The sequence below is a fragment of the Gopherus flavomarginatus genome, chromosome 5, assembly GCF_025201925.1.
Source record: "Gopherus flavomarginatus isolate rGopFla2 chromosome 5, rGopFla2.mat.asm, whole genome shotgun sequence".
NCBI lineage: Eukaryota > Metazoa > Chordata > Testudines > Testudinidae > Gopherus > Gopherus flavomarginatus.
This window is the reverse complement of record NC_066621.1, coordinates 40,033,898-40,104,324: the sequence shown is the minus strand read 5'-3', so window position 1 is coordinate 40,104,324 and position 70,427 is coordinate 40,033,898. Positions and strand designations below refer to the sequence as shown.

General features: G+C 49.7%; 2 protein-coding genes across 3 annotated transcripts; one reads left to right on the top strand and one right to left on the bottom strand.

Moving 5' to 3' along the window:
• Window positions 1–12,817: 12,817 nt before the first annotated feature.
• RAB3IL1 (RAB3A interacting protein like 1) lies at window positions 12,818–47,740 on the top strand. Of its 2 annotated transcripts, XM_050952917.1 has the most exons (12): window positions 12,818–12,910; window positions 24,473–24,722; window positions 25,093–25,188; window positions 26,256–26,333; window positions 27,106–27,321; window positions 31,542–31,670; window positions 31,814–31,926; window positions 39,540–39,563; window positions 42,275–42,374; window positions 42,726–42,791; window positions 43,839–43,905; window positions 44,425–47,740. In XM_050952917.1, the coding sequence occupies exons 1-12, from the start codon at window positions 12,900–12,902 to the stop codon at window positions 44,505–44,507; spliced, it is 1,233 nt and encodes a 410-aa protein (XP_050808874.1). In that variant the 5' UTR covers window positions 12,818–12,899; the 3' UTR covers window positions 44,508–47,740. The 2 variants fall into 2 exon arrangements, with proteins under 2 accessions (XP_050808874.1, XP_050808875.1); XM_050952918.1 differs by lacking the exon at window positions 42,726–42,791.
• A 2,778-nt stretch (window positions 47,741–50,518) lies between these two features.
• LOC127052360 (suppressor of cytokine signaling 4-like) lies at window positions 50,519–55,510 on the bottom strand. The gene is made up of 2 exons (XM_050955961.1): window positions 55,501–55,510; window positions 50,519–51,485 (listed from the first exon to the last, which is right to left on the bottom strand). Exons 1-2 carry the CDS (start codon window positions 55,508–55,510, stop codon window positions 50,842–50,844), a joined length of 654 nt encoding a protein of 217 aa, XP_050811918.1. The 3' UTR covers window positions 50,519–50,841.
• Between the last annotated feature and the right edge of the window lie 14,917 nt (window positions 55,511–70,427).

The window sequence follows — 70,427 nt, the reverse complement described above, 5'->3', positions numbered from 1 at the left end:
TGGGCCAGTTTCTAAGGAGGAGTGTATATGACAGGGAGGCTTGGCCTGTTGGCAATAAAGCCTGAAGTTAGGCCAAATGGATTACAGAGTGAGCTCCACCTGAGGGGAAAGCCAGGGGAAACTGCAGCAAAGGTACAGGAGCAGGCCTAGCTGTTCAGTACAGGCCTGCTGGTTCTCCCATGGTCTCTAAGGAAGGGGACATACAAGGCCATAGAAAGGGCTATCAAGTCCAGCAAGGGCAGGCCGAGCCAAAGTCAGGCTGAGGAAAAGCCCCCAAGGGACGGAGGACCTTGTTTTGGTTAAAGACATTTTTGGACTTTTCGTTTGGGATGAGCATGACCCAGGAAGGAGTGGACTAAAAGACGATTACTTGGCTGAAGGGCTGAGTTCCCAGGCCAAAAACTGCCAGAGTTCCCTAGCGACTCTCAGTGGGGGTGCTAGCCCAGCAAGAAAGCTGTGAGCCCAGGCCTTGCCAGGAAGGGGCACCTATCGGTGAGTGAACTCTGTTACAGGCCTGCTTCCATTATGGAAACAGCCTGGTATTGGAGAGTGATGGGGATGGCTTATAGGAGAGGATGGCTGGAGTGGTCCTACAGAAGGAGCAGCAGGGTCCAGTAATGAGAGCAGGTGAAATGAGTGAGAGAATGAGGGTGGGGGAAAGCGAGCGACGTAGGGAAGGGGGATGGAGTGAGTAGGGGTGGGGCCTCGGAGAAGGGGTGGGGCAGAGCTGTGGGGCAGGGGGCGGAGCTGTGGAGCAGGGCAGGGGAAGGGGAAAGGGTGTTCGGTTTTCTGCAGTTAGAAAGTTGGGAATCCTACTGCTCTCCCAAGGTAGGGAGTGGGATGGGGAGGTCTCTGTTTTAGCAGAGAAGAGAGAGCTGTGCTTCTCCCCTGAGCCTTACTGCCCCTTGCTCCAGTCCCCATATGAACCTTTCCTTGAGTTTACATTCATGGGAGTTCACACAGTCTTCCACCCTCTCCTAATCCCCCAGGAGTTTTGCTTTCAGTTTCAGTTCCCAGAAGGGTGCGAGAGAGGAAGGATGGTCTTGTGGGTGAGGCACTGGATAGTGAATCAGGAAATCAGAGTTCTGTCTCAGACACAGACTCCATATTTGACCCAGGGCAAGTCACTTAATCTCTTTATGCCTCAGTTCCCAATCTGTAAAATGGGGATAATAATCCTTCATAGATTCTAAGGCCAAATGGAACCATCACATCATCTAATCTGACTTCTTGTGTAACACAGGCCATTAAATTTCACCCAGTTACCTCTGCAGTGAGCCCAATAACTAGTGTCGAGGTGCCAGGGTAAGCTGTACTTTTGACCTCTTTCCATGGGCAACATTTCAAGTGGCAGACCCAGCAGCTGCAGGTCTCTCAGAGTGGAATCCTGTTATTTGCCCCACTTTTAGACTGGGTTTCCCAGTTACAGCACCCCTGTTTACCAGCTGGGTTTCTTTAGCAGGCCCAGCTGGGTTTGGCCCTGCTTTTAACTTCCCTACAGGAGCTGGGAACAGTATGGAAATACTGTGACTCCCAGCAGCTTGTTCAAAACACAGTATTATTAATGTATCCATGGGAACATCATAATCAGAGAGAAAAAGATTTAAAACAACACAGCACCTGCACACAGGTTGTCTTACTTAGAGCTGAGCATTGGGCACTGCTTTGGAAGACAGGGTCATAATTCAAAATGATCTGGACAAATTGGAAAAATGGTCTGAGGTAAACCGGATGAAGTTTAATAAAGACAAATGCAAAGTGCTCCACTTAGGAAGGAACAATCAGTTTCATACATACAGAATGGGAAGAGACTATCTAGGAAGGAGTACGGCAGAAAGGGATCTAGGGGTTATAGTGGACCACAAGCTAAATATAAGTCAACAGTGTGATGCTGTTGCAAAAAAAGCAAACGTGATTCTGGGATGCATTAACAGGTGTGTTGTGAGGAAGACACGAGAAGTCATTCTTCCGCTTTACTCTGCGCTGGTCAGGCTTCAGCTGGAGTATTGTGTCCAGTTCTGGGCACCGCATTTCAAGAAAGATGTGGAGAAATTGGAGAGGGTCCAGAGAAGAGCAACAAGAATGATTAAAGGTCTTGAGAACATGACCTAGAAAGGAAGGCTGAAAGAATTGTGTCTGTTTAGTTTGGAAAAGAGAAGACTGAGAGGGGACATGACAGCAGTTTTCAGGTATCTAAAAGGGTGTCATCAGGAGGAGAGAGAAAACTTGTTCACCTTAGCCTTTAAGGATAGAACAAGAAGCAATGGGCTTAAACTGCAGCAAGGGAGGCTTAGGTTGGACATTAGGAAACGGTTCCTAACTGTCAGGGTGGTTAAACACTGGAATAAATTGCCTAGGGAGGTTGTGGAATCTCCATCTCTGGAGATATTTAAGAGTAGGTTAGATAAATGTCTATCAGGGATGGTCTAGACAGTATTTGGTCCTGCCATGAGGGCAGGGGACTGGACTCGATGACCTCTCGAGGTCCCTTCCAGTCCTAGAGTCTATGAATCTATGAATTTCTCTCAAGCCTTAGGTAGGTCCCATTTGTCCCAGGTACTGTCCTGCTTGTGGGCACTGGGTTACAGTCTGCTCCTCTGCCCCCCCCTCCCAGCTTCAGGCTGAAGCTAACTGTCCCCAAGTTCTTTGCTGTAAGGGCTCCCTGCTTGGATTCCCCCCTAGGGTTACTAGCCAGCCAGTTGATCGGAGTTTGGTGGGGAGACCTTCAAAGCAATTGATACTTGTATAGACTGGGGTTATCCAAAGCCACTGTCTGCCTTCCTGCAGATCTGCAGTGTTGAATATCCTTCAGATATGTAAATCCACCCAGGACTGAATGAACTCCTGGCACCCCTGTAGCAGACAGCATGATAGTAATCAAACAGATACAGATACACACCACCTTCATAAAAAACTACAGAATGATACCTTTTGTGTTCTTCACATCTTGTGTTGGGCTAAGGGATATCTTCCAGAAAGGCTCCAGTTTTGATCTAAAGACATGTACCAACTCAGAGTAAGAAATCCACCTTTGTGCCAGAAGTTTGCAGTCCAAAAAGCCTGACAAACAAAGGAATCATTATTATTCCCTTTTACAGATGGGGCACTGAGGCAAAGAGAGACTAAGGCCTGGTCTACACTAGAAATTCACATCGGTATAGCTGTGACAAATCTACCCACCTGAAAGATGTAGCTATACCGACCTAACCCCTGGTGTTGACAGCGCTAGGTCAATGGACAAATTCTTCTGTCAACCTATGCCTATACCAACCTACACTAGGAAATGAGGTTGGTATAACTGCGTCACTCAGGGGTGTGAAAAATCAACACCCCTGTGTGATGCAGTTAAACCAACCTAAGCCCTGGTGTAGACAGCAGTAGGTTGATTGGAGAATTTTTCCATTGATCTTGCTACCGCCTCTCGGGAGGTGAAGTATCTACACCAGTACCAATGGGAGAACTCCTCCATTCAGTGTAGGTTGCGTCTACTTTACACTGAAGTGCTACAGTGGCACAGCTGAGGGCCAGATTTGTAAAGGTATTTACAAAGGGGCACCTGACTCCCATTTAAATAAACAGGAATTAGATGCCTGCATACCATTACAAATCTGGACCAAAGCAACTAGCCCATCAGTCTGTGGCAGAGCTGGAAAACGAACCCAAATCTCATACCTCCCAGTTCAGTTCCTTACTGTATATCCAACCCTCCCCTCTTCCACTTTTGTCTGAACCTAATATGGAAGGAAAGGTTCAGACAAGGATTATGTTAAGTGTGTGTGGGAGGCCAGGGGGACAGTGCAGCTCTCTCTCCTTCACTCCTCCTCCTCTCCCAGGTTTGCGTAAGCAGTGCTTCCTCCCCGCTCCCCCTCCTCTTTCAAGCTGCTTTAACTCCTGGGCTCAGACTAATCCCTGCAAAAACATCCACATGGCTCTGTGAACAAGATCCCAGTTCCCTCTCTGGAGCCTCTGAGCTGGCAGGAAGCACCAGCGCGTTGGTAGGTCTCTCTTCAGAGCCAAGACAAGGCAGTTTCTGGCCAGCATCCACATTAACAATGTGGCACTGGTGTCACAACTGCACCGGTCCCCTTCTCTTCCTGCAGCTTCATTTGGGACTTTTGCTCTTGAACTGTGTCTCTCATCTCAGATTGGCTCTTTCATCCTGACGCCATGGAGGGGGTGCAGTTGTTTTGTAGTGAGAGTGGATTCCTTTTTGCTGACCTCCCCTAGCTGGTTCCTCTGAAATCTGAGATCCCGATCCAGGGATCCCAAGGGGATTCTCACAAAAAACAGTCCAGCCAGTTGTGCAAACATTCCACACAGCTGGCTGAGGCGGGGAGGGAGGGAGTAGGCGGCAGGAGCCTGGATTTCCAGGCCCTTGTTTTCATTCTCTTATTTTCAAGGCAATAACATCCTGTCTGGATTTGTTGGTTCTGGGCTGCCTCTAGTTCCCAGTCTGGGACCCTCAGCCCCTTTACTAGGAGCCTCTTTACTAGGATTTCTGGCCCCTGGGTCTCTCCTGGCCTGATCTGGAAATGTGAAGCTGAGTCAGCAATAACAGGGTCAGTTCTGACAACCACGCTCTTACTTCCCAGAACTGGGCTGCATTGGATCTCAGTGCCTTGGAAGTGGAGGGTCTGGCTGGTGCTGGTCAGCATGTCCTGGCTCATACAGCAACTATTGTTACCAAAGACAGAGTTGCACCTTGATTACAGCAAACTTTGGATTCCTGGACATATATACCTAGCTTATAGGCAGAGGGGTGTGTGCGTGTGTGTGCTGTGCGTGCAGGAGAGCAGAGCATTGGAATGGAGGAAGATGCAGAACCATAGATTGGGGACCAAGGGAGATACTGCCTGGCTCTACTCGGCACTGGTGAGGTCTCAGGTGGAATACTGTGTCCAATTCTGGGCACACACTTTAGGAAAGATGTGGATAAATTAGTGAGAGTCCAAGAGAGAGCAATAAAAACGATAAAAGGTTAAGAAAACCTGAGCTATGAGGAAAAGTTAAAAAAAGTGGGCATGTTTAGTTTTGAGAAAAGAAGAGGACCCAATTGTGTTAAGGGCTGTTATAAAGAGGATGATGATCAATTGTTCTCCATGTCCACTGAAGGCAGGACAAGAAGTAATGGGCGTAATCTGCAGATTTAAGTTAGATAGTAGGAAAACTTTCTAACTATACAGGTAGTTAAGCTCTCGAATTGGCTTCCAAAGGTGGTTGTGGAATCCCTGTCCTTGGAAGTTTTTAAAATCACTTTGGAAAAACATCCATCAGAGATGGTCTAGGCTTATTTGATCCTGTCTGAGTGCAGGAGGCTGGACTTGAGGACCTCTTGAGGTCCCTTTTAGCCCTACATTTCTGTGATTCTATGATAATGGTTTAGGGACTGAAATCTAGGACACAAGAAACTGAACTAAATAGGGGATGAAAGCCTTTGCTTTTGATATGGAATTTCTGCTAGTCTCATGGTGTATGTGTGTCAGGTTACCACACAGTCTGTGCTGTGGGGAAGTCACCTGATGACGGTATGGGGGTCACTGCAATGCTCAGGCCCCTATGTGCTGTCAGCAGATTGTGACTAAGGCTAGGTAGCCTGGGTGTGGCACACACGTCTGGTGATGCCCTCACTAAACGTAGAAACAGTGTTGCGACCTGCTCCTATGACGGGTTATAGGTGTAGGGCAGTTGGGGTGGAGCTAGACACTTACCACAGTCATAGAGGCTGTGGGGGAGGGGAGAAAGAATGAGATGGCTTCAGGGCATGAAGCAGAAAGGTGGATTTGAGTGTTTTGGTGGAGAAATAATTGGAAGCATCAAGGCAGGGCCGCAGTGAACTGGACAAACGAGATGCTGTGCAGTGTTAGCGGAAGGATAAAATCCAAAACTAGGGCCCGATTCCCCAGCTGCTGCAGATTGGCCATAGGCTTAGTGGGAGCTGCTCCTGGGTAGTGCCTGAAGAAGTAGGACCAGATTTTCAAAGGTATTTAAGAGTCTAAAGATCCAGAAAGGCAGGCACCTCATGGCATTCTCAGTAGTGCCTAGTGTCTACGCAGGGTCAGTGCCCAGTTCCCACTGATCTCAGTGGAACTTGGGCATCTAACCTGCTTAGGCGAAAATCCCATTAGGCACCCGACTGCCTATCTGCATCTTTAGACTCCTACATACTTTTGAAAATCTGGCCCTTGGGCTCAAAAAAAGCAGCAATAATGTTAGTGAGTTGGGCACCTGTTGGGCCCCTTCTGGGATACTGTGTGTAGCTGGGCACATGGGACAAGCACACATTGTGGGGGCTACAGTGGTATAGCTATGGAGTCGCAGCAATGCCAGCATAACCCTATAGCAGAGCCACATTCTACAGTGACAGAAGGGGTTTTCCACTGCTGCCTCCCCCAAGTGATGGTAGCTAGGTTGAAGGCAGGGGCGGCTCCAGGCACCAACACACTAAGCATGCGCCTGGGGTGGCAAGCCGTGGGGGGCGGCCTGCCGGTCACCGTGAGGGCGGCAATCAGGCTGCCTTTGGCGGCATGCCTGTGGGAGGTTTGCCAGTCCCACGGCTTCGGCGGCAGTTCGGCAGCAGGTACGCTGAAGGCACAGGACCGATGGACCTCCCGCAGGCAGGTCGCAGAAGCCGCATTACCAGTAGACCTCCAGCAAGCAAGCTGCCGAAAACCAGCTGACTGCCATGCTTGGGGCGGCAAAATACATAGAGCCGCCCCTGGTCGAGGGAAGCATTGTTCCATCGACCTAGCTGTGTTTACCCCGAGGGTTAGGTCAGCGTAGCTATGGCACTCAGAGGGCTGGTCCACACTAGGGGGCGGAAATCGATCTTAGATACACAACTTCAGCTACGTGAATAACGTAGCTGAAGTCGAATATCTAAGATCGGATTACTCACCCGTCCACACCGCGCGGGATCGATGTTCGCGGCTCTCCCTGTCGATTCCGGAACTCCGTTGGGGTTGATGGAGTTCCGGAATCGATATAAGCGCGCTCGGGGATCGATTTATCGCGTCTAGATTAGACGCGATATATCGATCCCCGAGCAATCGATTTTAACCTGCCGATACTGCGGATAGTCTGGACGTGGCCAGAGACGTGGATTTTTCATGCCCCTGAGCACTGTAGCTGGGCAAACTACATTTTAACTGTAGACCAGGCCTCAGATCCTCTAGTGACGGGTGCATTAGAAATACAGAGGTTGATAGAGGGAGATGATTAAATGCAGCAGATGGCAGCAAGGGTGTTAATGAGTTTAAGAAATCAAAGGAAAAAGACTAGAGATTTGGGTTTCATCCCACTGAGAAAGAGGAACAGGACGCAGGGGTGATCGATGGAGGCTTTCAGCATTCTGGGAAGAATCAATGTTGCTGGAAAGATGGCTCTGAGTGGTGAGAGGAGACAAAGGGACTTGCAGAACTCTCTCCCACTAAGAGGAATGAGCCTATGGAATAAGTTACTGAGAGAGGCAGGCAGTGCTGGGAGCCAAGAGTAACTGAGATCAGCAGAGACCTGGGGTTGATTGGAGAGGAGGAGGCGTGTGTATGTGTGTGTGGGTGGGTGGGGGGTAAGTAGGAAGGTGGGGGATGAAGATAAGATGGTTGGGTGGGAGTCTGAGATACTAGAATGGGGCCCTCTGAGGGGGGATGGTATTGAACACTTGTTTTTTAATGAACGTCTTTCCATGTTGGCAACTTTTCTTGTGTACCTAGAAGCTGCCCAGAAATGTTCTGTACAAGTTATTTTTCATTGAAAAATGAGGCGGAGGAGAGGAAAACGTACCTCACCTATGGCTTGAAACCCAGGAGTGTCTGCATGAGCCCTGTTGATCTTTGCTCTCTGCTGTACATTCCTTGCTGTTCCCCCACCCTCATACTCCAGCTTAGGGCTCCAGCGTTTGTCCTATTGCTCTCTCCTGAGCTGCCCATCCTAGGAAGCTGGGGGACACAGTGACAGCACCAGCGGCTGTGTGGAGGCAGAACACCCAGTGAGGTGTTCCCAAACCAGTTCTGTTCTAATGCTCCTTCCCCCCTCAAGTGTCTGTCTTCTTGTCTTTGCCAGTCTTCTAGAAGCATTTTCCCTTCCAAGTCCCAGGATCCTTCATTCTGACAGTCAGCCCCTGGGAGTTAATTATTACATGGAGTTGTAAGTTTAAGGGCTGCCTGGCTGAGCTGAAGACACTTTCCCCTCCTCCTAGCTGCTTCTTGGAGGTAGCAAAGGTTAGAACCACTGTGGCCCACGCTGTTGCTGCTAGGCGGGGGAGACAGGCAGAGCTCTGGGGCTTCCGGGCCATTGTTGACGATGCCCGTAGTGATGCCCTGATGTCTGTTCACAGACCTTGGCCTGAATGGATCCTGAACATGCAGCGGCACGGGGCAGCCCACTGAGCAACACCCTCTCCCCTCCCGTGTGGGTGACATGGACTCCTGTGAGGGACTTCGCCATGTGATTGCCCTCCTCACCCACCGCACGCCATCACCAGCTGCAGTTGGCGATGGATGCAGGGACCACTGTGTACAGTCCGTCTGCCTTCGGCTACCCGTCCAGAAGTGAGACAGGGGCTGGAGCTGCTGAAACCTGGAGAACTGCTGCCCTCCCATCCGAATACCCCGCACATGAGCCGTGGGGCCAAGAAGAGCCCACGGTGGTGGAGAGGTAGGCAGCAACGTAAGGGGAGAAGAGGCTGGTAATGAGCCAACTCTGAGGGGGTTCGGCAGATCTGAGGGAGGGGGTGGAGCTGACAGTGGCTAGGTGCCTTGCCTGAGGGCAGGCTGAAAGGGCATTCGAGGGGGGCTGATGGTGGGCATAGGCTATGGGGGGCGGGGGCAGAGTATGGGGGAGATAGCAAAGGATAGTCCATGCATTAATAGTCTGCCTCTTTTCACCTGTAGTATTTTCCCATAGGCCAGTTGATCCAGATCCCATTGTCCCTCCTCTATTACACTATACACAAGTTTGGGGAGGTCTTCAGCTCACATCCTAATGTGGGGCGTGCTGGGGGATACTTCATACTCTTCTTCTTTGCTGTTCTAGAGGCCTCCTAAAGGAATGGGCTGGGCTGGGCTACCCTTGGTGATATTCTACGGGGCTGGTCTGACCATCTTGCTATCCCGTCACACCTTTGGAGCCAGAGTTTCTCCCCTGATCCCTGTGTAACTCCCTGGAGACCCACTTCTAGTACTCAGCTAATTTACTAGAACTGCTGTTAGACTCATCTTTTATTTTAATTTGGTGAATTGCAGGCCACATTCTAGATTAGTCCTCAGCAAAGACCATAGCTTTTCCTTAGCTGCTGGACTGTGGGGCTGATTCTCCTATGGTCCTTTTCTGCTGCTTTGTGCGTGGAGTCTGGGAGAAACAGCCCCTAGGGAGTATCCTCTGTGTAAGGGGACTCTTCTATTGTTGCAGAACTGTGAGGGGTCCCAAGGGCATGCTGGAGTGAGATAGGACAGGAACTAAGAGTAGGTAAAACAGTGGGAGGGAAGAGGTGTCCAAAATGCGCTATGCTTGGGAAGGGAAGGGGAGGTCTGAACACATCGTTGTCTAGCTGTTCTCTGTTTCCTGTGGCCTATAGGGGACCATGGGAGACAGAATGTAAATTAGAGCAGCCTTGTGGCTGCTCTGATTGACACCAGGGGCTGCACCGGTCCCACAGGGAGCACAAAGGGACTTTCACCTCTACCTTCCTTGTTAATGTACTGAGCACAATGATGGACTACCTGATAACTGGGGCCATGTTCTCCAGCAGAGGCCCAAGTTCATCAACAGCAGTGCATTCCATTGGAGCTCTCATGAAGTAGTTGTGCATTTGGGACTCTCCATCTCCTAGGGAGACCTGTCCTCAGGGCTGCCCAGAGAAGCAGGGGGCAAGTGGGGCAATTTGCCCCAGGCCCCACAGGGGCCCTAAGAGCCTTGGCCTCGCGGCGGTCTGGGTCTTCGGCAGGGGGCCCTTCAGTGCTGCCAAAGATACGGAGTGACTGAAGGGCTCTCTGCCACCAAAATGCCCCACGAGCCCTGGCCCACTGGAGGTCTGGGTCTTCGGCAGCATTTCAGCAGCGGGGGGCGCTTCAGTGCTGCCGAATATGCGGAGCGAGTGAAGGGCTCCCACTGCTGAAATGCTGCCGAAGACCCAGACCGCCACAGGGTGAGTAAAAGCGCCACAACTCCCCTGCTTTGCCCCAGGCTCCCTGAATCCTCTGGGCAGCCCTGCCTGTCTTTGAAATATGAATACAAGCATCGCATTTTCTGCACCACTTTTCCACCTCTTACCGGCATCATGCTCAATAACAATTCATACTTAGCTCAGCAAAGGTTTTTGTAACCCCAGAATGTGCAGAGGTTTTAAAGTCATGGCATAATTTTATCAGTGTTTCTGACCCATCCAGTTGATACTGGTACCCAGCTGTCACTGACTGTTTTTCTCCATTCCCTGTACATTCTTGCATCTTTAAATTCCACACTTCCCACTGTGATCAGAAAGCTGTTTCAGCAGGAGGTGGAGGGGATACCAGCTGGAGTGATGTGTTTGTGTGGCGGGGCGAAGGGTCGAGGCTGCAGTTGCTGGTGCCAATTTAAATTCCCAGCCATATGCTATTTGAATCTCTAGGCCCCTTCAGCAGCAGTGGGGTCCACTCTTGCAAAACTGCTTCCATGGCAGAACAGGAATTATCGTAACTTCTGCAGATCTTGACTATAGGAGAAAAAGGCACTATTGTTTCATTAGTCCCAGTAATGGCAACCCTAAACACTCAGACATCACAAGCCAGGATCACCAAAATCAGGACCCTGGTTTAAAAACATTCTTTTAAAAAAAAATAAACTGGAGGGGGGTCCTACTTGTCCTGGAGCTACAGGTGCCAACTTTCCAATATGCTGAGGGTTGCTCACTGCTCAACCCCTGGCTCTGCCACAGGCCCTGCCCCCACTCCACCTCTTCCTGTGGTCTGCCGTGCCCTCGCTCCTCCCCCCCCCACCCTCCTGCACCCCATGAAACAGCTGATCGTGAGGGGAGGCACGGGGAGGCACTGATCGGTGGGGCTGCAGGTGGGTGGGAGGCGCTGGGAGCTGATGGAGGGCTGCTGACATATTACTGTGGCTCTTTGGCAATGTACATTGGTAAATTCTGGCTCCTTCTCACGATCAGGTTGGCCACCCCGGTGTAGACGCTTTGGGTTTAGACTCTGAGGCCCAGGTGGGGAGAGGTGGGTTTCAGAGCCTGAGTTCTAGCCCAAGCTGAAACAGCCACACAGCTGTTTTTAGCTCCATAATGTGAGCCCAAGTCTGTAGACCTGGGCTCTGAGAGTCTCAACTGCTGTTTTGTTTTGCCTTGTAGTCATACCCGCTGTACTTCAGTTCCCCATCTGTACGATGGTGATAATAACATAACACTGCACTAGCTCACAGCAGTGTTGTGAGGATAAATACATTAAAGACAGTGAGGGTGAGATGCTCATTTGCCCCGGTGATGGGGGTCATATAAATACCACAGGCAGACAGAGAGACCGCCCATTTGCTGGCTAATAGTCCTTTTGCTCAAGCATTCCTTCATGCTTTTAGTGCTGAAGGACCCTGAGTTCAGTCTGCTGTTGGCCTGTAAGGGAAATCAGCTACAGCACAGGGCTTTGACTGTCCATCCAGAGCAGACAAGCTCTTGGTTTTTAAAGTTTCCTCTTAAAGACACTAAACTCCATGGAATTCAACTCAGGGAGGAGGAGCTGGGCTATGTCTCTAGGTCTGGAAAGTGTAGATGGTGTAGACTAGATTCTTGGGCCACTAAACTGTCCAATTGGGCCCTTGCAATGGGTGTGGAGAAACCTGATATATTAAGAAATATAGTAACACTATAATGTAAATATCACCATGCAGTTATGGGCCTGACTTGGCAGATTCTTTCCTTGCATAATACACGGAGGTCAGTGAAGGTATCACACACGCATTAGCCACAGAATTGAGCCCTAAACTGGGGGTGGAGGGGAGGGAAAGACCCACACAATTCTGCTTTAATGCCTGCCATTTGCATTTGCCACTGTCTCCCGACAGGGACCTCTGAACAAGGCATTAGCACTAGTCAGTCTCATGGTTTATCCCAGAGCACATGGATGAAGCCAGGGGTGCTGGAGCAATTTGTATAGTGGAGGTGCTGAGAGCCACTGACCCAAACTTGTAAATGCTGTGTAGGACGGAAACCACTTCAAGCCAGGGGTTGAGCCAGCACCCCCAGCACCTCTGGATGAAGTCAAAAATGCCCAGGCTGCTGTTAGCCAGGCCTCCCCATTGATCTTCCTCATTAGCATCCTTCTCTCCAGCGAACTCACCCCGAGGAAACAATCTGCCCTGTCAGCGTTTGTGCTGGGTGCAAGGCAGGGAGAGCAGAAACCCTGCCTGCTGAATTTTCAAGCCAGCCAGCCCATACAATTGGGGAACAGGGATCTTTCTCCTCCACGGGCAGATCTCAGTCTGCAGGCACGACCATTGCAGTGATTTTTGAGTCTGGGGGGTCTCTGCGATGGAGGGGGCGGGGAGGCCGCGCTCCACGCACCGCCCGTGTCTGTGCAGGGGAGTTGCAGGATGCCCGGCGCGTGGATGCCCAGCGAGGCTGGGGAGAGCTCCGGGCTCGGTGCTGAATTAGCAGTCACATGAGACTCGGGGAGGGGGACGTGCATGCTGCAAGTGGAGCCGCCCAGAGGTCATGTGACCTCCATCCCCCCCATCTCCCCCAGGCGGCGGAGCAAGGCTGGAGCGGCGGCGCGCGGCGGGCGGGGGATCCCGGGATTGCCGCAGCGCTCGGCTGCAGCGCGGGGCCGGGGAGGCGCCGCTGGCCCCCAGCCCGGCGTGGGGATGGCTGCAGCAGCGCGCCCGGCGTGAGGGGCCGCGGGCAGCGCGGGGCGGGGGCCGGAGACAGCATGTGGAGCGGGTAGGTCTGGAACCGGCGTCTTCCCTCCCTGCCTTAAAAAACTTCCCTGCGCCATGGTCCCTCTTTCTCGAGAGGGGAGCGGGGGGACCGGCTTGTCCCCTGTAGCCGCAATGGAAAATCCGCACCGGGGGTGCCTCTCCCTGAGCCTGTGCTGGCCGCCTGCTCCCCCTCCTCCAGCCGGTCTCCCTGGGGCGTGCACCCCTGCGTGCTCCTGGTCCCTGCTCATCGGTGCTGGATCTAGGGGTGCTGGAGGTGCTGCTGCACCCCCTAGCTGGAAGTGGTTTCTGTCACATGCCGGGTTTACAGTTTGTTCAATGGTTTTCAGCACCCCCACTACACAAATTGTTCCAGCGCCTCAGCCCTGGGCGCTCTGCCGTGGGGACCCCAGGCTAGGGGTAGGGTGACCAGATGTCCCAATTTTATAGGGACAGTCCCAATATTCGGGGCTTTTTCTTCCATAGATGCTTATTACCCCCCACCCTCGTCCCGATTTTTCACATTCGCTATCTGGTCACCCTAGCTGGGGGTGTGGAGCACTCAGCAGTCACTTTTCCTTCCTAGCGGGTGGAAAGGAGTGAAACTTGCAGACGGTCTGAAAAGGAGGAGCGGAAAGCCTCTGAGGAAGGAGCCAATGGCCCCAGGCAGGTGCTGGGGGAGATATACCCTGATAGGGTTGTTGGGTACCTGGCTCTGGGTCATTAGCACTGGTCCTTTGGCTCTGGGTTCGGATATTGGTGCTGAGAATACTCAGGGTCTGTTCCGGAGCAGCTGGTTATGGCTCCATTAGTGCTTGAATGGGAACTCTGTGGGGTTGTGTGATCCTTTTGGGAAGGAAGGAGGCTTCTTACTCCCCCAGGGATCCGCTTCCTGTGTTATCTATCCTATCCCCTGTCTTTGTGCCTGTGCAAAGAGAGATGGATGGATGGCAGAGACCTTTGATTGTGTGGGAAGGGAGTCTATTTTCCCTGGAGTCTGTAAAGTTTTAGATCTGCTCAGACCCAAAGTAGGGAGCATGTTAGAACAGCAGAGGTGGGAGCAGGGAGTGACCTGACCTGAGTTTCTGCAGTGTTCGTAAAGTTTCTAGAACCTCAGATCCAGGAGGCTGCATTCTCCTGAGGTCACTGATACCTTCGACTGTGCCCACAGCCCCAAGGAGCAGCCAGCGTGTCAAAATGAGGTGTACAGGCAGCATGACGAGAGAGATGCCATCTGTAGTTTCTTCTTCTTCTTCCACGTGGAAACCGTGTTTATTTGCTAGAGATTATTTTCTCCCTCAGAAACTGCTCTTCAGCTGCACAGTGATGTGGCTGTGTGAAAGGCTGGGAAAGGGGTAAGGCAGAATCCATGAAGCAGAGGAAAGCTGCCAGCGTGAACAGAAGAACATGAGGGAGAAGAGAGATGAGAAACTGATGGGCTGCAGGAATAAAGAGAAACGTGGGGGAGAGAGTGCTAAAGGGCAGAGAGACGGGGTTAATGCTGAACGGCTCAGAGAGAGTTAATGGTGAAGAGAAAAGGAGATGAGTTGATGGGGAGAAAAGTCATCACTGGAATTTTGGGTCCGATTCTGGATCCTGCTGAAGTCACTGTCAGCATTTCCGCTGACTCCCATGGGAACAGGATTGGGCACCTAACAAGGAAATCGTTTCCTAATATGAAAACTGCCCCTGGTTTTGTTTTGTTTTGTTTTTGTATTAAAGTGTGATCTATAGGCATTGCATTGTTCATCTCATGGCCTCTGGGCAAGTGAATGTGGCGTGTGTGTGTGTGTGTGTGTGTGTGTGTGGTACACTTGCCCTGGAAAGAGTAAAATATGGGGGAATTTACAGCTTCCAAGCAACTAAAATTGCACCATCACTAATAGTGGCATCTGCAGGAACAGCTCTAGTTCAGGTTGCCTGGGCATTTCCAATCTAACTGCTGGTTTTGAGTTTCTAATAACTGTCACCATGTGGGCTGGATTTTTCAAGGTCTGATCTCTTCTAAAGTGTGTGTGGGGTTGGGTGAGGGGGGGGTGTATGATACAGAATCTGAATAAGGCATGAACCACAATAACGTGCCAATAGAGTATATTTATGTGTAGCATCTTGCATAGAAAAATACTGGATGCTACTTAGTTAACAGCATATACAAGAACACCCCAGCCTGTTTCCTGGCTGTTTGCTACCTGTAAAGCAAATATGAGACAGATGAACAGCATGCTACAGTATAGTAGGCAGGTAGCATCTATTGTGGCAGGACATAAACCTTTCAGAGGTATGTTAGTGAGTGCCTGTGCAAGTCAGGTGAGGCCGCTGTGTGTCTGAGGATGTACATGGAGACTGGTTGGCTGCGCAATGCTAAATCAGTATGGACAACACTCTGTTTTTCGAATCTGTGCAGTGAATCCTGCCTCCTGCTGTCTCTGCATATGTGGATTTCAGGCTGATCTGTGGCAGGAGATCAGAATAGAAGAGCCAGGATCCCCTTGTGAACTCAAATGCAGAGTTTAGCCAGAGAGACGCGCAGACAGTTCGTACAGGAAATAACTGTCAGATCAACTCCACAGGAAACGAGTGGGGCCTGCTGAAAAAAGTGTGGATCCTGCACATTTTTCTCTTTTTTTTTTCTACAGAATCCAACTAAAAAAAAGTTTCTAGCTAGTATTTCCTATTGTGAAGAGCCTTCGAAATACCCCCCATCATCCTGCAGAGCACAGGCTCCAGCCAGTCTGGCAATAGCAACAGCAAAAGGAGTGAACCTCCATCACCCTCTCAGTCTCAGTGAAATGTTGGTTTCAGAGCCCCATCAGGGCAATCTAGATAAAGGCTTGGCTGCCTAGTCGCCTGGGTACTTCACGATCCTGTCTATACTGTAGCCACGGCTGTGCTGGGGGACTGGTTACCTCAGCGTAGTCCCACGACATGGGGAGCGTACTGAACTTTCTGGCAGTGGAGCTAGGATCAAACTGAGTTAGAGGACTGCAGAGTTCCTCAGCAATGTAGTTATAGTGTAGGCAGGACTAAAAATGTCCATCATGATGCTGGTTTGTTCATTCCCTGCTTTGCCGGCTAGGCAGGGAAGGGTTCTCCCAATCCCTGCTCATCGTTGGCCCATGGGCAATGTGGCACCTGCTCTTAGAGGAGAGACTCATGTTTCCTTCATTTAACACCTGTCCAGCTTGCTTGTAGGGAAGCTGGGGTTCTGACTGGTCACAAGGTTTGCCCCCATTCCTGGATAATCAGCCCTGTGCTGTCCAGACTAACAGGCCTGGGGCCGGATGCTAGAGCCTAGAGCTCTGCACCCTGGCATTGCATCACTGGAATTGTTGCTTGGGAGTCGTGTGGAGGTATAAAGTGCAAGGGAGACAGCGTAGTTTAGCAGTCAGAGCTCAGGATTGGGAATCACAAGACCTGGGTTCTTACCCTCCTGTGATACCCTCTGACACAAAGCATGACATGGCCGCTAGATGTGGTAATGCAGCGGCCGCCTGGTAGTTAACAAACGGTCTCTGGTACTCTGGGTGCCTTGTGTCCTAGTCCTCGCTGAGTCACTGTGTGACTTGGAGGAAGCCCATTACCCTCTCTGTGCCTCAGTCTCCCTGTCTACACAATAGGGGCTATAATGCTTGCCCCTCAGCGTTGGTGTGAGGGTCATTTAGTTAAGGTTGGTAAGAAACTCTGAGACCCCCTGGTGAAACATAGCACCACAGGGCTTGCTGTTCCTGGGCTGGAACCTAGTTCCCTAACATGGTTTGAAAGTGTGGTATCCTGTCCATAGAACAATGCCAGACAGCCCTTCTTGTACCATTAGCTGCAGTGTATCTGGATGCACCTGTAGTCTAGTAGTAGGTTACTAAAAAAAATACCCAGGTTGACTGCACACCTCTAAACTATGGTGTCCCTCATATAGCTGTCACTGGGAACACATTAAGTGAGTCTCCGTTAGGTCCACTGTTTTTACTTGCTTCTTCCTTGCTTCCCCTGTAATTCTTCCCTCGCCTGATTTGTCTCTGAATTTGCTTTTCCTCCATCCTATGAAAAAGGAGAAACAACAAAAAGCAAAGGAGGAGGTGGCTTACATGAAAAGACAGATTAGGTCCCCTCTAGTCTGTTTCTCAGCCGGGGAAGGATTGTTCTGGCAATATATTCTTCGGGACTTTATCCAATCTCATTTTAAATTTTTGAATTCCATCCCATCACTTACCGGCCTGTTAACTGCCGAATAGACCTCCCTCTCTCCCTTTCCTGCTTTGCGCCACATTTATCCTTGGTGAAGCTCCATTGATTTCTACAGCGGTATGCTGGGGTGGGTTTGTCTCATACAGTTTAAATATTCCTTTGATTAACTTCATCCCTTTCCTCCTAGTCATACCCTGTTAGATCACCCTGACTAATTCTTCTCCTTCCGTGGTGTTTATACCCTTCAAAGACTCTTAATCCCATTTTCCTTGTCATTGTTTAGACAAATTATACATATTTATGTTTGCTAATCTTTTCTCATACATTAATGCAGCCAGCCCATTAATTATTTCTCTTGTTCTCATCTGAATACTCTCTGATTTGCCAACCGTGGATTTGAGCAGCCCAGAGCTGCATATAATATAGACTTGGTGTGATCTCGCCAGCACGATGTAGGGAGAACCAGCACCTTGCTGGTTGGTCATATAATATTTCTCTGTGTGCACTCCCATACTGTAGTTGCCTATTTTTGCTTGCATTGCATTGTGAGCTTCTCTCTAGGTTGGAGTTTGCTATGGGTTCGCAATGGAAAGAGTCTTGTTGACTTCAATGAGCTTTGGAGCAGGGCCCCAAGGTGTGTTGCTGCTTCCCTAGTGCCTCTGACCTGTTGAATATCTCTGTATGGATTACTTTTTCTCTGTGGTATTAGCTTTCATTTTTTCTGGCAGAAGCTCATTTAATTTCTTGCCCATTCTTTCCCCACACACCTTTTCACTTGCTGCTGTTTTCAGCACTTCCCAATTTAGTATAATCTGCACATTAAATTAGTGGCAGCTTCCCTCCCCTTCCAGATTGTTAATGAGGTTGTTCAATAAAATCATGCCTAACTTGCCAATCTCTGTAATGTTCCTCTGGGCACCAATCCCTTTCGCAAAGCTGCCATTTATCATTCGCTACACCTTGAGCCACTTTTCATTCAACCCATGTGACAGCACTCTGCTGTTCAAGCCAACTGGAATGAGATCTGCCTTGTAACATTTTGTGTGACACTCTCATCAAATGCTTTGCTAAAGCCCAGCTATACATTCTGCCTTCCTCCTGGTTTTGTAATTCAATTAAAATTGCCATTCAGTTTGCTTAGAATGATTTGTTCTTAATAACCCATTCCCATTATCCTCTAGATGCGTAAAGACTTCTTTCTCTGCGTATTTTTTGTGTTATTTTATGTGGCACATAGCCTGGATTTATCAGATAGCAATTGCTGGGATCGCACTTTCTTACTTTTTAGAAGATTGGTACCACATTTGCTTCCCCATCCAATCCTGTGGTATCTCTCCCAGTTCTCTCATGATTTATCAAATATAATTTCCAGTTGTTATCTAGTTCTGTTAGCACCCTGGGATTCATGTCATCCATACAAACTGTTTTTATACATTCTGCCCCTCTTCGCTGTCACCCCCTGCCCCCGCCTGCCAATTATTTATCTGCTTCTTATCAACAGTTGAGAGCAGGGATCTTGTCTTCAAACCTGCATGTGAAGAACCTAGCTCACTTGGGCCTGGATCCAGTGCCTACTGAAGTCACTGAGAGTCTTTCTCTGTGCTTTAGGAAGCTCTGGATCAGCCCTTGGTGCTATATAAACAATAATCACCATACAATCTTCATTACAGCCTAATTGGCCTAACCTCCTTCTCCTGGTTTTCTTCCTTAATGCAGACTTTTAAAGAGGAATTTGGCTTCTCAGCCTTTTGGTTTTAATCATTCATTTTAGCCCCCTTCTCATTTATTAATGCCCTTCCCTTTCTTCCCAGTAAAGAAGCTTCTGTGGGCCTAATCCTGCTCCTTTAGAAGTCAATGGTGCAGGCCCTGTGCAATACACCTTTAACCCCCAGCAGCACTCATTCTCTGTGCTTTCGGATTAGTTGCTCTCTTATCTTTTCCTCCCACTCTCTACGCCCTGTTTCCCTGCACCGCACCGTTCCTTTTTTAAGCAGGCTCTCTGAATTGCATTGGCCGCTGCTTGTTCTTCGCTGTCTTCTATCCTAGAGCAATTGTGATCTGCTGGGACTCATCTCATCTGATCTTTTCCCTTCTCTCTGCCTCTCTCCTTTTCTGTCTTCTCCTTATTCTCTCTTCTGATTTTGCTTTGCCTTTTTCCTTTCCTTTTGGCTCTTGCATTTGGATCCTGCTCCAAATCCACCAGCTATGCTACTCCACCTTCCCATTACCCTCACCTCTATTGTCCCCTTCCATGATGAACAGCCTGAGGAGTGGCACAGCAGAACACAGACCAAATGCGAGGCTGATATTCTCACCCACGTCCAGCTCGGAGGAGGACAAAGCCTCCACAAGGGGCTATTGACACCAGGGTTGGCTGTGTCAGTGCACCTGGAAGGCATATTGACCTCCGATGGCACATTGTATCTGTGGCCATATTATCTGACAGCAGTGGTGGGTTGCAGCTTTCCCTGCTGGAGATCCCTGACAAGCTCCCCTTCAGAGCTGTGCACCTTCCCCAGCTCCCCAAGGACTCTCACCACACACTAACGTCTCCCGACAGCTGGGTACTGACCCGGCTGGAGCATTTCCCTCACCCCCCAGGCAATGCTGGAGTCACCCCCATCCAACCCCTTGGGAATCCCCAACTCTGCACATCCCCTGGATGAAGTGGGAGCCAATGTCCTTAACTTTAGGCCCACTGTGTGTTTGCTTGTATCCCACACAGACCTCTTGGTGTCTCACTGTTTTTTTATCGTAAGTTACGTCCATCAGAAATCCTGGATCAGAGGCAGAGGCCACTTCACAAACACTGGGGCTCCCTGAAGTCACAGGACTGAGTCTTGCTGTGATCAGCTTTGTTCTTTGTCCCTCAGAGTGAGGTAAGAGGAGCTCTGTACAGTTCATTCCACATGAGGGTCTTGCAGGTGAGACCTTAAAAATTGAGGCCAAGGCTTTGAAAAGAGACCCCAACTCTCTCTTGTGCAGTCTTATTTCATATAAAAATTTATCAGGGACTGTAACTTTGCACTTATACATAGTCAGTGTTTTCAAAGTGCTGTACAGACATGAATGAGTTAATTATCTTTGCAACACCCCTGTCAGCTAGAGGTGTAAATTACCTGCACTGTAAAGATGGGGAAACTGAGGCATAAAGAGATGAAGTTACTTGCCCAAAGCCACTCAGTAAATCAGGGGTGGGGCTGGGATTAGATCCTAGGACTCCCAGCCCAGTGCTCCAACCACAGGACCATCCTTCCCCTTGTAAGGACGCATCGCTCATGTCATTTTAAAGCAACCTGCATTGTGTCTCAGTTGGGATCTTTGCCTCAGTGTCTCTCACCCTTGGGCCCTGGTGATGGAGGTCTTGCTAGCACACACAGCTTCTCTTTCCAATCTCTGTTCCCCCAAGGGCTCAGCTGGGCTGTGTCTGGGTTTGGAGAATTCCCTTGCTGCGAATAACGGATACTTTTATTCACAGGCGCCATTTCAGATTTGGGGGCTGGGGGGCAACTTTAAACAGGATTCCAGGGACTACTTAGGCACCTGAAGACTGTAGTTGTTTTGCAGATAATAACTTAGAAATATCTTACAGGAGCATTATGTCTAATTCCTATATAAAGAAAGAAAAATAAATATTAGACCCACTCAGCTCTCATACTAACATGTTCTGACATCTTGTGCCAAGTCACTTAAGGGACACTGGTTAGGTTTAAAAATTTAATGTATATTCTTACTTTGTTACTAACTCTTGAATGAAACAATTGTAGAAAAGTTTAGATTATTTTCTATCACTTTTTTGCAGTGCACCAAACTTGGAATAACTTTTGAAAACATCCTACTAGGGCAGGGGTAGGCAACCTATGGCACGGATGCCGAAGGCGGCACGCGAGCTGATTTTCAGTGGCACTCACACTGCCTAGGTCCTGGCCACTGGTCCGGGGGGCTCTGCATTTTAACTTAATGTTAAATGAAACTTCTTAAATATTTTAAAAAACCTTATTTACTTTACATACAACAATAGTTTAGTTATATATTATAGACTTGTAGAAAGACATTTTAGCATTTTTAGAAGGTATGACTGGCACGCAAAACCTTAAATCAGAGTGAATAAATGAAGACTTGGCACACTACTTCAGAAAGGTTGCCGACCCCTGTACTAGGGCAAGCCTCCCTGACTGGGGCTCTAGGCGTGTTTCCCTACTACAAGTAATAGACTAGAAACTGACTTTAAACAGGAATTAAACTGACACTTTCAAGTCACTTTCACAGTATTGCCAACCACAAACATTCAAAAATGAATCAGGCTCACCAAAAATCATGAGATTGGCTTTAAACTCACGAGATTATGTAAAAATAATAGATTTGGTGTTCTTTTTATTTGCCTTCTGCTTTTCAAGCTTTTAGGGTGCACTGGGGTCCACAGCCATGAGGGCTAGAAACTTTTTTTTTTTTTTAAAGAATGAAGGCTGAAATCATCACATATTCACTTGACTCCAGCATCTGGGGCTTTAAGGAAAACAATAATTATCATGAGACTTATGATAAAATCATGAGAGTTGGCAACACTGATTTCTGTTTATAGGCTAGTTACTTTCCAGAAGGCTCTTAAACACAACACTACAGTGACTGAGTTGCAATTTTCACAGGAGAATATTTAAAACCAAACACCAAGAAAATGCCACCTTTTAAAGCTGAGAAAAAAATTGAGACTTCTGAGGTCTGTCAGGGCCACTGCAGGCAGGAAAGGAAAATAAACAGACACAGGAGCTCTGGGCAGCTCTTCCTCTTGAAAGAAGGTTGGAGGGTCAAATCTTATAGTCCTTAATCAAGAAAAACTTCTATTGCCATCAGCACCTTCACTCATAGATATTAACATGTGCTCAGTAACTATACACTTCATACTTAAATATCTGAGCCATCTTATCCAGGGCTACACATTTTATACACATTGGCTCCGGGACTGCATTTCCTGCATATTCTGCTGAGCACACAGATGGTGCCCAGTGAATAATGTAAATCATGACAATAATCATCGACTTTATGGACTCTTTGGATGCAGTTTCTGATCTTTGTTCTGGAATTGGCCTGGGTACAGCTGAAACCCTAAGAATTTGAGGCATAAACACATCTGATACTCATATGACGTTTTCTCATTCCTTCCTTTTCTCAAACTCAGAACAAAAAATGACAAAACAAAATGATTTTTGGTTAAAATGTAAAATTTCACAGCAGCCATTGCTCTACAACCTAGCCTTGGCAGAACCTGCCACCCCTTGGAGGTTAAGTGATCTCCTCTCATCTAACTTTTCTTTTCTTTTCTTTCTTCTCTGCTGCTTTTCATGCTGTCAACCATGACATCCTTCCCAATTGTCTCGGCCGTTTGCTGAAGTCTCAGAGAATTGGCCTTCTTGATTTTGCTCCCATCTATCAGAGTCTACTTTTTTTGCAGCATATAACGGAGAGAGAGGCTGGTCCAGTGGATAAGGAGCTAGCCCTGAGAGACCTGGGCTCTACTTCCCCCATGGACTTCCTGTATGCCTTAGGGACAGAATTTCAAAGGTTTGTAGGCACCCAAAGAGGCAGCTAGGCATCTAATGGGGTTTACAAAGCACTTAATCTTCTAGTTTGAAAATCTGGCCTTTAGTCTGTGTGTGCCTCAGTGTCCCATCTATACAATGGTAATAACAGCACAGCTTTACCTCGCCAAGGGACTGTGAGGAGAAATAGGTTAGAGATTGTGAGGCGCTCAGATACTATGGTATGGGGGCACACAAGTAGCACAGGGAGAGTGGGAACTTCTCTATACCACTGCTGCTATCCTTTCTCTGAGTTTTGGCCACTTCTTTTCACCTCTACCCGCCAAGCCTCCCACTTTTCTGAATGTAACCTTGGCTCAGAAGGCTTGGCTGTATTTCTTCTGCATTCCCTGAAACACCCTCCACCCCCAGCAGAGGAATTCGTGTTTTACAGGCTCATCTAATGACTTCCAGATCCTTAATTTAATTACCAGCCCTTTCTTATCTTAATCACCCTGCCTCTGTTTGTAAACAAAATACTGACTCCTTGCTCCAGGGCCACAAGCTGGGAGCAGCAGGTCTCCTTTGCAGAACTCACATTCCACACTCAGGCTGTGCTGCCCTTAAGAGCTCTGCCAAGGGAGCTCATCTCCTGTACAAAACTTGGGGTGCGGGAGGGAGCCCCTCCCCCCATGGCACCTCTGCTTTTATTCCTCCCAAGGAGCTGTGATCTCCCCATGGGCTGTTCAGTTCTCGCTGGCTGGGTGCCTTCTGGGGGCAGTGTGACAGCACAGATACGGGGGGGGTGTGTGTGGCCTCTCTGCCATCCCTTCGATTGTATTAACTCTAATCTCCCTTTGACAATAACCTGGTCCTCATAATGGGCTCCTGGGCCCAGTGTGTCCCCTGGTGATTCTGTCTTGGTCCTTGTTCAAAGAGCTGAATGGAAGGAAGTGGCTTGTTTAGGGTTTTCCCTTCCTAGAAGGCCGTCCACCAAGGGAGAACAACCCAGAGCTGCCACCCACAGCGCACAAGCAGCTCTTCTGAGCTAATCCTGCCTGATGCCCCTTGCGTCGCCCCCCTCCACTCTTTAGAGAGACTCTGGCACTGAGATAGTCTGTGCTGCTTCCCCAAAAGCCAGGGCGCCTGGGATTGGGATGGTGAGAGATGAAGCCTGTGAGTTGCCTCCCCTTCCTAATCTTACCTCTAGAGAGGTGGATTCAGTTTCTGGAGTGGGGGGATTAGCCCCTGAACTGCAGGTCCCTTAAGCATGGAGCCCCAGCAGTCCCGTGGTTGTTTTGGGATGAGGCTGGCCCTGCGTGCCATTAACGCCCTCTCAGCTCTTCGACCTGTGTGCAATTAACATCTTGCTTGGCTGTCCTGTACCCGTAGGGCAGTGGGTTGGATGTGTGCGCTGCCCTGCTCTGTCCAGCGCTGTGGGGACTCCTTTGTGGATCACCAAGCCAGGGGGAGCGCCATGCAGCACATGCGCGCAGTGGGGTGAGACACCAGCATGATACGATCCAGCCAGCCTGCAAATGCTGTTGGAGACCCCTCCGGACTGCTTTGACGTTATCACCTGAGCTGTGCATTAGCCTGCCCTGTGTTCTAGTCTCAAGTGGGACATCAGCTCCATGTCGCCCCCTTGCCCTTCCACACCCCCTAGAGCTATACACACTTCCTGCAGCATTATCATCCCCTGGGTATCGTGATCCCTCTCAGTGCTGGCCATTAGCCGAAGGCTCATTTCCACTGGGAGGAGAGCTTTCTACCGTGAACCCCTTAAATGACGAGATCTGGGTGGGGCCATAAGCTGCTTGGATCCTGGCGCTGTCCACACCCTGGATCTCTGACCCTTCGCTCATGTTTCACACGCTTGTGTCCCCCAGCCAGGCCCCGTTCAAGGAAGACAGCCAGCAGCTCCAGAAGCAGCCGGCGGTGGGACAGTGGAAGCCGCTGGCATCATCCAGCAGTGGGAAGGAGCTGCCACAGCTGGATCCTCGCTGCAGGGAGGCAGGTGGGGGAGACAACGACCAATCCACAGCGCAGCGCAATGTCTCCCGCCTGCGCAGCTCCTCGGTGGAGATCCGTGAGAAGGGATCAGAGTTCCTGAAGGAGGAGCTCCACAGAGCACAGAAGGTAAAGGCTTGGGCATGAGGGGGTGTGTGTTGGGGGGGCACAGACCGGGAACTGAAGAGTGAAAAGGGTAGATGGGGTGGGAGTTTTATGGGCTGGAAGGTGGGAACGTGCGCTGTTAGGGTACTAACAATGAGTGCAGCGTGAGCGCCTGCAGTGATTGGGGGAGAGTGGGGAAGGTGGGGCTGGAATCCGCACAGATGTGGGGCTGGGGGAGGAGCAGCGTCAGTGCGTGCAGAGTGGGAGGGGGCAGCAGGACGCAGCGGGAGAGACTGAGGCACATGGAAGAGGGTGGTGCTGTCTGCAGAGCGTACTGGGGCCTGGTATGTGCTTCTGCCCAGTGTGCCAAAGTCCCCGGCTGTCCTCTCTGCAGGAGCTGAAGTTGAAGGATGAGGAGTGTGAGAGGCTGTCAAAGGTCAGAGAGCAGCTGGAGCAGGAGCTGGAGGAGCTGACAGCCAGTCTGTTTGAGGTACCACTTCCCTCTCACTTCCCCAGTTACTCCCTAAACGGAGGTCACTCACTGTCCCCCTTGGGACAGACTCTCTCCTCACTTTGCCCATGCTTCGGGGTTTCCTGCATCCATGGCCAGCCCCTCCCAGTCTGAACAGTAGAGCTGACCGATTGCATATGCAGGATGGCAGAGCATGGCGCAGGCTGGCAGCTGTGCTAATGGGGAGGGGCAGCATGCAGGGCACTGGTATGGGGAACAGGAGTTCTCCCTTCCCCCACTCCACCTCCAGTCACCCCAGCCGCTCTGACAGGAAACATAAAATGAAGCAGCGCATGTATTAATTACACGGGTTTTCAGCCAGTGGTATCTGAAATGGGACCTGATCTAGGAGAGTCTGGGTGTTTGTGTCCTGCTTCCCCTCAAAGCAGCTGGTCCACGTCATGGGTCCACATCACAAGTTTATTCGACTATTGCTGCTGCTGCTGAAGCTTGACAGCTTAGTCCTTTCGCTGGTGTACTAGCCGTGCTCCAGGCTTGCTGCAGCTGTTCTCATGTGGCCCATTCTCCAGGCTGCTTGCTGCTCCCCAGCCCTCTCCCAGATGCCAGCAACCGGTCCTTGCCTGGAGAGAGGCACCACAATGCCCTCAGTGCACTGCACTCCTGGGAGCTGCTTTCCTGCATTCTGCTGGAGAGGGTGAATATTGAAAGGACCCATGTTCTTGTGCCATGGCTCATGATGAGCTCACAGGCCAGTAAAATCCTGTCTTCCAGCAGCCCAGGACACTCAAACACCTAGCACTGGACAGGTCCTTATTGTGCCAGTCGGAGACAGGCCTGCGCCGGGTGCACTGCCCCAGGGGAGTTGGGAGGGGTATTGTGCTCTGAGCTCCCCACTGTCCTTGGGAAGGCTGCCATACTTGCTAGGGACCTTTGAGTACTCTGCCCCCCAGGAGAACTGCTGAGCTGCATGGGTGCAGGGTAGATTGTGTCGCTTGGCTTTGTGGGGTTGCTCATTGCAGGGGCTGTGTGTAGCTGGGACTCTGGCTGCGATGAGCAGGCGGTAACACGTTCTCTCTCCACTGTAGGAAGCGCACAAGATGGTAAGAGACGCGAACACTAAGCAGGTGGCTTCAGAGAAGCAGCTGAGGGAGGCGCGAGGAAAGGTGAGGACTGTCCGATCCCACTCCCCTGCTGTACAGACACGGGGCTGCCTATCGGTAGGGGGATAGCAACGTAGCTGAGGGTCACATCCCATCCAGTGTCTTCCCAGTGGCACCTCCTGAGCTACTGGCTTCTAGACATTCAGCAGGTCTCTCAGCTCACCACACAGCAGCTACTGAATGTGAGGAAACGTGCCACTGAAACCAGCAGCAGATCCAACTCTCCTATGAAAAACGGCCCAGAATTTTCACCTGGGCTCCCACAAGCACAGAACTGACCAGCAGCTTCACCTAGCTGCAGTTTGTCACGTAGCAAACGTGAGGACAAGCTGCTGCTTAGAGGCACCACTGATAAGGCAGTCTGGGGAGATGGGAGTTAGGGACAGGATTCCCATATCAGGATGTACCACGGGGGCATGGAGCTGCATCTGCTGCTGACTCCTCATCAGGGAAGGTGTATCTGGATATAAGACTTATATATGCCTTGCGTGCATAGCCTGGGCCATTGTGGGGGATGTGGACTGGCAAGGGGCAGGGAAGGCTCTGCAAGTTGTTTCTGATCTGTACAGACCCTGCTCCCTGGTTTGAGATTCTGGGACAGGGGCAGGAGGTGGAAGAGCTGGGCAGATGCTGTGGATGGATCAGGAGATGTCTCCTGGGCTGAGTGTGTAGCTGGGTGGTGATGCCCCTGGATCCTGAGCGTGCATTCCCTGCGCGGTGCACGGGACTCTGCTGGGTGGAGGTGGTGATGTTGCTGACTCTTCTTGTCTCTCAGATCGACATGCTGCAAGCAGAGGTGACTGCTTTGAAGACTCTGGTGATCACTTCCACACCTTCCTCTCCAAACCGAGAGCTGCACCCCCAGCTCCAAAGCCCCTCCAAAGCCGTCTTCAGGAAAGGGCACGGGCGGAACAAGAGCGCCAGCAGCGCAGTAGTCACAGCCACCAGCCAGAGCCTGCCCTTGGAGCCAGTTAGCAATGAGTGCAAAGAGGTGGGTGAATCCATTCACCCATAGGCGCTGGTACCCATCAGCAGCTCCCAGCCCCCCACTCCAGCTCACCTCCGCCTTCTCCCCTGAGCATGCCATGTGCTCTTAGTGCTTGCGCTGCAAAACAGCTGTTTTGCGCAGCAAGTGCTGGGAGGGAGGGGAACGTGGCGCGCTTGGGGAAGAGGCGGGGCTGGGGCGGAGATTTGGGGAAGGAGTCCAATAGGGGGTGGACTTGGGGCAGGAACTTTGGGGAAAGGGTTGGAGTAGGGGCGGGAAAAGGGGCATAAGCAGCCATTGGTGCTGGGGAAAGTTGGCACCTGTGCATTCACCCCATCAGCTCTTGGCCCTGCGTGGGCATGAGCCCACATGCTGGGGAGGGAGCTGGTAGAGGGATCTTCTCAGAGATTTCCCTTGAGGTCTGCAGACCCCACAGCCTTTCCCCTGCTCCACGGTTTGAGTGTTAGGTATATCTCCATATATTATTATTATTATTATCCCATCTCATACAACTGGAAGGGACCCCGAAAGGTCATCGAGTCCTGCCCCCTGCCTTCACTAGCAGGACCAAGTACTGATTTTGCCCAGGTGCCTAAGTGGCCCCTTCAAGGACTGAACTCACAACCCTGGGTTTAGCAGACCAATGCTGCCTGTGATGTTCACAGTAATGCCATTCGTGGATTAAGAGTCTTCAGAGTCTTGCCGTGCTGGGAGCTGGGGGTTTCTTTGCAAAATCCCAGACTATGGGGACTTCCCCTTACAGGACTCACTCCAGTCTGGGTTCAGGAGAGAACGTCTGGAAACAACCTGCATGCCTTTGCAGGACTTTTCTGGCTGTATGGATACGGCTTTTAGCAGCGCTGTAAGCACCTACTGAGAACTGCCTTTCCTGATCTGCCTCTGCAGTCTAACGGCTACTCTGGCTAATGCTGTTTGCTTTGATTTCCCATCTGTCTAGTGTGGACTAATGGTTAGAGCGCAGCACTGGGAGTCAGAATTTCTGCTTTCTGTTCCCTGGCTCTTCCACTACCTCACTATGTGACCTTGGGCAAGTCACCTTTCCTCCCTGGGTCTCAGTTTCTCTATCTGCAAAGCAGGTTTTGCCTGCCTCCTGAATAGGGCCGGGCAAATAAATACAAACAGCTTTTGTGGATATTCTTTCAGCTAAAATCCTGTTAATTTCCTTCACTGAGTTTTGTGGCCCCTTTTTTTACTGTCCCTAAACACTGATGTGAGTACAACGTGGGTCTGCCAGAATTTATCTTTCTGCAAACAGTGTTGTGACTAGTTGTGTGAATACACCTTTGCACGAGTGTTTGCACGGCCATCTGGAAAACTCCTTGTGGGTGTCAGAGCTGGAGGGGTGAGGAAGCAAGTTTTGGTATTTGAGCAGGAAGAACAAACGTGGTTGCAGTGGTGGGTGCACGTGCTTTGCCTCCACTGCCAGGAGCACTGGTGTCTGCAGCATGGAAGTATTTCAAGAGCAGGGAGGCACTTGGCCCATCTGGCTTGTACCTATAATGCAGCGAGGAAGTCAGACAGCTAATCAGACCAGGAAGCGATGACCAAAAAGGACTGGGCTGACCTCTCGGATGACTATTTGTCTGACAGTGACTTCAGTGAATGGCAATAGGGATGGGTGAATTCAATCAGTGCGCTTCAGCAGCTGCTAATATCACTGTATATGGGATTAGAATTACACACACGGAGTCTGGGTGTGAACACGAGGAGAGAATCAAAGGAAGGGTCTGTTAAATAGCCGTGAAGTCTTGCTTCATTGGTTTATATTTACCTCTCTTGATCAGGTAGGAAAGAACCCAGATATGTTGACATTTGAAGTCCAAGTATGTAGCCAAATAGAAGGATACTTCTTGTGGCAATAAGGAAAGAGGCTCCTCTCCCTGCATGAATCAAAACTCCTGTGAGCTGCTAAACCACGTGATCCAATCAAGGTCCAGAAGCATTAGCCCCTGACTCAGATGTCCAGTCAGGCAGCTGCAGTGTTGACTCACTGATACCAAACAGCTGAAAGGATAGCAAAGCCAGTGCCACACATTAGCTGAACAATTGTGACATGGGGACAAACTTGTAAAAGCCCTGCTCTGTTTGCGTGCAATTCATAAACTACAAAGGGCTGTGTTTGCTGATGCTGTCAATTGCTTGTTCTAATCATGAGGGTCAGTCACCGAAGGTCTGTAATCAATGGGAAATTCTTGGAGGAAGGTGCTTGTAGAATGCCAAAGATGGTAATTATTTCCCCTTTCTTGCTCACTAAGTGCACAACCCTAGCAAGGTCCCTACTGCGCCCTTGCTCTGGTGTAAACTGTGTCTACACAAGGGATTTCCATTGGTGCAGCTAACCAGCTGCCTAAAATCCAGGGCCTACATTTTCAAAAATGGGACTAGTGAATTTGAATGCCTCTGTTTTTAGGTGCCCGCCTTGAAACATACTTATGGGGCCTCAGGGTTGCGCAACACGTTGGGGAAAGTCAGGTTTCTTTACGGCAGCTCAAGCTGGGCACCCAAAAACTGAGCAACCCCAAATCACTGGCCGCTTCTGAAAACGTAGGCCAAGGGAATGCTGAAGAACCTACGAGCTTTTGAGAGGCACTCGGTGCGCTGACAGACAGAACTCGCATTTTCTGTATCTTCTGTCTCGCGTTTTTGCCTTTCTTTCTCTGCCTGCCCCTCTGAACTGTTTCCTTGTCTATCTCTCTTCTCTCCACTGGTCCTTCAAAGTTTGGCGTGCCCACTCTCCTCTCTCTGCTTCTCTGTATTGTCCCGGGGAAGGCCATCCACATCACCTACGAGCCAGGCTGGCAGGCCCTGGTGGCAGATCCTTCCTCGTCGTCCTCCTTGCAGCAGGTAACCTCTGGAGCTAGAATAGATGTGGCACAGAGGACAGGTTTGGGGGAGGGTGGGAATCATCAGCGTCTCACAGCTCCAGCCTTTCAGCTCTCCCTTTCTTTTGACACTAACCTCCATTTTTTAATTTTTTTGTTTCTCTAATTGATTTCCATATTGTGGCTTTGGAGTTGTCTCCCGGCACCAGGTGAGCAATCTCCATACCATAGAGCTAGTGCACTGTCAGGACAGGCTGGGGACTGGGCTGCTTTGTTCACTTATGTTCTTTTCATGCTCCTCTCCCACCCTTTAACAAACTGTAACAGGGTCTGCTGGTCCTGTCACTGCTGCAGCCTAGAGCCAAGGCCTGCTGGGATTTGGCATTGGCCTGATGGGAATTGTAGGGCATGCTGGGAGCGGGCAGGGAAGCAGGATATAAAATGAGAGCAACTAGGGAAGAGTCATGATCTGCTGTGGGTCCCTCACAGCTGTGAATTTGATCTGCAAAGGGGAATAGGTGCAGCAGCTCCCTTGCCCTGGAAAGCTGCTCCCTCTCTGCAGGGAACCCATAACAAATGTAACCATTCAGTGCTCTGAAGGAAGACTGCTTCTTATAAATAGGGTGACCAGATAGAAAGTGTGAAAAATTGGGACGGGGATGGGGGGTAATAGGAGCCTATTTAAGAAAAAGCCCCAAATACCGGGACTGTCCCTATAAAATCAGGACATCTGGTCACCTTACTTATACTCTGCTTTCCCTTCTATGCATGACCCACTGGCTATAATCCCCATCACTTCTGGGAACAACAACTCCCAGAATGCATTAGTTTGGGCTGCAGCAGCTTCAAGGCTGCTGGGTTTGGACCTGTCTTTAAAGGCCCAGCACACCTGCTACACAAATGGATAGAAATGGTGATGGCTATTCACTGAAAGCTTTTCCCTGACTCTCTCCTTTGCTGAATTGACCTCTTTCTCTGAGGGGATTCTGCCTTTATGTCCTGACCTTCGTTGCCATTGTGGGCTAGCCCTGCCTGTCCTCTCCTGGGATGAGAGAGGAATTTGGTCAGTTCACTTGCTCTCTGGCTGCCTCCTCCAGTGGGGACTCTGTCTTGCCTTTGGGGAACTCGGGCATTTCACAGGCCTCAGACTGAGCTACCCTCACTTGGCATGTTAATCTGTCACAGACATGGTGATGTGGGTGGCAGACAAGGCAGATGCAGAGGTTCCCCTGGTGGCGATGCTGCTTTTCTCTGCAGTTCCTGCTGAGGTTCCAAGGCAGCTTTGTAGTTGGGGAACTGGTGTGTTAACTCTTGTGGTGTCTTTCTCCCTCTCCCCAACCCCCCACCTTCTCTCTTCCTGTGTCTCCCCTGAATTCACTGCAGGTCGACTCCATCCTGTTCGCTGAGTTCCAGGCCTGGAAGGAATCCCCAACTTTGGAAAAATCCTGCTCCTTTCTGGAGAGGATTTACCGGGAAGATGTGGGGCCCTGCCTGGACTTCACCAAACAGGAGGTGAGTGCTGGAGCAGAAGCAAGGATTTGGGGGTCGCTCTGCTCAGACATTCAGGCTGTACTGATGCTGAGGGGGGCGCAGTCACCACCTCACAGGACATGAGCTTTGCTGATCTGAATTTTGATCTGTGTTTCTTGCTGTAGCTATCAGAGCTGGTGCGGGAGGCCGTGGAGCAGAACACGCTCACTATAGAGCCCGTGGCTATCCAGGCACTGCCCGTGGTGAAGGTGTCGGCGATGGAATGTGGCGGACCAAAGTAAGGAACCTCCCAGGTGCTCCCTCAGCCATCACTGACGCTCACATCCAGCCTCCTCCCACGCTACGGCAGCTTCCATCCCACACATCTGCTCAGTCTTCTGCTGTGTCTCCAGAGCGCTGTCTCAGATCTCTCTGGGGGTCCCATCAGCGTAGCTGGGGGGGAGCAGGGCAGCAGCCACTCTTCCACTGAGCACAAGTGACACCTTTTCAATTTCTTGGCGCCTTTTTAATTTTTAGTCACCCGGCGGCACTCCAGGTCTTCGGCAGCACTTCGGCAGCGAGCCCTTCACTCACTCCAGGTGTGTTCAGTGGCACTGAAGGACCTGTCGCCAAAGTGCCACCGAAGACCCAGAGTGCCACTGTTAGGTAATAAAGCAAGTCCTCACTCACCTCTCCAGCACCCGAGTTCGTGCGGAGTTGGTATGGGGCACACAATTCTGTCAGAGACCAGACACCAATGCGTTGATCAACGGGCTCACACTATCCTTAGCTCTAAAAAGCTTTAGATTAAGTGTGGCCCCTTTATTAGGGGTGAGCATCAATATTTATACACAGAAGTAAACAAAGTGATTAACAAAAGATAATGGTCATGCATAATCAATCAAGATTTTACAGGAAAAGCAAGTTTAACAAGTAAATGCATAGAGATAAAGGCTAATGGCTACTTAATAAAGGGGGTGTCATGAGTAGTTTGCAGGTCAGTGCTTTGTTCGATAAAGGGTTCAGAAAGGATTATGCAGAGACGGCCAGTCTGGGTGTGTTTTGGCTCCCCAAAGTTCACCAAAAGTTTAGACCCAACATTCCTCCATTTGTAGCTTTGAGATAACTATTAATCAAAAAGCTACACCCTATTTCAAGATCTCAAGGGCCGCTTGGCAATTTCAGCCTGGGCCAATTCGAAGAGAGTAAGGCTTTTAGCTGAAGTGGGAAAAGAATAAACTGACTTACATGAGTTTATGAGGGAGGGGACACACTGAATACAGCAACACAGTATTATAAGGACTACTATGGCCCCAACAACACCCACCAAGAGTTTTTTTTTTTTAACCCACCCAAATCCGGGCAGCCAATTTCATAAGGCTCCCCACCAATCATAAGGTGGCTGGCCAGAGGAGTAGTTTTTAGCCATTTCCCTTAGGTGTTTGGTACGTTGAAAAGTGTTAGAGTAGGTGTCATTTACAAAAACACAGCATTCTTCATAAGCAGAAAATAAACTAAAAAAGCACAAAAAAAAACATACAGTTGTCAGAATAAAGGGTCCTCTCATTTTTTTCGAGTCAATTTAAGTCTAATGTCTGAGAGAGGTAAGCTGGTCCACTGGTCGAAGGCAGTGTCCTCAGTGGTGACAAGAGCTGCTGGTCCGTCACTGTGGTCCACTACGGCTGGCTTGACGTGGGAGTGGTGGATCCAAGATTTGCGTCCTTCCAGGAACACTGCAGTCTGGGTTGTTAAAAGAACCTGGTGGGGTCCAGTAAACCTTGGCTGGAGGGTGTCGTCACGAACGAACTTTTTGGCCCAGACGAAGTCCCCTGGTTGGAACGGGTGGATCTGTTCCTCCAGCGGCACGGTCTGGGAAAACTTAAGTTTACATTGGCTAAATACTGTCAGGAAACAGGATTAAAGTGGCCTCAGGTACTTCCCTTGGTCCTGTTTCACCTTCGTACTCGCCCAACCCGCGCATTGGGATTATCCCCCTTTGAACTGCTCTATGAACACCCCCCCTTTCAAAGGCGGGGCGCTACCACGTGCTGATGTTTCACTATTGGGAGGGGATCATTTAACCGCGTGTCAGTTTCTCTCCCTACAGGCTCGCCTCCGTACCCTTTGGAAAACTGCGAGGCTTTCCAAAGGGTACGGAGGCGAGCCTGTAGGGAGAGAAACTGACACGCGGTTAAATGATCCCCTCCCAATAGTGAAACATCAGCACGTGGTAGCGCCCCGCCTTTGAAAGGGGGGGTGTTCATAGAGCAGTTCAAAGGGGGATAATCCCAATGCGCGGGTTGGGCGAGTACGAAGGTGAAACAGGACCAAGGGAAGTACCTGAGGCCACTTTAATCCTGTTTCCTGACAGTATTTAGCCAATGTAAACTTAAGTTCCCTATTTATACGCTTAACTTTCCCGCTAGACTGGGGGTGGTAGGGTGTATGAAAGGAGTGTGAAATGCCCAGTCCTTGTTTTAAACGGCCAAGGACATGACCAGTAAAGTGAGGTCCGCGATCTGAGTCGAGCACAAGAGGGATGCCAAAACGGGGTACAATGTTTCTAAGGAGAATTTTCGCCACTGTGGCAGCAGTACAATTAGCAGTAGGAAAAGCTTCGACCCAGGAAGTCAGAGGGCAAACCAAAACAAGGAGGTGCTTTTTTCCAAAAGCCTTTGGCATATCTGCAAAGTCAATTTGAAGATGTTGAAATGGAGCAGCAGGCGGAGGTTTTCCACCCTTAATTTTGTTAAGAGGTGGAGCAGGTCCATTACGCTGACATGTGCTGCATGCTTTCACTATTGATAGGCAATAGGGTTGAATGCCTGGAGCATACCAAAAGCGAGCGATAGTGTCCACGAGGGCGTGCGTGCCGTAGTGACCCCCTTTATCATGGTGCCAGCGAACTGCCACGGGGTATGTGGAGCGAGGGAGGCAGGCTCGGCCATCTGGCATAAGCCAGGTCCCTTTGACCAGAGTGGCCCCGAGGCTCTCCCACGATTGTAGTTCAGCAGCGGGTACTGGTACGGGGTGCGGTGGAGTAAAGGAGGAGGCTGCAATAGCCAATGTGGGCATGGCTAAAGGTAAGGTGGCAGCCTTCTTAGCGGAGGCGTCAGCCAGGGCATTCCCACGGGTAACGGGGCTACTATCTTTAGTATGGGCCCGGCAGTGAACTACAGCCAGGACAGAGGGTTTTTGGAGGGTGTCCAAAAGCTTGTGGATGAGGGGGAGGTGCTGAATGGGTTTACCGGCAGCTGTCTGGAAACCTCGAAACTTCCAGAGGTGGATATGACAATGCACAACTCCAAAAGCATATTTGCTATCAGTAAAAATGGTAACGGTCTTACCAGCGGCCAACTGGCAAGCTCGGGCCAGGGCATAGAGTTCAGCGGCTTGGGCTCCCCAGTTGCCTGGCAGTGAGGCGGCCTCTTGAATGTCCCATTCAGAGGTGACAGCATAACCAGTGAAACGCTTGCCATCAACATAGAAGGAGCTTCCGTCCGAGAAGAGGATGCAATCGGGGTTGTCCAGTGGCACGTCAAACAGGTTGTCTCTTATCTGTAAGATGCTGTAAACTACTTCCACACAGTCGTGCTGATCCTGGAGGACTGGCAGGTCAGGAAGCAAGGTAGCTGGATTAAGGGGTCCACACCTTTCAAAAATTAGGTTAGTGTCTTCTAAGAGTTCGGCCTCTAGCTGTTGCTGACGATGGGCCGAAAAGACTTGGGTTGTGCCCCCACGCAGAAGGGCTGACAAGGCATGAGAGGTCCAAACCGTGGTAAAATGACCCAGGGTTAGGCTCTTTGCCTTTGTGATCAGCAGGGCAGCTGCTGCCAGAGTCCGGGTGCAGGATGGGGTTCCCTGAGCGACAGGGTCGATTTGCTGAGAGTAAAAAGCAAGCGGGAAATGGTGGGGCCCGCTCAGCTGGGTAAGGACACCACTAGCAATTCCGCCCCTCTCGTGGACAAAAAGGTGAAAGGGTTTGCTGTAATTGGGGGGGCGGAGAGACATGGAGGAGGCCACACTGTCCTTGAGTAACTGAAAGGCTTGAATAGTGTCCGGGGACCACTACAAAGGGTCAGGAGCAAGGTTAGCAGTGAGTCGGTGGAGCGGTTTGCTTAACTCCCCGCAGGACGGCAACCAGGGGCGACAGAAGCCAATTAATTTTAAGAAACCTCGAAGTTGTTTCTTGGTGTTCGGTAGAGGGCAGTTTTGAATAGTCTTTATGCGGGCTGGGTTCATCTGTCTTCCCTCTGGGGTTAACAGGAAGCCCAGATATCGGACCTTTTGTGAGACCCACTGAATCTTTTTAGGGTCTACCTTGTGGCCTCTGGTGTGTAGGTATAATAAAAGTGCCTTACCATCGATGCGGAGGGCAGCTTTTTCGCGATTACCTAATAGGATGTCATCTACGTATAGGACCAATGTGGATCCCTGCAGACTGGTGAAACCTTCCAAGTCGTGGCGGAGGCACTGGCTGAAAATCGTGGGGCTGTCTCTGTAGCCTTGAGGAAGTCGTTGCCAGACATAACTTTGTCCCTCCCAGGTGAAACCAAAGAGATACTGAGAGTCTGGGTGCACAGGAATGATGAAAAAAGCTGATTTTAAGTCAATAACAGTGAACCACTCAGCATCCCAGGGGATTTGGCTGATGATAGTAGCTGGGTCAGGAACTACTGCATGAAGAGGGACCACATACTGATTAACAACTTGTAGATCCTGTACAAAGCGCCAACGAACAGGGTCTCCGTCCTTTTTAGGAGGCTTTTTGACAGGCAGTATAGGGGTGTTACAGGGAGTGCGCTGAGGGCGGACTAGCTTTTGTGCAATGAATCCCTCGATAATGGGGCGGATGCCCTCCCGGGCTTCCAGCGACGGGGTATTGAGGGACTGACGGGGGGGTTAAGGAAGGCTTCACCTGAATCCTTACGGGCTCTGCCAAAAGGAGCAGGCCAACATCAGTGTCAGAAATTCCCCAGAGGGTTGGAGGCAAGTCAGTGAGGTCAGGGGAGAGAGAGGGGGGTGTTTCCCAATTACCCTGAGTAGGGGCCGAATCTCCTAACACTGTCATCAATAATCCTACCCCTTCAGGAGTGCATGTTAAAGTAGCCTCAAGCTTACAGAGTAAATCCCGGCCCATCAAAGGGATCGGACAAGCTGGGGAAAAAAGAAAACGGTGAGGAAAACATTTATCAGCATAAACAACATTCAAAGGCAAAGTGAGTTCCAGAGACTGTGGGTTGCCCTCCACCCCAGTCGCAGTTTTAACCTCAGAGGATAGCCAGGGAGAGGGGGCATGATTTAAAAGAGAGAAAGTAGCCCCAGTATCAATGAGGAAAGAGACAGGCAGTCCCTGGACTGAAAGGGTTAAACGAGGCTCTTTGCTGGGAGGGGAGAAAGTGAGAAAGGAGCCGGCTAAAGACATTAAGGAAATAAGACCATCACATTGTTTGTCTTCGCCCCCGGGGTACCGTCATTGAGGAGGCTGAGTTTGCTGCAGCTGCTGCTGTTTCCCGTAGTTGATCCAGGCCTGGGGAATGGGCTGAGCTGGTGGTGCACCTGTAAAGGCATCTCTCTAACTATACTTTTATTACTCGCAAGAGATTTGACGGGGACATCCTCTGGGCTATCCTCAGGGGGGGGGCATGCACCCTGCTGTATCTGTTTGGACATTAGCCTAGTAACTACTCCTCCCGAGGTTTGTCCCTCCATTTCCTCCTCATCCTTCTGCAGAAATTCCAATTTGGGATTCTGCAGATTCCCCTCTGCTACATGGAGAGAGTCCCCCTGCGGAGGAATAGGGGCAGGTGCAGAGGGGACCAGCTGACGAGTCAAAACACGCCCTGATCTACACCCTTCATCGAAATAACCTGGAGGGGGTTCACTCTCGGGAGAGTACCTGACTGCCATAATTTTTAAAGATTTCCACAGCTCTGCTGCTGTGTCCCAACAAAACCAGTAACATAACTGTCCCGGATGGTCTTTTTCGATCAGGCTCTTTACTCCTCTTAAGGCAGCCTGTTCGAAAGAGCCATACGAAGGCCACCTCATCTCCGGGTCGGCCAATACCGCGGTATACCCAGTCCAATTCCTTACACATAGTGTGTACAACTTCTTCCTAGACATTCCTGTCTGTACTGGGAGTTTCCCTTCGTTCCATAACTTATTTACAATCCCCAACGGACTCTCAAGAGGCACGCTAGTCCCTTGACCCATGGTGTCTGACAGGAGCCCTCCAACTGGCGTTTACCCTGCTGTCCAATACACGACCCCTCAATATTGAATTGGCTGGGAGAAATCTCCTGTGGCGCCTTGCCAATTCATATATGAGTGGTCTGACCACTGGACAGAGGTACCGCACCAGAAGGAATCCCGGACGAGCCCCCAAATTGTTAGGTAATAAAGCAAGTCCTCACTCACCTCTCCAGCACCCGAGTTCGTGCGGAGTTGGTATGGGGCACACAATTCTGTCAGAGACCAGACACCAATGCGTTGATCAACGGGCTCACACTATCCTTAGCTCTAAAAAGCTTTAGATTAAGTGTGGCCCCTTTATTAGGGGTGAGCATCAATATTTATACACAGAAGTAAACAAAGTGATTAACAAAAGATAATGGTCATGCATAATCAATCAAGATTTTACAGGAAAAGCAAGTTTAACAAGTAAATGCATAGAGATAAAGGCTAATGGCTACTTAATAAAGGAGGTGTCATGAGTAGTTTGCAGGTCAGTGCTTTGTTCGATAAAGGGTTCAGAAAGGATTATGCAGAGACGGCCAGTCTGGGTGTGTTTTGGCTCCCCAAAGTTCACCAAAAGTTTAGACCCAACACCACCCCATCAGTAAAAGCACCGCCGGGTAAGTAAAACCGCTGTAGCGGGTGGTGCCTTTTTTGGTGATCGCTTCCCCTGATCATTCCACCTGACTACACCATTGGGTCCCATCACCTGAGCATCTAAGCAGTACTAGGTAGTAGCTGAGTAGTCTGGTGTAAAAACACCTCTTTAACTAATATTTCACAGTGTGTTTTCCCATCCCAAACCAAAGGCAGCAGCTGGCCTGGATCCAGGCACTCACTGCTAGGGGCTGGTTGAGCCACATGGAGTTTGAGGCTTTGGAGTCTTCTTGAATTATTTTGGGGGGCTGGAAAAACTATTTGGAGTTCACAAACTTACCGAACATTTTCTTCCTCTAACTTAAACTCGGGGCCGGGGGAGTCACCCAAGGGTGAGTTGTTTGAAAACATTATCTCTTGGGTAGAATTTGCTATGTACTGGGGCTAGGAGAACCCCCAGAAGCTGAGCCAGCAGGACTGGGTGACCCACAGATGGTGTTTTTTATTCCCCCCCTCTTGCAATTTCTCCTATGCATGTGTCCCGTAGTGTCCAAATTCACATCACATTTTTGAACCCATGATGCTCTAGGTGGGTTTGAAATGGGGCAAAAGGAGCTCACCTATCTTTCACTCAGCCCCTCCTGAGAGTTGCATCGACTGTTTTCAGAGTCACTACTGTGACAGCTTGGGAATCACTTGTCTGTCTGTGCTCCTGATGTTACAAAGCCTCAGTTCCCCCAGGAAGGGCAGTGGCAGGAAATGGTTCAATCACTGCAAACAGAGAAGGGTCAGACTCCTGAGCTTTACCTTTCTTGACCAAGAGAGAGGATTTCACTTAGCTGTTGTGTTTAGGTCAGCTTGGGTTTTTTCCTGCTGCTAGTAGCAGCTTCTTCCAAGCCAAAGGTCATCGGTCATGTCACGAGGCAGTGACCTGAATGACACATAGACTGCAGGGCAAGCTGTTCCACATTTTCTTTCTTCTCAAAACAAATCACTCTTTGAGTGTTAGTCCCATGCCAAAAACAAGCCATCCTGTGTGTATGCTGACTGGTTGCCTTCTTTTGTCTCTTCTCACAGCGGGTTCCGGTCACAAATTGTAACGTAAGTGATTTTTAGCTAATGATTAAAGATCTGTGATCCATTAACAAGTTACTAACTCACCTGGTTACTAATGGCTTTGAGGCTGGAGTTTAGCCAGTAACTTTTTTAATCCTGTTAATGCTGGAAGGTGAATTGAAGGTCCCATTTACAACACTCTTTGGGACAAACGGCCTAAAAGTGACTAGTGATTTTGGGCCCAACTTATAGAGAGGCCTGGTTTCCGGAGGGTGAGTGCTCAACGCTCTCTGAAAATCCTCTCCCTTTAATATGTCTCAAACATTAGGTGGCCCAAATTGCTCCTCAGTTCAGTAGGTCAGGCTTCTGCTTTCATTGTTTAGCCCATGTTTGTCTGTTAAAATCCCCTGCTAGTGGGGGAGAGAAGATAATGAAACAGGCTCACATGCCCACCTGAACATTTGATCTCACATTTCCAATCTCGCTGATTCTTCCTGCCTGATTTGTGGCCATGCTAGCTACTTTCACAGCTAAGGAGTGATGCTAGCGTCCAGCCCAGAGGCGCAGGGACGGAGAAGGATATAACAATGGTTAAATGCTGAGAAATACCAGGAAATCCCTGTTGGGCGGCATGGAGTGATGCTGGAAACGTTCCTGGAATTTTTCAGCAAATGTTGGAAACTGGAGTTCTCTTTACAGACAAAAGCAGCAAAGAATCCTGTGGCACCTTATAGACTAACAGACGTTTTGGAGCATGAGCTTTCGTGGGTGAATACATGCATCTGATGAAGTGGGTATTCACCCACGAAAGCTCATGCTCCAAAACGTCTGTTAGTCTATAAGGTGCCACAGGATTCTTTGCTGCTTTTACAGATCCAGACTAACATGGCTACCCCTCTGATTCTTTACAGACAGTAGAAAAGAATCAGAGAAGATCAGGAGACCCCAACATCTCCTGGCCTTTGATCTGGAAAGCCTCCCATCAGTTTCAGTGGGCTTTGGCTTAGGCCCCATCTGATTAAAAGGGACTCTGGAGGGGGCTAGATACCAAGTGCAAGCGAGATGCTCAGTGGAGCATAATCATTGGGTATAATCAGCGATGAGCCTCAGTGTATAGTCCATGTGGTCATTCAATGAAGATGCCAGACCACATGGGCATTCTGCCCTTGTTGCAGATGGGATTTAATTTATAAACCTTTTCTTGTTTAAGTTCGTGTTTGAAGTTAAAAGTTAATGTTTGAACTTGGCCTCTGTGTGACATCGGCACAGGTTAGAACTAAACGACTCTGTGCTGTGGGTTCCAGCAGATTAAGCTTCCCAGAAAAACACAATGTTAAAGGACAATGAAGAAATGATACACTGGTTGGAAGAGAAGACATGCATAAGGGGAGGTTGAAGGAGCTATGTAGTAGCATGCTGCCAGAGAGTATTGCATATCCCCTTTGTGGCTGGACCGTAGAAGAGGTTATCAGCCTTCAACCGTCTCCAGATAATGGAGTTAGTCCTTTTTAGCTGAAATACTAGAGGCCTGTGTTTTGAAACTGGCTTCAATTCCCAGTGAGTGGTTGTGTGAACAGAGACAGATGATGAGGAACTTTGGTAAAACTCCCATTGGCTCCAGTGAAAACTCTGCTTGAGTAAGGGCTCCAGGCTTTGGCTCTGAACTGGACATAAGCCAAGGGAAGAGCAGCATTATTCTGGACTTACACCAGTGTGACTGAGCTCAGGATCTGGCCTTTGGCTTATAAATACCTTCAGCGTAACAATAGTATAAACTGAGAAAGGGGAACATTCCCAGGCGCAGAAGATGGTAGAACAAAGAGCAATGACTTTAAAGATAAGTAAGAAGACGGTCTAGGAGGGATGCTAAGAGCAACGGAGCAGTGAAGGGGATGGTCAAGGCACTGTTGCTACAGAGTTGGTAGCAAGAGAAGGTTGGAGACTAGGTTAATGAGAATAAAATAGTGAGAGACCCTGCAAAATGCACGGATCAGACTGGATGGTCCAAGTGGCTCTGGTCCATCAGGAAATCTGTATTATGGAGGGAATATATCCTCCCACTGTGATAATAGTAGAATGGAACAACTTAAAGATCTGAGTAGTGGAGTATGGAGTGTATGAGCCATGTTTCTGCATGGAGAAACTGAACTGCAACCAGCTTATCCACAAACCTCCTGATGTGCACTAGGCCTGGTCTCGGGGCGGTCCGGAGAGCTGCTGTATGGCACTCTGACCAAACAGATCCAGCCCTCAGCAGTGATGGAGGAACAGCCCCCTCCCCTCACAGAACATTGAGACCCTTTTCCTAAGGCCAAGTAACTCCCAGTGCATGTATGATAGAGAGGGTGCAGAGAACAGACAGAACTCTTTACACTCATTACATTGCTTCATCCTAATGTCTAACAGCTTTTCTCCTGACCTGTCTCCAGCACTGCATGTCCTTCTGGTTTCAGACCATACAGGGGAATCCGTGGCATGCAGGGCCCTGTATCAGTTTACCTGGGGATTGTGTAGCTCCTGGTGCCTCCTGTGCAAATGTAGGATGAGAATTCTCCTGTACTTGCCCCTTCCTGCAGCTTTTATTGAATTGTTCCTGGCAGCAGAGAACTCAAATCCCACCTTCCTCTTTCCTCTCCTGGGCTCTGACTGACTCAGACTTGGCTGCTGGGGTTTGGCTGGAGGAAGCTGCCAGCTGCCATGCTCTGCTCCTCAGGAGCTCTCTTTCACTGAAGCACTCTTTTCCTTTCTCCCTGCAGGAAGTGTGCTCTGAGTGGCCTGTCCCGAGCCTGCAAACACCGCATCAAACTGGGGGATTCTGGGAACTATTATTACATCTCACCATCCTGCAGGGCCAGGGTGAGTCCTTCAGCATCCCAGAGGCCATCTCTTCTCCCCTGAGCCTTCCAGGAACTGAAACAGATTAATCCCTGGGGTAGCTCCACGGAAGACAGTAGGGGTGAATTGAGCTGATAGAGTTGGGTTGGCTCTCAGTCAGTCTGCACTGATCGCTGCTACCCAGCCCTGTTTCTCAGGGTACGATACTGTGCAGTGGTCTGGGTTGTGTCATTCATTTAAAGCAACAGTAACTTTCAAAATATGTCTTTACGTCTCTCTTCTCCGTGATTTGATTCTCTGTGAAGCTTTGATTTCCTTTGTCAAACACTGTAATTCACCGTTCCTTGAATGCTGGGTTTTGTTACTGTGCAGTGCAGAGCAGTGACTGAGGCTGTTCTGGAAGCAGACTCTCATTTTACTCTGGAGAGCACTGAAAAGGTAAATTATTCAGTATTATTATGGCCCTGATTCAGCAAAGTACTTAAACAAATGGTTATGCTCAGCTCTCTTCAGCAAAGCTATCAAGCATTTGCCTAAAAGGTAACCCATGTGTTTAAATGCTTTGCTGACTTGGGGCCCAAAGGAGCAAACCATTCCCTACAGGAGTCCCTGGCTGGGGTAGGGTTAGGGGGGATATTGGTAATAGACCTCAAACTTTGTCACTTTAACAAAAACAGTCCAATGTAGCACAACTCCTTGCACAAACAGTGTACTTTTGCACTAGAGCTTTTTCAAACAAAAGAAATTCCTGTGTTTTAAAACTTCTTTCAGCAGAGCTCAGTTGTTCCTTTCAAGTCTGAATGTTCACAAAGTGCAAGTGTTTAGGTCATGTAATTCTGGCCCAGGATGTTTCAGTTACAAATATTGTAGTGAAACTGGCTGGCTCCTGCTCATCTTCACACAGCCCTGATTTCTGGTACTGAATACACATAAGTGTCTGCCTCTCTCCTAACTCTCATCCCTGGCTGAAAATACAAAGGACTTAGAAAGCTCTTTTCATCCATAATTCTCAAAGTACTGCAGTATTGCTGCAGATGAGGAAATAGGGACCCAGAGAGATGAAGTGACTTCCTCCAGGTCACACAGTGCCTCAGTGGCAGAGCAGAAATTAGTCCCACAGCCCTTTACTCCCAGTCTAGCCCCGTATCTGCACTTCCCCAGCCTATCCCACTTTACTCTCCTCCTCCTGCCAGGGAGAGTCCCATGGGTTCGCACCAGGATTTCCAAAGTGACAGTAGTGCTGAGCACCCATTGCTCCCATTGACTCCAGCTGGAGTTGCGAGTAATCTGTTCTTGTGAAAATCAGCCCTGTGAGCATAGAGGGTGATGCCAAAGCACTGAGATGGGTGGTGGCGATGCCAAACCCTGCAGCCTTAAGGTAGAGGGGTCCTCTGGCCAGCATATCTGCCTTTGCTTTGGCCAGCCCCTGCTGTGCTATTGTTATTATTGGTGAAGCTGTTTTACAGAAGTGTCTCTCTCTCCTAGATCACAGCCGTATGCAATTTCTTCACCTACATTCGCTACATCCAGCAGGGCTTGGTGAGACAGGATGGTAAGAGGCAGCCGTCAGCCCCCAGCAGAGGGTTGGGGATCAGTGGGAGCTATTGCAAGAGCTGCTCCCTGTTGCGGAAAGGGACTGGGCTCCTAATGTTCAGTGAAGGGAGGCAAGAGGGCAGGAGGGACTTTCCCTTAGCCTACTGAATGCTCTGGAGGGGTGGGAGGGCCCCAGTCTAGCTGAATGGGAGGGAGATGTGGAGAGCTCTAGATGGGTTGAGGGAGAGAGGTCAGTAAAGGGGCAGGGAAGCAAGGGAGGGGGACAAGAGGTCTGAGGTGGGATGGGCAGGAGAGGGGTGGAGAAGGATAGAAGGTGCCCACACTCTGTGCTTTGGGGGGCTGTGCCCTGTGCTGCAGGGCTGACTGAGCAGGTTAGCCCTACCCCTGTGGCTCACTCCAGTCCATGCATACTCTCTGTGTGGACCGATGTCCCACTTATAGGGGAGAGGGTGAGCCAGGTGGCTTGTGCGGCTTCTGGCGTGGGGCTGGCTAATCCTCCTGCCCCTTTGCTTTGCAGTGGAGCTGATGTACTGGGAAATCATGCGGCTCAGGAGGGAAATGTCCATGGCCAAGCTGGGCTTCTACCCCAGCGCGATGTAGGCTGGGCCTCGCCGTCTGAAGGGAGCTGCCCCAGCACGAACGTCACATACTCCCAACAGACAGACAGACTGAGGCAGTGCGTCTACGCCGACGGGGTTCCCTCCTTCTCCCGGCCTGACATGAACCACAGAGGGGAGGAGCAGAGTTCCCCCGTCCAAAGGCCTCCTTGCTGCCGTTCTCACAGTGACTATGAGATGCAGACACCCCCACCTGCCCCCAGAGATGGGCTGGTCCTTTGAGCTCTGGGGGGTGGCCAGCGCTAAGGGTGGCCAGCTCTAAGTTCTGTCTGTAGTGGACCCTTTTCTCTATGCTGCCTATAGCCAGTTTTTTTAATTTTATACACAATCTTGCTTCTGCAGATTCTCCGAGACTTGCTGTGCACGAGGCGGGTCCTGGGCTCCTCTGTTTGGCAGAGGGTCCTTCGGCACCGAACTGCAGCTGGGCCTTCCCATATCCACCCCTCTGCCTGAGCGAGGCGGGGTGCAGTATTGCTGTGCTGTGCCCCCAGCCCTCACTGGTGCCCCCTGCAAATGCCAGCCGAGCACAGTAACCTCACTGAGAGCCATGCAAAGCATATTTTCCAAGTGCTTCCCTGCTCCTCTGGCAGTCGCCTACAGGAGTCGCTTTCCATTCGCTCAGTCACAAAGAGGGGTTTGGTTTTGTAACCCAGCTGAGAGCTGCTGCTGGGAGAACTACAGCATAGGCCAAAGCTCCATGCCTGGGGCCTCGGTTACAGTGCAAATGGAAATTGCAGAACAGAAAGCTGGCCACAGCTATGCTGAGGCTGGCTGTACTAGGCTGCAGACAGTGTCTCTTCAGGTCCTTGTGAGGCAGCGGTGCCCGGCTGTGGTCACTGCAGGAATGAGCAGCTCTCTTGCTCTGCTATAAACCCCAGCCAGGGACAGATGCCTCCTAGCCACTCCTTTTTTTAGACTGCGGCCTCAGGCATTCACCTCCCCCAATATAAACTCCAGCCTGGGGCTGTCTCCTCTCTGGCTCTCCTTATAGCCCCCAACTCAGGCAGTCACTACCCAGTGGCTAGTTGTAGGCTCTGGCCCTGGGCATTCACTTCTGTGCTGCTTCATTATAGATTAAGGCCAGAAGGATCCATTAGATCATCTAGTCTGACCTCCTATATAACAGAGGCTGTAGAATTTCACCCAGCGAGTCCTGTATTGGACCCAAGCCTTGCCAGTGCTTCAGGGGTGAAAGTAACTTAAGGGACTTAGCGGTGCGCAGGGCGGCTGGGGTCCTGAGCAAGGTTGGAGGGGCGGGGCTGGGGCCAGACACCCCCAGCCAGCCCTTCAGCGTGGCCTTGTGGCGATTTAAAGGGAGCAGGGCTCCCAGCCACCACCGTCAACATTACCCTGGGGTTCCAGCAGTGAGTTAAAGGGCCTGGGGCTCCGGCTGTGGTAGCAGCGTCTGGGAGTCCCTGGCCCTTTAAATCACCGCCAGAGCCACATGGTAACAGCAGCGGTGCCTTGGAGCCCTGGGGCTCTGGTGGCAATTTAAAGGGCCAGGGGCTCCGTCCACTGTTGGGAGCCCCGGGCCCTTTTAAATTACTGGGCCCCAGGGAAGCTGCCCCCTGCAGTACAGTCGGCTATGTACCAGCTCTTACCGGTACGTCGGACCGGACCAGCTTACTTTCACCTCTGCAGTGCTTCCTTAATGGTCTCCCAGCTCCCCAGCAGGGAGCCCTGAGACACCACTGCATGTGGGTGACAGCGCCTGGGACAACCATCTTCTGGGCCCCCCTGCAGCTCACATCTCCCCTCCCACTGTCATTAATATAGGAGTATATGCAGTAGTGCTGGAGGGCCTGATCCAAAGTACATTGAAATCCTTGGACTCCCAGTGTCTTGGGCTCAGACCTTAAATATAGATGGTGCTTTACAGAACCTTGCAAAGCCATGATCCTTGCCTTGGAGTGTTTTTATAATTGAATAATTAACCTCATCTATCATGTCATCGTCTTGGCTGCCATCCTGTGCTGTTGCATCATCTCGCCTGGTGCTGCGGGGCCGCATTTCTCTGTGATGTAATTCCACTGCCATCAGCAGAGCCATGATTCAGCCCGTTGGCACTCAGACTCAGGTCATCTGTGATGTTACAGCCTCTCCCCGGAGGAGCTGCTACACAAGTAACCTGATCACATGCAAAGGAAAACACTGTGCCTGAGTCGCCTTCCGTTCTGCTTTTCGTTTGGGATGCGGGGGGGAGGGCAAATGGCAATAGAACCTCTGGGCTGTTTGCAGGTCAGCAGATGTCTCATTGCATAAGAGCCTCTTGAGCGTGGGTCAGCAATCCTGGGAGAGGCTCTCTTTTTATTTCGCAAATGCTGGCTGCACTCTGCTGCTCTGCGGGATGCTCTGCCTGGTGGCCCTTGGTGCCACCCCGATGGCATACAGTGGCACTTGCAAGCAAAGGGTTGGTCAGTAAGTGAAACTCAAGTCCTGCTCCCCAGGGAGATAGCTGGGAGGAGGATGCTGGAAATGCTTCCATGGTACCTGCCTCTTCCTGCTTAGAACAGGGCTGGTCTGAAACACCAGCACCCAGTTGTGGCCCCACTGCTTGGCTCTGCTTCAACACCCATGAGCAGTGGTGGAACTGCAAGGTCTAATTCCTCTTCAGCAACTGGGTGCCCTGGAAATCCTCGCTCTGATCCTGGCTGAAAAATTATTAGCTGTTTTCTGCAGGGGAAGGTGATTTACACTGTGAATTACAGGCCTGGAGAGAGAGCATTTACGGACAAGCTAGGCTGGGTGCCAGCGTTTGAGCTAGTGTGAATCAGCATCTCTCTGAGTCCAGAGGAGCTATTCTGATTTACACCAGCTGTGAGGAGGAAAAGCTGAGACTGTCCTCCTGAGAGTCAGATTTCAGGTCTTCCCTTGCAGTTCCACCTGGATCTATTTTTCCATGGTTCCTGCTCTAAATTGCTATGTAATGTTGCTGTGTGCTGTTACCTAGCTGTGGTGTTCCAGCCTGGAGGTCACTGCAGGTCAGCAGTGGGTGAGATGATCCTTCTGTGTAGATTTTCCTATCAGTTTGTAAAGTGCTGTGGGATGAAAGGAGCTAGAGAACTGCAAGCTGTTATTGGTCTAGACACTTTGTTTTAAATGTAAGACAAAAACAATGCATAAATTACTCTGAAATTGCTCAATTTAAACAGCAAGATGACTGCACTCTGCTCTTTATACAGCAAAATAAACCTTTGTCTAGAGGAAGAATCACAATTCCAGACTCCGTATTTGGCTTGGCCACACCAAGGAGGCAGGGAAGCAGTTTAGTGGCCAAAACAGGGATCCAAATAGCTCTGTGGTCAGGACCAGCTCAACAGTTTTCGCCACCCCAAGCTGCGCACCAAATTGCCGCCCCGGACGGTGGGGGCAGTCTGTGTGCCCTTAGGGCGGCAGGTGCATTTCCGCGGCGGCGGCAATTCGGCGGCAGCTTCTATGTTTAGCTAACAGTGGACCGCTAAATATAGAAGCTGCTGCAGAATTGCCGCCACCGCAGAAACGCACGTGCCGCTCTAAGGGCACACAGACTGCCCCCGCCCTCCGTGGCAGCAATTCGACGCGCTGCTAGGGGCAAAACCACAGGGACTGCCGTCCCTTGCAGAATGCCGCCCCAAGCACCAGTTTGGAATGCTGGTGCCTGGAGCCGGCCCTGTTTGTGGTGATAAGCTGGCCTAAGGCTCCTCAGGATAAGCTTACGTAGGGGCTTGTGGATCGGTGTGGAATTGCTGCCCTTGGTGCACCACCCTGGGTTCCTGCACCGCTAAAGACTAGGAGATGCCCTGGTCCCACTGTAGCAGGGGTAGGCAAACTTTTTGGCCCGAGGGCCACAGCTAGGTGGGGAAATTGCATGCAGGGCCATGAATGCAGGGCTGGGGCAAGGGGTTGGGGTGCGGGAGGGAGTGTGTGTGAGGAGTGCAGGGTGCAGGAGGGGGCTCAGGGCAGGGGGTCGGGGTGCAGGATGTGGCACAGGGCTCGGCAGGGTTTTGGGGGCTCAGGGCAGGGAGTTGGGGTGCAGGAGGGGTTCGGGGTGCAGGCTCCAGCCCAGTGCTGCTTACCTCAAGCAGTTCTAGGTGGCAGCGGCGTGCAGCGGGGATAAGGCAGGCTCCCTGCCTGCCCTGGCCCCGCACTACTCCTGGAAGTGGCCAGCATGTCCAGCAGTGGCTCCTGAGGCTGGGGCAAGTGGCTCCGCCACATACTGCCCTTGCTTGTGTGTACCACCCTGGCTGCGGTTCCACATTCCCAGCCAATGGGAGCTGCGGAGGCAGTGCCTGCAGATGAGGGCAGTGCACAGAGCCCTCTGCCCCCCCACCATCCCCAGGGGCCGCAGAGACGTGGTTCTGGCCGCTTCTGGGAGTGGCATGGGGCCAGGGCAGGCAGGGAGCCTGCCTTAGCCCCACTGCGCCACAGAGCTGGCAATCCTGTGGGCCAGGCCGGGCCAGATCTGTCCTACAGGCTGTCGTGTGCCCTCCCCTGCACTATAGAACTGGCAAATCAGAGCTACTGGAACTGCAGTATTGCAATAGGAACAGGGGATACCATGGTACTGTTACATAAAGAATGGATTGGCAGTGACTGTGTAACCAGTTTAGGAGAACGTGGGTCTTTGTCTCCCTCTAGTGGCGTAGGATGCTTATGTGTCTGCTACCCCCTCTGACCAGGAGAGTTAACTCTTTAGCTCAAGGGTTGGCAACCCTTCGGAAGTGGTGTGCCGAGTCTTCAGTTACTCACTCCAATTTAAGGTTTCGCGTGCCGGTAATACATTTTAATATTTTTAAAAGGTCTCTTTCTATAAGTATAATATATAACGAAACTATTGCCTTGGAGGTCAGTTCTCACCTAAATATAAAAGGATCCTGGGAAGTTTTCAGTTCTGCACCTGAGTTGCCACTACACGTGTCCTAAGGCCGTGGTTTTATACCAACTCATTCACTTCAATTGACCTGGAGCCTGCTCCTGTAGAGTCAACAGCCGAACTCCCATTGACTTCAGTAGGGGCAGGGGAGGCCAATACCAGCCCATTCCCTTTCATTTGTGCATGGCAGGCATGGGACTGAGGTGTGGAACAGCAGGGCCTCCACTGCTGGTTAGAGCAGGCACAGCTGAATGAGAGCTCATTCTCATGCAGAATTAGTGCGGGTAACAAAGGGGTGGCTGGGAGCCTGAGTCATTTGTGAGGATCTGGATGGTCAAGTCTCTCTGTGTATTCCACTGAATGAAGAGTCTCTCCTGCTCTGTGACCTGGCCTGTTTCTCCTTGCTCTGACAGGAACCAAGCAAGGGACACTTCCTGCTCTTAAAGCCTGACAGCGGATATTGCTCTTCATTTTGTGGAGGCAGCATAACCCCCAGCAACGCCTCTCCTATGGGACTGCTGCCTTATAACACCTATTTGTAGGATCCCCACCTACAGGGCTCCACAAGATGGACTGTCAGTTCCAGAAACCCACCTATTCAATGATCCTCTTTTCCCAATGACACCGTTCCCCCAGCAGGACCAATGCTCCTAGCATTTTACCTTCAGTAGGTAGGTGTGGGAACCAGCGTTGGGGCCTGGGCATATCAGTGATTACCTTTGAAAATGGGCCCCCAATGATGGGGAGTGGGGGTTTCCCAGCATTTAGCCTCCTTTCTCCTGTATCATTACAGCATGTTAGACTCTCCTGTACTAAAGCAGTGGGCGATCCCAGCCCATGACTTTGGGATCCAGTGGGATTCTAGGAAATCATTCTGGCAGGGCATGTTTCATCTTTCAGCAGCCCACTGGAAGGAATAGATGTGACTGTTCTCCTGAGTGCATCATTATCTCCTTACTGGTATTGTCCTATTTAAACATTCTCTCTTCCTGAGAGCAGGGTGGCTTTTCTCGCCTCAGCACTGTTTTACTCCTCCTAAGCCTGTCTCCCCTCCAGCTGCAAAAGAAACATTACCTTTTCCACGCGGAGCTTCTATGGTTGCCTTCCCCATTTTTTTTTTTTTTTTTTTTTTTTTTTTTACAGTCACAGCAACAAGATTTTATTCCAGCAACCCAGCCCCTTTAAATAAAACAGCTGATTGAGGCTCCGGCTGCCTCCCACCAGGAGCGGGGCAGGGGCTCCTTTAACGAAACCTCCCCCTCCTCGGCCCCGGGGTGGGGGGGAGAGCAGTAATTGGGACACATGGTTCCACCTGACAGTCCCGGGGCACAGGGGGCCCAGAACCTGCTGTAAAAGACAGAAAGTTCACGGGCAATACGGCCTCGTATCGGCCCCGATCCTGGAGCCGGCCCCTCGTCTTTGGGCCGTGGCCCAGAGGATGAAAACCATGGGCGTGGCTCTGGGCTCAGTTCCAGCGGGTGTCCAGCCGCCGCACCCGCATCTTCTGCTTGTAGTGGTATTCCTTGAGGTACTCCTGGAGCGCGCCGGGGATGGGCAGGTGGCCGATGCCGTCGGAGGAGGTGCAGCCGGCCACCACAGCCCGGCACAGGTGCTGCAAGGCGAAGGGGAAGGGCCGGCGCACGGGGCGGGAGAGCAGGGGTTCGAAGAACATGCAGGCGCTAGGGTCTTTGTACCGCTCCAGCAGGCCCGAGACGGCGGGGGCATGGAAGACGCCGGGGTCGTGCACGTCGAAGCTGAAGTTGTGGTTCCACTGCTCGACCCGGGCGTGGAGTGAGCGGCCGTAGCGCCGGAAACTGACTGAGAAGAGATAATCCTCCTGGGCCGAATCCCGCAGCAGGAAGGTCCCTTCTGGCTTCCCCTCCAGCAGTGCCTCGGCCTGGTAGCGATCCATCACCCCCCAGTAGCAGGGCAGCCGGGTCAGCTGCAGCAGGTCCGGCACCAGGCAATGGATGTAGTCGATCTGGGTGTGGACGCGGAGCTCCGGCTCTGGGGCCGCAGCTGCTGCCACCAACTCCTCCTCCTCTTCCTCCTGGGGGGCCAGGGTGGCCCAGTTGTCCCCGGCCAGTTGGTTCATGCCGGGGGTTAGCCCTAATGGGGAGGCAAGTTAGCTTCATACAGGCCTGGGGGAAGTGCCAAGAGTGAACTAGCCTGCTGAGTGCATCTAGATCCCTGCTGGGGTCAGACTTATCCAGCAGCTTGATTTGATTAATGAGGGTAATTATCTGGAGGAAGAGACCACACACACTCAGGCTGGGAACATTGGGGCAGACTCCACACCATGCCAGCACAGGAACAAAGGGAAATCATTCAGAGACTGTAAGTGATGGGTCAGCCTCCAGCACAGCTCTCAGGCCTGCCTTAAATTGCCCCAGCACCTGGCTGCTGTGAGCCATTGCAGAGGGCACAGCAGATCTACCATGGCCTGTCCCTTGTCCAGCCTGCCTGTGCCCTGCCTCGCCATGCCCTCTGTGCCTGGTGCTCATGCAGTGGCAGGGTAGAGATGGACCTTCTCTGCCAGGTTTAGTCTGTGGGAGGGGAAGCAATCTCAGGGTGGCCCTATGGCCTTTTTGTGCCAGCTGGGCTAGTGCAAAGGGGCCCTGCACAAGGATGAATGAAGCCCTTTATCCCACCAAGCGGGGACTGAGGCTAAGCTCCGAGAGGTTTCCAGTTGACAGACACTAGCCAGAAACAGATGGGCTGTGCCTGTTCTTTCCGTCCCAAAGTATCCCTCTGCGTTCAACTGAAGCTTGACTGAAAGATGCTGCTTTTCTCCAGAGCAGAAATGAAATCGGATGCAGCCCCCGGGTCCACTTTCATGATGGTTCCTCCTAGAAGAGCGAGGAACATTGACTGGTGCGGCCATTGTCTTCCCCACAGAGCGCCTGCATGTTCCTGGAGAGAGTATGGCAGCCGCCTGCCAGTGGGTGCCGATCTCACACTGGGCACACTGCCTGCTGTAATGCTAATAAGGTACCATGTGTGCCGCTGCAGAGCCTGGCTGGAAAAGCAGGTGTAAGTCACAGCTAGCAGATGTGTTAGATTGTCCGTTCCATGTCTCTGGCCCAGTGCGTGGCTATTCCCTCTACAGCATACCACCTGGTGTTTGGTCCTAGTGTGAGACGTCCCAACCGCTGAGTCTCCATCCACTTCCCTCCGGATTCTTACAGCTTAATCTGCTATCTAAACTTGTGCATCTTCGTAGGCCTAGAGTTTCACCTGGGCTCAGATTGGTACAAAACAACCACTCTTCAGCCTTTCCTTCCTCCTCCTCTGGCACTGTCGTACAGGGAAGGCTCAGGAGTGTTGCGCCCTCCTCCCCCCATCCCCCATCTTGCTTCACATTGTGCACAGTGTTTCCATGGTAACTTTAATGTTGCACCTTAGAATGCTTTTAATCAGTCAAAATACAGATTGAACTGTCAGGATTCCCCTTTGGGAAAGGAAATAAAAACAGATTTAAGTAAACACTGGTTTAGAAGGGGTTTGGTGTGAAGGGTTGGAGGTTCATACTGATCCTAAAGCAGGGGTGATAGAAGGTCCAATACCCACCTTGGGCTTAACCGTTCCCACAGTCACACCCTTGGACTCCTACATCTACAGGTTTGCATGGGGCATAGGTCAGGGCAGAATTTTGGTCCTGAGCCTGTAAAGGCCCAGTTCTACCCACAAATACGTGGGTGAAGCACCCTTGTAATCCCATCGATTCCTAGCTCCCTTGCTGTGTCTCTCTGCCTGTAGTTCCCTCTCGCCTGTCTGTGGCAGTTGGTATGTTCATGGCAGACCTAAGGGGGTATGAAATGGAATCAAATTCATGAATTTCTTCCCTATTCCAAATGGCCACCATTTCCCCTGCCTTTCCGTAGGGCTGAAGAAATACGCTGCGTTTGGTCAAACTGGCTGTCGTTTCCCTCCAGCTATTGGGTGTGGAGGCTGGGCTGTAGTAAAGATGGCTACCAGCCAGTGCCGGTGTCTTTCATTGTCCTTTTCCCTTGTGACCTGCCTGAGTCCCTCAAGCTTTATTTGTTCTTATTGCCACCAAGGTGACTAGTAGTTACTGACTAAGAAGGGATGATGCGGGGCAGCTGGGGAGTTACTCCAGCAGGTTGGGCTGGAGGTTGTCTCTGGCAGACCTCTGCTGTTAGACAACTCTGGGGTGAGATGGTGGGTGAGCTCTCAGAGTGTATGTCACCTGCTGGTCTGTGCCACAACAGTCAGTAACACTAAAGGTGTGTGTGTGTTGGGAGGGGGGGGCGCTAAAGGAAATCTGGCTTCCACTCTTGCATGGTTCTTTTGTCCAGGATGCTTTGGAAATTCTGTCCTGTGATCAGGGCTGGTGCCAGTGTGGCTGCAGGGATTCCTGAGATGAGAGCTGGAGGGGATGGTTGTAGTTGGCAGCACTCTGACTTCTGAGCTTGCTAGGACAATTAGTACCTTCAGACACAGCCAAGTCCTTCCTTCCCTGGAGCTTTCTGGGAAGGAAATCAGAAAGAAAACTGTCTGTGGCTGTGCAGGGACAAGCAGGGCAGGCAGGGATAGCTCAGTGGTTTGAGCATTGGCCTGTTAAACCCTGGGTTGTGAATTCAATCCTTGAGAGGTCATTTAGGGAACTGGGGTGTAAAAAAAACAACTGAGGAGTTGTCCTGCTTTGAGCAGGGGGTTGGACTAGATGATTGCCTGAGGTCCCTTCCAACCCTGATATTCTATGAAACAGGCAGGAAGGCTACCAGAGCTGTACTGATTCCTGTGAAGACAGCCAGGGCCTGGTTCTGATCTCACATCAGCCTTACAGCTGTATTTCTCTCTCTTAGTGGATCTACAGCAGCATAAATGGGAGGAGAATCAGCCCTTGGGACTCTTTTGCAAGCTGGCACTGAAGGTCCAAGTCCCCAGATCAGAGAACAGAAATGGTGTTAGGATGGATCAAACAGACTTTGTATAGGCCCAGAGAGCAGGAATGCAAGGGTGTCCTCACTACAGGCCTAACAACAAGCTCAGTGAACATCTGGAGTCACTCCACTGAAGGTCATGGAGTTACTCTAGATTTACACCTCTGTGGGGGAGATCAGAACTGGGCCCTTTGGCATGTAATGTGTAGCTGAGAATCAGTCACTCATGCCCCCCAGTACAGAGGGCTGAGTCTAGAAATATCACTGCTCCCCGCCCCCTCCCCCGAGGTGATGTATCCGTGCAGGGGCAGACATGGGGGCCAGTGTTCTCTTTGGTTTTGCTTTCCTCAGGGTGCTCTCCACATGGGGTCCATCATCCCCTATGCTTTGTACTCACTCTTCAGATGAGCTATGTGAGTGGAATTCTTCTTGCAGCTTGTCATAAGCAATTGAGTGATGTGTAGCTCTCTTTCTGTGGGAGCAGAGGCCACCACACTTCCAGCCACTGTCAGCAGGGGGCATGGGTACTACACCAGTAATTGGACATGCCTCTGCTGCAGAGGTGGCAGCATTTCAGTGGTAAACCAGCTTACCGCCCCATTCACAGAGCATTTTGTAGAATGCTTGGAGATCCTTCAGGTGCTGTGTACATGGAAAGTGATTTATTAATCTGAATTGTGATAGATTGTAACTTCTCCTGGGCTCTGCACAGCACCTAGCACAATGGGGCCTCTTAGTATAATAGTAGTAATAATCAACAAAGAGTCCTGTGGCACCTTATAGACTAACAAATGTATTGGAGCATAAGCTTTCGTGGTTGAATACCCACTTCGTTAGACACCTGATAATAGTAGTAATAATAGTTGTTATTTTCCATTCCCCCACTAGGTGGCACTATAGATGAGGCATGCACAGCTCCCACAGGCAGCTTGGTTACATGTTAAGAGTGTGATACAGAATGATCCTATAGGGATAGGTAGCTCATTATAAATTTCAGGAAGTTGCAAATTAAGTCCCTTAACTCCATTTCTTTCTCTCTGAAAATTCAGTGTCCAATGTTAGGGAACTGTGTGGTTCGGGTCCTGGCTACCCAAGAAACTGCCTCTCCTCCTGCTCTATCCTGATAACCTGCTTTACCTACTTACAGGGGTTTTTCACCCAACTCTTTAGCACAGCACAGAGAATGGTTCCTGCTGCTGGCTCTCTGGATGCCTTACCTTGGAACATGGGCAGTGGGGACTGCACTCTTTGCTGGCATGGCTGCAGAGTAGGGACAAAGGCCCCTCCGAGCTGTAGCCAGTCTGGTACTTAAAGAATACAGAGGATTTACAGGGAACAAAGTAGGCTCCTTCTGCAGTGGGGACTGGGGAGAGGGACAGAGAGACAGTGAAGGGAATTGGCCACTGACTCTATAGCAAAGAAAATTGGGTTGTAAACTGTACAGAGTACGGACAAACTCCCTGATATAGTCACTGGAATGTGCAAAATGCCCTGAAATGTGCAAAATGTCCAGGGCAGCCTGGATTTTAACCCTCCTAAGTAAAGGCAGGAGATTGCCACCACACCCTTAACTCTGACCCCCTCGTGCATCTGCATTACAAGAAGGTATTTCGTTCTATGGTCGCACAATGCACAGGCCCAATTTTCTGCTCCCCTAGCCCAGCATCAATCAGAGGTAATCACTGAAGTCTATGGTCTTACAGCTGTGTGGAGCTGACATAAGTGAAAATCTAATCAGGCTCCCAGCATGGTCACTGCCACAAGAGTGCTTTGTAAAAGAGAGAGTGGTTATCAATAGAGAAAGTGGCAGTAGATGGTACTCAGGAATGCACCACATAGTTTTTGAGCTTTGTAGGACCAATAAAACAACATATTGGTGTAGTTTTACTTGCATCTCTAGTTAACAGTCTCTAGTTCTCACCAGTTACCACACACTGGCACCAAAGACAGTCTGTTTTCCTAGGCCTAGAGTACAAAATAGCCTTGCTGTCTCAGACACAGTGCAACGGCCTGTATTGATAAATGTGGGCTGTCCCTAGCTAATCATGGTTTTCCAGGCACAAACGGAATGCATGGAGAATGACCAAATAAGAAAGGACACAGTGTGCGTGTGTGTGATCTGAAACTGTGCACTGAGCTGAACGCCACTAATCTCTGCAGATTTAGAAATGTAAAGGTCACCCCAGGTACACAGCTACAGTAGATGCACCTTATTTGTCACATCACCCTGCTATCACAGCCCATTGCAATATGCTTGTTGGATGAAAATTTTTGAGCAGTTGCCTTGCCTGGGGGCTTTCCATAGCCAACAGCCAGATGCTCCAGGTTTTACCTGTCAGATCCTGTCTGCAGGCAGCCAGATCCACTCTGGGAATCGGGAGACTATTGCAGGGGGACAAAGTGGTCCAGGAAGTGGCTGAGAAGATGTCTGTGTGGAGCAGTGTCATAAACAGATAGCTAAGGGTTAATGTCTCTTTCACCTGAAGCACCTGACCAGAGGACCAATTAGGAAACCGGATTTTTCAACTTTGGGTGGAGGGAATTGAGTGTCTAAGTCTTTGTTTTTTGCCTGCCTGCTTTCTCTGAGCTTTGGAGAAGTAGTTCTACTTTTTAGTCTTCTGTTTCTAAGTGTAAGGACAAAGAGATCAGATAGTAAGTTCTATGGTTTTCTTTTCTTTGGTATTTGCATGAATATAAGTGCTGGAGTGCTTTGATTTGTATTCTTTTGGAATAAGGCTGTTTATTCAATATTCTTTTAAGTAATTGACCCTGTGTTGTATCATCTAATACAGAGAGAACATTTGTACTTATTTTTCTTTCTTTTTATATAAAGCTTTCTTTTAAGACCTGTTGGAGTTTTTCTTTACTTCAGGGAAATTGAGTCTGTACTCACCAGGGAATTGGTGGGAGGAAAGAATCGGGGAGATCTGTGTGTTGGATTGCTAGCCTGATTTTTGCATTCCCTCTGGGGGGAATAGGAAAGTACTTTTTGTTTCCAGGATTGGGAACAGAGAGGGAGATTCACTTTGTTTGGGTTCACAGAACTTGTGTCTGTGTATCTCTCCAGGAGCACCTGGAGGGGGGAAGGGAAAAAGGATTATTTCCCTTTGTTGTGAGACTCAAGGGATTTGGGTCTTGGGGTCCCCAGGGAAGGTTTTTCAGGGGGACCAGAGTGCCCCAAAACACTCTAATTTTTTGGGTGGTGGCAGCAGGTACCAGGTCCAAGCTGGTAACTAAGCTTGGAGGTTTTCATGCTAACCCCCATATTTTGGACGCTAAGGTCCAAATCTGGGACTAAGGTTATTACCCAGCCAAATGCAGTTAAGTGGACTGATGAGTGTCAAAAGGCCTTTACCCAACTTAAGGCAACGCTCATGTCTGACCCTGTGCTCAGGGCCCCGGATTTTGACAAGCCATTCCTAGTAACCACAGATGCATCTGAGCGTGGTATAGGAGCAGTGCTCATGCAGGAAGCAACAGATCACAACTTCCATCCTGTCGTGTTTCTCAGCAAGAAACTGTCTAAGAGGGAAAGTCACTGGTCAGTCAGTGAAAAGGAATGCTATGCCATTGTGTACGCCCTGGAAAAGCTACGCCCATATGTTTGGGGATGGCGGTTCCAACTACAAACTGACCATGCTGCACTAAAGTGGCTTCATACTGCCAAGGGGAACAACAAGAAACTTCTTCGTTGGAGTTTAGCTCTCCAACATTTTAATTTTGAAATTCAACACATCACAGGAGCTTCTAATAAAGTTGCTCATGCACTCTCCCGTGAGAGTTTCCCAGAATTCAGTAGTTAAAAAGTGTTCTTAAAATGTAGAAGTCTGTTAGTTATATACTTAGGAGTATATGTAAAGGTGTATGTGTTGTATTAATCTGTTTATTTTCAAGTTCTAGAAGGAAATCGCCGCCAGTGAGCTTCCCCACTGTCTGCAATTTGGGGGGCGTGTCATAAACAGATAGCTAAGGGTTAATGTCTCTTTCACCTGAAGCACCTGACCAGAGGACCAATCAGGAAACCGGATTTTTCAACTTTGGGTGGAGGGAATTGAGTGTCTAAGTCTTTGTTTTCTGCCTGCCTGCTTTCTCTGAGCTTTGGAGAAGTAGTTCTACTTTCTAGTCTTCTGTTTCTAAGTGTAAGGACAAAGAGATAAGATAGTAAGTTCTATGGTTTTCTTTTCTTTGGTATTTGCATGAATATAAGTGCTGGAGTGCTTTGATTTGTATTCTTTTGGAATAAGGCTGTTTATTCAATATTCTTTTAAGTAATTGACCCTGTGTTGTATCATCTAATACAGAGAGAACATTTGTACTTATTTTTCTTTCTTTTTATATAAAGCTTTCTTTTAAGACCTGTTGGAGTTTTTCTTTACTTCAGGGAAATTGAGTCTGTACTCACCAGGGAATTGGTGGGAGGAAGGAATCGGGGAGATCTGTGTGTTGGATTGCTAGCCTGATTTTTGCATTCCCTCTGGGGGGAATAGGAAAGTACTTTTTGTTTCCAGGATTGGGAACAGAGAGGGAGATTCACTCTGTTTGGGTTCACAGAACTTGTGTCTGTGTATCTCTCCAGGAGCACCTGGAGGGGGGAAGGGAAAAAGGATTATTTCCCTTTGTTGTGAGACTCAAGGGATTTGGGTCTTGGGGTCCCCAGGGAAGGTTTTTCAGGGGGACCAGAGTGCCCCAAAACACTCTAATTTTTTGGGTGGTGGCAGCAGGTACCAGGTCCAAGCTGGTAACTAAGCTTGGAGGTTTTCATGCTAACCCCCATATTTTGGACGCTAAGGTCCAAATCTGGGACTAAGGTTATTACAAGCAGCAATGAACCATGGGAAAGCAGAAGGTCTCAGTTCAAAGCTGATTCCGATTCCTGCCTCCCTGATTTTATTGCTGGATCTAGCCTCTTTGGCTCTTAGCTGGCCAGTGACTGCTGCCTGCCCCTGTGTGCTGGCTGCAGATGTTCACTTGGAGGATTCCCTAGATGTACACGTGTCTGGATGAATGAGTCCATCATTATGCTTGCAGATGCACATGCACTAAAACGTGGCTCCTCCAGTCTGCAGTTTGGCAAGATCTTTCATTACCTCATTCCAACAAATGTCTCTCCTAACTTCTTCTGTAGTGACCAGATGCACGTGCATGTGCGTGCATATTCACATGCCTGTGTGGGCATGGGCTTAGCTATGCACAGATACCCATGCACACCGCTTGGAGATGTTACTCAAAGCCTCTTGAGTATGTGCATGTGTATATGTCCAAGGGCTCATGGCCATGCCTGTATATGCATATACATCTGGCCAAAGCACCACCATTGTAGAAATTCAGGCACAGGCTAGGGAAACCATTTGTAAGAATGAGGGACTGAGAAATCCTGCAGAATTGCATGTGGGAGGATGCAGGTGGTCTGTTCTTGCCCAGCTCCTTGTGGCTTCGAAGGTCATAACATGTCAACTCAAACCAAGTTTCTCGTGTGCCTGGCTGTTCTTAGCCCTGCTCTTGTGTATGGTGCCAAAACCTGCATCATGTACTTTAGACACCTCAAAGTTCTTGAATGATACCCTCAGCGTTGTCTCCACAAGATCTTCTGAATCAAGTGGGATGACTGATGCACCAGCATCAGTGTTCTGTCCCAAGCCAAAACCTCTAGCACTGAAGCTATGATCATCCGCCACCAACTCCATTGGGCTGGTCATGTTCTTTGAATGCCAGAAAATTGACTCCCAAAGTAGGTCATGTTCTCACAGCTGAGCCAGGGTGTTAGGATATAGATATTCAGGCCTGTCTGCAAAGGCCTATACTTTAAGAATTTGGGTGTATAAAGGCTGTGTAATGGCCTTTGTTTACTGTGACAGGCTAAGGCCTTCAGCTAAGATGTAGTTAGGCAGCCATAAGCTGGGAAGTGTATGGTCACATCCTTGCATTCCAAACTAGTCACGTTGAAATAAAGTGCTATTGGGCTATTAGGAATACAATCCTGTCCTGATATTCCTATCACCTCCAGAGAAAGAGTAAAGCCTAGAAGATGTAAAAGGAAACTTAGTTTAATAGCATCCTGTCTGGCAAGAACTCACTTATCAATAGACACAGCTGGAAAATCCTTATGTCTGTATAGATGTAGTTGTGAAATCCTCACTTCTGTGTTGTTTTGTATGTTTATTTGCATGGTCTCTGTCTGGTTCTGTAATTGTCTCTGTCTGCTGTATCATTAATTTTGTTGGGTGTAAACCAATTAAGGTGATGGGGTATAATTGGTTTAATAACCATGTGACAATATGTTAGGATTGGTTAGTTAAATTTCAGTAAAATGATTGGTTAAGGTATAGCTAAGCAGAACTCAAGTTTTACTATATAGTCTGCAGTCAATCAGGAAGGGGAGAGGGGAGATGGGAACAGGGACTGGGGATGGGGGAATTGGGATCATGTTTTGCTAAAGGGGGAAATGGGAACAGCGGATGGAAACAGAAACAGGGACACAGGCAAGGCTCTGTGGTGTCAGAGCTGGGAAGGGGGACACTGAGGAAGGAAACTGGAATCATGCTTGCTGGAAGTTCACCCCAATAAACATCGAATTGTTTGCACCTTTGGACTTCGGGTATTGCTGCTCTCTGTTCATGCGAGAAGGACCAGGGAAGTAAGAGAGTGAAGGAATAAGCCCCTAACACAGGGCCAGTGGATGCAGGGCAGCCAAAAAAAGCACTTAAAAGACACCATCAAAGCCAACATGAAGAAGTGCGATATTGAAATAAACTCATGGGGAAATCCAAGCCCTCAACAGACCAAAATGGAAAAGGACCTTGTGGCAAGGATCCCAGTAGGTTGAGATCCAATGGAGACACGGGAAAGGAGGAAAGAATGTGCCGCAGCCTGACTCACCAGTCAGATCTTCCCTTTCCATTGGGAAATGTCTGCCCCACTTGTGACAAAATCTGTGGATCCTGGGTCAGTCTCATTAACTGCCCACGGAACCACCAGCAATAACTGTCTGGCTAGCATTTTAAGGAAATCTTCCTCAAACTCTAAGGGATTGTCGACAATGATTCTGTGTGCATATTTTTAGAGCATGTTTGTGACCAGGTATGTGGGTGGGTGGCTCTGGGCCATGTATATTTTCATGTGTGCCTTGCTTGCTTGCATTTATGTGAATAATCTGGATTTGTTTACATAAAACTACCTCTCCAGGGCAGCCATTTCCCTCCCAATGCCTCATGGGCTCTCAGAGCCCTGCTGGGTTTATTGAAGTGGTTGGGATGAGATCAGTGCCAACTGTGTTCCCTGATGCCTGCGGGGTAAGAAGCAGAGCACATTATTAATTCACCTGAATCCACAGGCCACCTGTGATGCCCAAAAACCCTAATTCCTCTGGAGAATGGGGCTGCTGTATCCCAAGCCATCCTGGGGCATGAGAGAAACCATTGGGTCCCCCAAAGGGGTTCAACCCATGAGAACATTAGACCTCACCTTCAGCAGAGGGAAGGAGTGAAAAGAACACAGGGGTCAACTGAATGGCGTGGGGCAATGAAAAACAAAAGAAGAAAGGCATTGAGTCAAAGGTTCAAACTAAGGGATCTGGAAGGGGACACCGAGCAAAAAAGTCCGGACAGCTCCCTTTGCTCTGAAATCAAGGGAGTTAGTGGGTGGCATCTAGAGGCATGGTGCCCAGATCCATGAATGCAGATATGCCAGGAAATTGGACCCACAGTCACAGAGAACATCCTCAGCCAGCTTCCTCCTCCTGACTGGTAAATGGCAATTTTGGCCAGTCCCAGGGGGAGGTTGGTGATGAGATTCCTGGGCTTACTGGGGATGGGATGTGAATAAACAGAAGGATGCAAGGAAAAGTGCAGCCAGAACCCCAGGAAGATGTTGTAGAGTAGACAGAAGAGGGGTGGTAACCTGACTGCGGGCACACATGCACCAGTATCTTCCTCTGAGACGGAGCTTTTAGCTACTATAAATAAAAATCCTTTTGGGAGCCAGCACCCTGATCACTTAGAAGACACAGGAACTAGGCATAGTTAGAGTACGAGGGAGTAAGGCAGTCTGAGTTTGAAGAGTTAGAGGGAGTCATTTGCAACTGTAAGGAGTCTGATGAACTAATGAGATAATTAGCTTGCCAGCTAGGAGAAGAAAACAACTAGTATAAAAGGCTGGTGCAGGAAGGAGGCCCCTTTGATCTGCTGCCATGTTGAGTTGTACTTGGAGCATAAGGCAAAACAATAATAAAGATGCACTTGATCGTACCCTGGTAGATTCACACAGCAGGAGGGCTTACCAGCCAAGGTTTCCCTTTACACTTAATCTTAGTGCAGAAAGGGCAGGTGTATCAGTGAACCATGCCAGCAACACGCCTGGGTTCACAGCTCCGTGAAGGAGCCACCAATTTATACCCTGGGTGGTTTGTGGTACCAGGCTGGAATATAGGCCAGCCCACCTTACAGCCCTGGAAGCAGAAATCCTCTCTTCATCCACAGAACTGGCGCAGCACAGACAGTGACAAGTTTAGCCCTTTCAGTGCTCTGCCAATGTATCTCAGTCCTGACATGAAGGAGCAACTTAATACCAGTTGTGAGGTGGATACTGGCCCAACTAGGAAATAGACTGAATCCCACCATCTTGCTCTGCTTAGGCCGCTAAACAGCCATCAGATGGTACCAACTTCAGTCATGAGGCTTCTGTATTGGATTTGAACTGTCATTCTAGCTAGTGAAACTCTTTGTATCTTCTTCCCAGTCCCTGGAGCTCTTATCTCCGCCATAGCTTTAAATGGTAGGGTGAGGGCTGGCTCCAGGCACCAGCCCAGCAAGCAGCTGCTAGGGGCAGCCAACTGTGAGGGGTGGCACGTCCGGGTCTTCGGCAGCAATTCGGTGGTGGGGTCCCTCAGTCCCTCTTGGAGTGAAGGACCAGCCGCTGAATTGCTGCCAAATTCTGAAGTGGAGGCGGTAGAGCTGATCGCGATCGCGGCTTTTTTTTTTTTTTTTTTGGGCTGCTTGGGGCGGCAAAAACCCTGGAGCCAGCCCTGGGCAGAGTACCTGGTGGATAGAGAGAACCCAAGTCTTCTCTGATTTACCTGGTTGCCATTAATGGGAGTTTCACCCATGTACCTGAGGCAGCACAGAATGTGGGGTGACTTGAATGACATCTGCGTGGGTATGTCTACACTGCTGTTGGGGTGTGTGTAGGGGTGGGGTGGGGGAAGTGATTCCCAGCGCAGGTAGGTAGACTCACACTAGGTCAGCTTGACCTAGCGTGCTAAAAATAGCAGTGTGGACACTGCTGCTCAGGTGGTGGCTTGGGTTAGCCACTCGAGCTTGGGCCCAGGGGATTGGGCAAGCTTGGACTTAGGCGGCTAACCCAAGCTGAGCTAGAGTGTCTGCCTGTGCTGGGAATCACACCTCCTAGCTGCAGTACAGACATATCTTGCTGTGCTCAGGGCTATGAGCATTTCTTTTCTGTTCACACTCAACTACCCAGAGAGTAGTTGTATGAAAATGGGGGGGCCCTCCTTGCTGGACTGTATAAAGTCTAATGAGCCCCTCAAGTGTTCTAAAGCTAGCAGGCAAAATCAAGAGAATTGACTCTTTTGTTTTCCCCTTTCCCTCACTCGCCAATCCTCTTTTCCTGCCATAAAGAACATTCTTATCAAGATTTTGCATTAAGTTTGAGGATATTGCTTCATAAATCAGGTTTTAGGCTCCCCCCTCCATCCCCAGGAAACTTTTAAGTAGAAAAGCACCCGCATGTGACTTTAACCTCTTCTTCCCAGGGTAATTCTTTCTTCTTCAACTCTTTGTCCCGATAGTAGTTTGTATCACCCCACACTGGGGGAAATACTCCCCGAGTGGTGAGGAGTGGTTATGCACATGTTTTCTCCTACTGTGGGACTGGTGCTTTAGAGTGAGAGAGGACCCTAGGGAGAACAGCAGTTCTGATCCCAGCTCAGCTACCAATTTACTGCTGCATGACCTTAGGCAGCCTTATAGCGTCTGCTGTCATAAGTAGTGTTAATATAGATATATGCACAACCAAGCGTGTGCACCATCTACTGAACTGCCAGCCCCTGTGTTTTCTGGAGAAGTCTGTAATGCAAGTAATAACTACACCTAGCATTGCTGTTTGCAAGGTGAGAGTGAAAAATGAGTGGTCCTCTAGTTGAGGCAGAGGAGACTAGGAATCAGTTAATCTGCATTTTACTTCCAACCTACTACACACTTTCCTTTGTGACCTTGGGCAAGTCCCTTACCTTTCTGTGCTTTGATTTCCTTATCTGTAAAATGGAGACCGTAATACTTCCCCACCTCACACTAGTGGGGTGAAACGCTCCGAGACTGTGACTACTGTATGTTATATCAAATATGATCATTTCACTGTCATCTGGGCCTCCTCGTGCCCTTGTTTCTTACCACCACCTGTTGTATCTCATCATATTGTAAGGTCTTTGGGGCTGTGACAATCTTGTTACGCACAATGGGACCCTGATCTCTTACTGGCACTATTGTGTTACACATAAATACTAGTACTAATAATTAATGTGCACCATAGAAATACCACTAAATCCTGTATAACCTGGCCACATTTGTAGTTGGTTGAATTACTCCATATAATACCTATTCTGCATCTTCAAAGTGGTGGAATTAATGGTGCCAAATTGAATCGCTTGGCTTGTGTTGAAACACTTGCTCCATTGCACATTGAAAGGAACTTGGAGAGCAGGGAACTAACCTTGTTTGTCAACATTATGGCAAAACATTTTACCCCAAGGTGGCCATCATCTTCCTTCTCTCAGCAGGTGCCAAGGCTCTGAAGCAATCCTCTCCTCCCCCGCACATGCTGCTTAATGTGCTGAGCTCACACTTGCAAGGTTGCCAGCTTTGAAAGACTTAGGTAAGGAAGATCCAGATACGTTTCCTAAAAATAACATTAGGATTCAAATGTGATTTTGGGCACAAGTAAAATGAGTTTCGTCGTGGAGTTGGCTTATCCTAGCCTGGGAATCTTTTGGTTCATATTAGCAATCTGTTACAGGGATGTATCTGTCTAAAGAGCTCCAGAACTGGAATAAATAGATGGTGTTGTGATTCAGATGTTAGAGTGGTGAGGGATTCAGCTCAGAACTGAGATGCATTGGCACAGCAGCGTGGGGAGCCCAGACCAGGAATAGCAGGAAGGCTGTTGGTCAGGACTGAATTATTAACAGAGTTGTGTGAGAAGCCCAGAAATGCAATAAATAATATTATATTAATACTTAGTTCATTTCATCCCTAGATCTCAAAGTGCTTTATAAAGGAAGTCAGTATCCTTAGCCCATTTCTACAGAAGGGGAAACTGAGGCACAGTGCAGTGACTTGCCCAAGGTCACACAAGGCAATGGTACAGCTGGGACTAGCACCCAAGTCTCCTGATTCCCAGTCTAGTGGACCTATATAGCTAGGGGGTAGGGAGGCTTCAGGTTAAGACTAACATGCACTAGCAGAGCCGGGAGGGAACTCAGGGTTGGATTGGCAGGGGATTTTGTGCATAAGAATGGAATGGCACAGGCTCAAATGACCAGGTTGCTGAGGCTGCACTACATTCAGGTGCTTGAAAGGGTTCATGTACACCTCTACCTCGATATAATGCTGTCCTTGGGAGCCAAAAAATCTTACTGAGTTATAGGTGAAACAGTGTTATATTGAACTTGCTTTGATTCACCGGAGTGCACAGCTCCGCCCCCCCGGAGCACTGCTTTACTGCATTATATCCAAATTCATGTTATATTGAGTGGTGTTATATTAGTTTCTGTGGTGGACCCACATGTGCAGGTGTGTGTGAAATTTAACATCAGCTTTGAGTGACAGGAAGAGAGAAAGTGAGATTACAAGACTAAAGATGCTAGGTGGCCAGTGACAGGAATTCCCCCAGCGCTCTCCTTCCTGTCCATTTCCCCTCCCCCCATCACCAAAGATTTGGACAGACTCTAAAGCAGGCAGACTTAAAGACACAGAAGAGAGATTTGTGTTCCTGGAAATCAACAGATGCAAGTTTTAATTTCAGATCCAGACAAAGAGAGGGTGAGAGGGGCAGAGCAAGAGTGCAGGTAATGTGGAGTGTTAAGAGGCAGGTACTTCACAAAGTTTCCAACATAACTGCAACGTATAAACCCTTGGAACGTGAGGAGATGTCCCTCAATCTGGCTGAAATGCAAAAACAGCAGCACTCCCTGCAGAACATGTAGCAATGTATCATTATAGCATCAGGCAAAGCAGATAGCCTGGCACCAGACCCTACCCACCAGCACCTGGCTCTGTTCCTTAACAGGTCACTGTCAGATTAGAAGTCCTGGGCTAGCTTGTCTGCAGTGGAAACTGGGGTTTTTGTGGGCAGGGTAGGAGGGAACACAAGGGAGTGGGAAAGGGTTCCCTCATCTGGGGGCTAGTTCTGTGTTGGTCCAATTTAGACTAGAGCAGACAAGTAGGCTAGTCTGTGGGCTGGTCTATACTAAGGTGGAAAATCGATCTTAGATACACAACTTCAGCTACGTGAAGTCGAAGTACCTAAGATCGAATTACTCACCGTCCTCACGTTGCGGGATCGATGTCCGCGGCTCCCCCTGTCGATATATTGATCCCCGAGCAATCGATTGCTACCCGCCAATATGGCGGGTAGTGAAGACGTACCCTGTGTTAGATAGTTATGCCTCCCCCGGCCCCTGGGGTAACTGGCTACTGCCTATTCTTCCTCTCCCCATCTTGGCACACCCCCAGTGCTGGGGGCTGCAGGAATTTACTGTCAGTTCTGCTCCTGCATGGTGCATAAGATTTCCTGCATAGGAGCAATCTCAGTGGCACCATCACTCGCACAACTATCATCTGTTGGACAAATGTTTCAGCGTTTGCTTGTTTAAATGAGGGCTATTGAGCTATCAACCAGGCTGATAACAGTTAAAACAGAGACTTCACCCCAGCTGTCAAGGCAGTCAAACTTTGTCCTGTATCACATCATAGTTATCTGAATTATCTGGGGGTTAAGGTGAGCTATAACATATGTAAATGGACAGTGACCCCACTGAAGTCACATAATGTCCTTTGTAGGTCAAGGCAACAGTTTGTTTCATGGACATCAAGATAACCTTCCAATCTCAGCAACCAGTGGTGCCACATTGTTACGAGTCTGTTAGGGGGATAGGGGAATCTGGGATCAGAAAGGGAGGGCAAGAAAGATCATCTCATAGTTACAGATCCAGCATTGGGTTACTATTTGTATTGCAGTCAATACTGGGACCCCATTTTGATGAGCATCATATAAACACATAGGAGGACTTTTATCTTGTTCTGAAAAGTTTACAAGCCAGTAGTTAGAGGGTATTAACTGTTAGTCACAAACAGTCCCGTGCTCGGACAGCAGGACAGAGGACTCATCTGCATTAGGAAATTTCCTAAAATCCTAGGCCACTGTTGCTACCTCTGATTCCCCTCCAGTCATGATAGCAATGGTGGAAACCCTTGTGTAGAAAATGTGCCATTGGCTTCTGGCATTTTAAGCACTGTGTCATGTAGACCTGCTCTGATCAGGCTTAGAGGACATACTCTAGATGCCGCTAACTGGTTCTATATTAGTGCTTCCCCTACTGGTAGTCGTGAGTAAACAAATTCCAGTATAGACACAGTTATGGAGATTGTCCATGATTTAAGGCTAACTTGGCACTGGAACAAGGGCCTCAGCAATTTGGCCTCAATTGCAGCTAGTGCAGGGCTGAGGGAGTGCAAAAGGGAAATCTTGGGAAGGTTAGCTCTCAGTCACAGATATCCAGGAGTGGAAAGAGTACAATCGAAAGAGAGTAGCCCTAGATCACTTAGAGAAGTGAAGGTGGCAGCTGAGTGGTGTAGCACTAGATACATCCACTTGCCTTCTCATGACTAAGGGCCTGATCTAATGCCTCATGAAGAATACAGAAAAATGCCCACTGACTATAATGAGTGTTGGATTCTGCCATTCCTACTCATGCTGAGTAGTACCTTGTTCTGCAAGTAGACTCATGGTTACAGCATGGAAAAAGACACAGAGATGAGTGGGAAAAGGAAATCAAGAGCATATTGAAGCAGGCAACACTGGCAAAGCAGACTGGTAAATGATTGAGTGAGGTCACCCCTTGATATGTGTAGAGGGAGAAGAAGGCCAAGAACATTTCCCTGAGATACTCTAACAGACAGGTGGAGTAGAGTGGAGGAACTGCTACAGGAAAGGATGAAAGAGAAGGCAGAGAGGTCATCTCTAGAGAGCTCATGAAGTTATCTACAGGCTCCAGAGAACACTCAGTTGTTCATGCAAAACTTCTGAGAGTTTCTGAGTATGTGCCTAATGGCTGCCAATATTTCCTGTTTGAATCTCTACTTATGCTTCATCACTGTAAGCATCTTCTAGCAGGAGAGGCAGATGGTAACGTGATTCAGAGGCAGGCTCCATCTGTCCTCAGTTCCCTTAGCCCAATGTGCTAATCTCACTATCTAATCATGTTAGGGAGTCACACTGAGAATCCTTTCCAGTGGAAATGTCAGTCACTCTTTAGCCAAATCTGTTCTCATCCCATTGCAAAATCTAAGAAACCCTTCAGTACTTCTAATGACCTTCCAGGTCACCAGGCCAAGTGATTTATTAGTGCAGAAAGCCATCTGGCAAAGTGATAAGAATTAAGGTTGATCCAATTCCCAGTGCAGTCACTGACAATTCAGTGGCAGTGACAGCTGATGTTGATTTCATTAAGCGTTGGATCAGGTGGTAAGTAACTCCAATCTTTTACACCAACCTGCTAAGGGAGAATGTCAGAAGTGCTGCTAGACAGGTCTGAGGTGCATTGGCAGAGCTATGTGAGAAGCCTTACCTGTACTTTGCCTAAGTATAGGGGGAGGAATAGCTCAGTGTTTTGAGCATTGGCCTGCTAAACCCAGAGTTATGAGTTCAATCCTTGAGGGGGCCATTTAGGGAACTGGGGTAAAAATGTCTGGGAATTGGTCTAGATGACCTTCTGAGGTCCCTTCTAACCCTAATCTTCTATGATTAAATGGTCCTTTATTTCCATGTACAGTAACTGAGGGGACAATTAGTAACCTGAGGGTCAGATCTCATCTACATTCACAGTTCCATTGAAATCAGTGGGAATGACATGTATGTATCTTGAGGGCAGAATATGGTACTTGATTTGCCCCTTAGCTTCCTTGTCTTTTGGTCTATGTATTCCCCATGTATTGATAGCTGGCTTGGTTAACAAAGGGGATTGATCTTGCCCTGTGCAACTCATGCCAATTATAGATGTTTGTAATCCTCCTGGGTAGTAAATTCTATGAAAACTTGGGAAGTACCTAGACAATCCTGAATTGCCACAGAGCTGCCAACAGTCGTAATTGCCTGAGGAGTAACTTGACGTTAGTTGGCACTTATGCCAGTCTTAACCCACTTGAGGAGCTCCATCTTTCTCACAAACTACAGACATGCCTGGAGTAAGACCCCTCTGATGGGCTGCCTTACTCACTTCCCCACCTCCAGAGAAAGAGCAGCCAATCCGGGTGAGCTGTCTCCCAACCCATAAGGAGCCAAGATTAGGTTTTGGTAGGGGAGAGGGAGAGGGAGCAGAGGAAAGGTTCTCACTGGCTGTGAGATGGCCTGGAGGAGGAGAGGGAGGAGAAGGTAGCTGAAAGAACCCAGCAGCTCAGGGCAACTCCCTTCCCATGAATAATGGGTAAGTCTGCTCTGCTCCCTAGGTCCTCCCCCTTCCCTCTCCACCTCTGCAACACCAGGGCTGGGAGGGGCAAGAAAGAGATCCTGCTGCAGCTGCACCCCCTACTCCAGGCCTAGATGAGGAGACTGAAGAACCCTTGAGGCTGCAGAAGGAGCAGCGGTTAGGCTGGGTGACAGGGGCACAGAACTGATGTGAGGTCAGAATTGATGTGGGGGCAAGGGGGACAGGCAGACGTGATGACCGGGGGAAGAGAATTGATGTGGGGACTGAAGGGTGGATAATTAATTGCTAGGCTGGGGAAGGGTCAGATGTGAGGCTGGGAGGGACACAGAATACATGAATTAGGAGGTTGGGGTTTGGGGAGAAGGCAGAAGCTGGAAGCTTTGCACTCTCACGCAGTCAGTGAGAGCTCCTGCAGTGGGGGCCATAGTC

Bases quoted from the DNA above. Each gene is read 5' to 3' on its own strand.
- RAB3IL1 (XM_050952917.1), top strand. The intron at 31,671-31,813 runs GTGAGTGCTGGA...TTCTTGCTGTAG, and splicing joins TGGACTTCACCAAACAGGAG to CTATCAGAGCTGGTGCGGGA. The intron at 42,792-43,838 runs GTAAATTATTCA...TCTCTCTCCTAG, and splicing joins CTCTGGAGAGCACTGAAAAG to ATCACAGCCGTATGCAATTT.